The sequence below is a fragment of the Xenopus laevis genome, chromosome 6L (genome assembly GCF_017654675.1).
Source record: "Xenopus laevis strain J_2021 chromosome 6L, Xenopus_laevis_v10.1, whole genome shotgun sequence".
NCBI lineage: Eukaryota > Metazoa > Chordata > Amphibia > Anura > Pipidae > Xenopus > Xenopus laevis.
The window spans coordinates 22,988,999-23,061,087 of record NC_054381.1 but is presented as its reverse complement, the minus strand read 5'-3'; the positions used below and the strand labels follow the sequence as shown (position 1 = coordinate 23,061,087).

General features: G+C 42.0%; 2 protein-coding genes across 2 annotated transcripts in view; one reads left to right on the top strand and one right to left on the bottom strand.

The window, feature by feature from the left end:
- map3k8.L (mitogen-activated protein kinase kinase kinase 8 L homeolog) overlaps positions 1 to 21,835 on the bottom strand; it is a 23,476-nt gene extending 1,641 nt beyond the window's left edge. Inside the window, exons 1-7 of the mRNA XM_018267200.2 lie at positions 21,417 to 21,835; positions 11,695 to 12,056; positions 8,506 to 8,673; positions 5,727 to 5,988; positions 3,939 to 4,045; positions 2,306 to 2,458; positions 815 to 1,058 (exon numbers count right to left, since the gene is read on the bottom strand). Coding sequence (XP_018122689.1) covers positions 815 to 1,058; positions 2,306 to 2,458; positions 3,939 to 4,045; positions 5,727 to 5,988; positions 8,506 to 8,673; positions 11,695 to 12,056; positions 21,417 to 21,453 — 1,333 coding nt within the window. The 5' untranslated portion in view covers positions 21,454 to 21,835. The remainder of the gene's footprint in view (positions 1 to 814; positions 1,059 to 2,305; positions 2,459 to 3,938; positions 4,046 to 5,726; positions 5,989 to 8,505; positions 8,674 to 11,694; positions 12,057 to 21,416) is intronic.
- A 22,563-nt stretch (positions 21,836 to 44,398) lies between these two features.
- Positions 44,399 to 64,940, top strand: mtpap.L (mitochondrial poly(A) polymerase L homeolog). Its single transcript, XM_041565830.1, has 9 exons — positions 44,399 to 44,790; positions 46,566 to 46,735; positions 49,385 to 49,606; positions 49,985 to 50,209; positions 53,224 to 53,435; positions 55,109 to 55,335; positions 61,702 to 61,794; positions 61,886 to 61,959; positions 64,371 to 64,940. The coding sequence occupies exons 1-9, from the start codon at positions 44,514 to 44,516 to the stop codon at positions 64,689 to 64,691; spliced, it is 1,821 nt and encodes a 606-aa protein (XP_041421764.1). The 5' UTR covers positions 44,399 to 44,513; the 3' UTR covers positions 64,692 to 64,940.
- Positions 64,941 to 72,089: the final 7,149 nt, after the last annotated feature.

Here is a 72,089-nt window from a genome sequence, read left to right as displayed (position 1 = left end):
TGACAGCTTTCCAATATACATTAATTACAGTTAGAACAGAAATGGTCAGACATATACTGGTCCATTGTAACTATGACCTGGTGGTTCTGACCTGAATTGCTGGGAGGTAGGCGCAGAGTTACTCTGCAGCACTGCTTTCCTTATTCTTTAATCTTAATCCGTCTTCTGCGCACAATAAACGTAATAGGTCAACTACCACTTCAAAGTCATTACTACTGCTAAAGGTGGATTAAATACCTATGATAAATCACATATTTAATTTAGTCTTCAGATCTTTTGTTCACAGAGAACACATTGTTATCCAGTAAAATAAGAGAACTAGTGATAGTTCTGAATTTGGCAACAAGGTGTTTTTTTTTTTACGATCCCCAAGTAATAATACGGTAATCATTAAAAAGCTGTTCTATCCTTAAGGGGTAATTATCTTGGGAAAGGCTGTAAGGCAGGGATGAAACCTGCTTCCAATTCAGTTAGAGACAATTACAGCTCCCAGCGGACTTCAGATGTCAGAGGATTTTGAGAGTTCAACATCTGAAACCTTAAAAAGCAGACCTTGGAAGCTCCTATTTTCCAAGACAGACAGAAGCGTAATCTGGGGGAGGGTGTTTTTTTAATACATTTTATAGCAACCTATCACAAGTTTGCTTTCAAACATCATCTAAATACTGCCTGCTGATTGGTTGCTATGGGTAAACAGTTTAACCTTTTTTAAAATGACCCTTTGGTCATTGGGTGTATTTGCCTTTAGAATTACTAATGATAATTTGACCTTTATCTAATACATTAATATAAAGCCCAAGTATAATCTCTGTACCTGCAATGTTTTCTGGCAACTCCAGCTCTTTCTTCAGTAATCGTTTCTTTTCAAAGAGGGCGCTATCCAGGCTCTGGCACCGAGGCTGATCCTCAGGAGGTGGGTGCAGAGCTTCGTGTTTCAGCAGATCTGCAGCGGGCAGCCGCTGATTTGGGTTCCGCTCCAGTAGCGCAGCCAGGAAAGCTTTCATAGCAGGGCTGCAGTCTTCGGCGATATCTTCCAATGGAGGAGCCTGTTTGTGTATCTGTTGCATAGAGAAAACAAATATATATTTTATAAGGCTAAAATTTTAAAAGTCTAAAACATTAGCTCAAGCAAATAGGGTCCCCTGTCAAATATTGTTCATGGAAGGTTTGGTGTTTTTTCTTGCAATAGGGAAACTAATACATCGTAATGGGCATGTCTGTAAATACAACTATACCTCAGTATAGCATAATAGCGCATGTTTTCCAAGCATAAAGGAAGAACTTTTCCTTTGCAGGTCTCACTTCCAGAACAAAAAAAAAAGCAGGAAGTAAGAAGTGCAAAAGTAATATTTCCACAAAATCAAATGTGATGATGAACTGCAGGTACAGTTTATAATCATAAATATATATGTTATAATGATATATGTTTTGTTTTTATAAAGGGCAACCTTTGTTTTAAAATTATTAGGGATGCATCAAATCCAGGATTCGGTTCGGGACTCGGGCAGGATTCGGCCTTTTTCAGCAGGATTTGGATTCGGCAGAATCCTTCTGCCTGCCTGAACCGAATCTGAATCCTAATTTGCATATGCAAATTAGGGGTGGGGAGGGAAATCGCATGACTTTTTGTCACAAAACAAGGAAGTAAAAAGTTTTCACCTTCCCATCCCTAATTTGCATATGCAAAATAGGGTTTCGGATTCGGTTCGGTATTCTTTCTCTTAGGATTCTGGGGTTCGGCCGAATCCAAAATAGTGGATTCGGTGCATCACTAAAAATTATTTATGCTTATAAGGCATTTCAGTTAGTCACTTCACCCCTCCCCCCCAACCTACCTGCCGCCCGGGCAAATGCCCCTAATTTTTTTTACTCACCCCCCCCCATGCAGATTCACGGGTGCCATCTTCTTTCTTTGGTCTTTTTCGGAAGTTTTGACGCATGCGCAGTTGGAGTACCGGGTGCTGAACCACTGCGCATGCGCCGAAAGACTCGAAAACTTCCCCAAAGTCTTCATAACTTTTGGCGCATGTGCAGTTGTTCGGGACCGGAAATTTAACTGCGCATGCGTCGAAAATGCCGTCAATACATGAAGATTACTGGGGAAGAAGAAGATGGCTGCCGTGAACTCCGAGGCCAGAATCTGCACGGCATGTGAGTAAAAAATTAGGGGTATTTGCCCCGGGGGGGGCAGGTAGGGGGGAGGGTTTTTTTAAACTACGGGTTGAATTCTCCTTTAAGTATATTAAACTGCAAGTGAAATAGGGGTCCACAGGTTATTGTTTTAACAAAGACAAAGACTACTTACTATATAGAGATAGGAGGGGTAGGCTGAACGTGGGTATCTTTTGACCCAGGGAGGATAACCAGTCTGCATGTGAATGATGGTGGCTCCCATGCTGTATATATCAGCTTTGGTTGAATGCCCTCTGCACAGAACAACTTCTGGGCTCATGTAGATCTGTAAACAAACAGCAGCCAACGGTTATGAATGTCATTTCAGATCCATTCTGCTACGATTGCAACTTTACTAAACATGCATTTCCTAAAATACGTCTGCTGCATTCTGCACCGGGGTAGAAGGAACTAATTGCCAGTGAGAGAGGATGAGACACTCACATTGTCCTAATATTCATAATAGGGGTGCACGGAACCCTGCTTATCAGGGTTAGGCAGAATCCCAAATCCTCTTCTCTGTATTTGCCCGAATACCGAACTGAATCCTCCTTGTGCATGGAAATTGCCAAATTTCAAAAAAAAAATGTTAAGGTTCAGATTTGGTTTGGCCAGGCTCTTGGATTCAGCCGAATCCCTGATTCGGTGCAAGCCTAATCTATTAAAAGAGCAGCTGGCAGCATTACAATAATCACTGCCTCTCAATAGCCTTATTTACGCCTCGAGTTGTATACAGGTGTATATTATTGAAGGGGAACTATCGCGAAAATAAAAAATGTAATATAAGCTTCAGCATACTGAAATTAGAAACTTTCTAAATACAATCAATTAAATATTCTGCACTGTTTCTGAAAGTTTATGTTCACTATCCCTCTCTCAGCACCTGTTTCTCTTCATTCTATCTTCATGCAGCAGTTGGGTGTCAGATATTCATTGACAGTTAGATCCAAGATATCATATGTGGGGGGGGGCTTCCTTTCCGAGCAGATCTATTAGAGCTCATTCAAAAAACTGATTCCATTATAAACAAAATCTACCTGCCTTTTGCACAAATCCTGCATCTATCTATCTATCTATCTATCTATCTATCTATCTATCTATATTATGAAAATGGTTTATTTACATGAAACAGGATTTTATATATGAGCTGTTTTATGCAACATCTTTTTATAGAGACCTAAATTGTTCGGGGGGTATAGTTTTCCTTTAATAGAGTGAGCTCTATTACATCTTCTAGTCAAAATGAGCCCACCTATAAGATATATTGGATCTAACCGACACCCAATCGCTGTATGAAGACAGAATGAAGAGAAACAGATGCTGAGAGAGGAATAGTGAAGATGGACTTGATTATTTCAGAAACGGACAAAATTTTATTGATTGTATTTAGATGGTACAGCTGGGAGATGGGGTATGTAGCATTTATTTTTATAAAAACAGACATTATTCTAGAGCAACAAATGTTTTTGTATTTTTGCCCACATACAGTATTAAAAGAGGTCATACTGCCTGCCTCAGGTTAGGTAATTTTAATAATATTTATAGGTGCAGATGCCAACAGGAATCATAATATTAATTTTGCTCATGTAGTTTATGAAGAATATTCCACAAAAAAATTCAGATATGGACAGATCGATAAATAAAAGATAGAATTAGCATCGACTACAATAAACCATACATGCACATTTTCCGGTCTTGTTATAAAGGCATAATAAAACATAAATCCCACTTATAATAAGGTATATATTACAATTGTATGCAGTTACCTCAGTCCCTCTTAGGTCCTTTGGATGATACAGGTCCCCAGTCATCTGAATACTCAGTCCAAAATCCACTAAAACTGCCTTGGTTGACATGAAGACAATGTTGCTGGCTAGAATAAAAGACTGCAATCAGTACAAGTCATAAAACAATGTCACAATATTCCACTCGGTAGGAATGCTTTATGCATCTATAATAATATCTAGTAACTCGTGCACTAGAATAGAACCACAGCAATAATCCCTTGAACTTCAATGTGAGCTAGAAGTTCTGCCCTGGGGTAAACAAAATGATGGTCTCATTGCACGTTTACCATTGTGTGGGTCATAATGCTGAGTGACTGGACTGCATGGGTAACAGTGAAAAAGTATAGTAAAAAGTAGGTATGAATTACCACTCCTGTGACCACATTTAAAGGGCCCCTATTCCATTTCCCATTATACTTCAACCTTATGTCTATATAAAACCTGCTTAGCTGATAGTTAGATCTCAATTGCTAAAATACAACCAACCCTTTCTTAAAGTTATCTAATGTATTTAGGGTAAGGGTATACATTTTCTGCTCATGCCCCCTATGATATGCTAAAACACCCTCTTATATTGCAAGATCTTTCCCCCTTTATCCATAATACAGTGGAATATCTGTGCTGTCAACATTTTATAGTTCCTCTTTGTACTGGCTATGACAAGATCTAAGAGGTATTCCCCTATATAGGCATTTTCAGCTGACAATAGCTCCAATTATGTCCTTCAAGTTTATTATGCCCTGTTATACAGAGCACATACAGGTATCTGCGTCATAGAACCAGGAACCCAGAAAGGCCAAAAGCTACCTAAAGGCTTAATAAAGATATGTTGTTCAGTGTTTTGGTATTACTAAGCAATTAATTCTGTTCCATTGATAACTAAGCAACTTTGCTATTGTGTATTGTACTACCGTGTAATCATGATTTACAACTAAAAACAGCTAAAACGAGATTTCCTGTATGTGATGAGTACTGTACTTCCTCTGCCTGCAAAGTGCTTGAGCGTGGTTGGCTGGTCATTCCAAACCATGAGTATTAAAGGAATTGTTCAGTGTAAAAATAAAAACTGGGTAAATAGATATTCTGTGCAAAATAATTAATGTTTTCAATATAGTAATGTAATATATAAAGGCTGGAGTGACTGGATGTCTAACATAATAGCCAGAACAATACTTCCTGCTTTGCAGCTCTCTTGGTTTACACTGATTGGTTACCAGGCAGTAACCAATCAGTGACAAGAGGGGGAGCCACATGGGTCATAACTTTTTGCTTTTGAATCTGAGCTGCATGCTGAGGATCGATTGCAAACTGAACAGTTATGACCCATGTAGCCCCCCCTAAAGCCGCTGAGTTAGAGAGAAGAAAAGCAGGAAGGTGTGTTGTGTTTTGTTCCGACATCCGCTCACTCCAGCCTTTATACATTATATTTTTGGCTAACTATATTAGAAACATTTTTTATTTTGCACAGCCTATTTACATAGTTTTTATTTTTACACTGAACTGTTCCTTTAATATGAATTTGGTCTTTAAAGCATGTACAAACACAGGTGCTTATAAGCACTGCTATTGTTCGTGTTTGACTGCACTAAGCCCACTACACTAGAAATACTGTAACAGCACCTCATGCACCTCAACGCAGTACCTTCCAAGAGCACCACATGTGGATATTGGATTTCTAGCACCCAATTAACATTCTTCAGAACTATAAAGATTGTATAGAGTTCCTACACTATCAAGGTCTTTCTCAGGTGGTGACTAAGGACTTACGTTTTATATCATGGTGGATGACGTTTTTGGAGTGGAGAAAGTCCAGTCCCTTGAGGATGTGCTTGGTGACCCATATTATTTCGAATTCCCTCAAAGGGCCACAGCTTTCCAGCTTTTCCATAACAGATCCGCCTTCTCCGGCTTCCATATAAAGATGGACCATGTTGTTACACAGTATGACCCCGTACAGCTCAGCGATATTCTCATGGCGCAACTGTACTTGGAATTCCACCTCTGTTGGTTTGAAGTGTTCCACTGGGATCTGGAGAGAAATCAAGGGGCACAGTGAGGGAGAATGTTGACCATGTCTGCAGTATTAGAAAAATCAGGTGTGGGCAACATGCAGAGGTTGTTAAACTGCAACTTCCAGCATGTCAAAGTGTTGATGGGATGCTGATAGCTGTAGTGCAACAACAGCTGTAAATTTGATTTGACTTTCCCCCATGAAAGGGGTGATTCACCTTTAAGATAACTTTAAGTATGTTATAGAATGGCTAATTCTAAGCAACTTTTCAAATGGTCTTAATTATTCATTTTTATAGTTTTAATTTGCCTCTTTTTATGTCACTTTCCAGCTTTCAACTGGGGGTCACTGCCCCCATTTAAAAAAACAACCTGTAAGGCTACAAATGTATTGTTATTGCCACTTTTTATTACTCATGTTTTATATTCAGAGCTTCTCCTATTCAAGTCTCTTATATAAATCATTGCATGGTTGCTAGGGTAATTTGGACCATAGCAAACTGATTGAAAAACAACAGATAATATAACATGCAAACCAATTGCAGAATATCACTCTCTAGATCATAGTAAAAGTTAATTTAAAGGTGAACAACCCCTTTAATTCTGCCAGCATAAAACAAGAAGACAAACTCAAACAAATGCGTCCACACCATGGACTCTCTTCATGCTACAACTTCCAGCATCCTCCAACAGTTTATTGCTGTCGGGAGGTGTTGCAAATTGTAGTTCAGCAATAGCTAAAGCACTGCCAGTGGCACATCCGGAAAGAAGAGATGAGATTGACATGCAATTTCCCTTTGTAAATGTGTAACAGCTTTATTCATCAATAATATATCCAATAAAACGAGTTTCCCATAGAGAAAGGGCAAGCTTTTTTATTCACACAGACTTTGTTGTACTGAAGCCAGAGAAATATCATCAAATCATCAAATACTGTACAATTCAGCTCTAGAGCTACCAGGGCCTGAATAATCATCCCAACGCAAGTTATCATATCGTGTGTAGCATTATCCTCGCCTTATTTATATACAAAGCAGAGGGAATCCTAGGAAGGAAACCTACTAAACTATAAGGCCTATGGCACCCAGAGTGGTTTCCATTGAAACGCTTTAACAAGAACACTAGAATGTTTTCCTGCTGACCGGTGCTGGCATGTCCAGATCATTAAACTCTATGGAAAGTATAAAATGCCTAAGAGTCTTTGTGTTCCACAGGCCTAAGAGAAAGCTGCTGAATGGTTGCTATGGGTTACTGAGGTATGACAGGAAGTAGAACATTGAGCACCAGGAACTCTGCTGCTTTGCTCTACTGAGAGTAAACATACAGAGAAACCTCAATATTACACCCCCTGATTTTAAGTTTTCCCTCATTTTACACTGCTTTTTTGTGGTCCCACCAACAGGGTCGGACTGTATCAATGGGGCCCAACGGGACTGCAACACAAAGGGCCCTCCTGGCAGCCACTTGGTGCCCCTTCCCATCTTTTTAAGTCAAGTTCCGTCCCCCCGACTGCATATGCGCTAAAAACAAATTGCCGCAACCAAGCGCTAACAACAGAGGCACACATGCATGCGCTAATATCGGAGTGCCGCGCGTATGCACTACCGCCGTAGCAGAAGATCTCTAGGCGGCAGCCGACAGAGGAATAGGTCTGGGCAGACGGGGGCCCTTGAGGGCTGGGGTCAACCGGGGTTTTACCTGGTGTGGCCCAGTCCGACCCTGCCCACCAATATATAGTACATAATGCATTTCCCTGATTTTACATTTTCCCAGATATTAAACCATATTTCTGGTCTCCTGAAAAAAGTAAAATGGGGGTTCTACTGTATTTTTCAATGCTTGCCAATAACTCACAGCAATCAATCAGTGTAAGCACACATTTGATTGGTAGCCTTGAACTTTACAATTAACCCTTGCACGTGGAGCGATAGCATTTGTTTTTAAGATGGATCACTGACCTCCATTTGAAAGCAGGAAAGAGCCAGAAGAAAAAGACAAACAATTAAAAAACTATAAAACATCAAAAATGAAGACCAATTGATAAGTTGTTTAGAATTGATCAAACATACTAAAAGTTAAAGTTAAGGTGAACAACCATTTAAGGTTTATGGCACACAAAGTTTTGTTTCCTTGCGAGGAAACTTAGGGCAACTTTGCGCCACAGTCATCTCGCGAAACTGTTACAAGCTCTCGGAAGGGACTGGCACAGGAGATGAGCAAGAGGGAGATTTAAAGTTGGGAGATATGTTAGTGCTAGGGTTGCCACCTGGCCGGTATTTTACTGGCCTGGCCGGTAAAAAAGATGCTTGATGCCAATGTTATTAATAGGAAAAAACTGCAAGAATATAGGAAGGCCAGTATTTTTTTTTCCAGAAAAGGTGGCAACCCTGGTTAGTGCCCTGTTATGCCCCATTACTGGGGAAGATAAGTAAATGATAAAGTATGCTGCATATACAACGTATTTGAAACTGACTCTCTATTTTTAGGAACAGTAGACTTTATAGCCATTAGGAAAGTTGCTGTGACAGTAACCTACTAGTTTGCATGCCATTCTTTTCCTTGTTTCCAAATCCTGTGCCAGATGTACTTTCCCAAAAGCTCCACGAGGTATGAAATCAGAACCAATGTTCCTGTAAGTCATCTTCCAGGGATATAGCAAGACGTCTGTTTCAATCTGATAACGTCCACTTCTGATGGTGAGCATCTAAATGAAAGGGAAACAGAATTATATGACCAGGCTGCAAGATTACAGTCAAGACAAGTCTGTTAATTATCTGCTACTTTGATTCAAATGTCAAAATCAGCAAGGCACACCCACTGAAGGTTTTGCTCAGGGCAGAGACACAAGTGGAGATTTGGGAAGATTAGTCGCCCATCAACAATCGCCCCTTCTTCGGTCAACTAATCTCCCCGCAATGCCTTCCCGCCGGCTAGAAGCAAATTGCCGGTGGGATTGCACTTGGAGCTCTTCGTGAGTCAACTTTTGGCGGCTTTGGAAAACTAAGGCTCCGAGTGCCGTCCCCAGGCCCGGACTGGCATTCTTTGGGTTCTGGCAAATGCCAGAGGGGCTGCTATAAGGTCCCATAGAAAGTCAGTATTTGTGGGCTGATGGGGGCTGTTTGGGCCTCTATGTGGGCTGATTGGGCCTCTGTGTACCTGAAATGTCAGGGCCTATTTTAATTCTCAGTCCGAACCTGGCCATCCTGCAGGCGATTTAGATTCTAGCCGATTTGTCGCTGGGCGACTAATCTGCCTAAATCTCCACATATGTCTCTGCATTTAGAGAGTGACAATTTCTTTCATTATGCAAAATATTTGCTTTGGCTTTACATTCCCTTTCAAGGGTATTTACATATATTTTTAAATGCAGGTGTGCCAACAAACATTTTTCAGCTTGGCAATACTCAGACTGGCTCTGATGTACAAGAAACTCCCTGCTGGAGAAACTCAGGCTGTTTCTGGGAAGGGGAGTGATTTGGAGAAAGGTCAAGTTTCTGGGCTGAATGTTATCGCTCAGTATACTGACTGCAGCAAGCATAAAAGTGTCTAAAATTAAAAAAAAAAATGCTGTCATATCAAAAATTGCTATCATAGGTTTAGATGGTACTAAACAAGTTGTAAGGCTCACTTCTCTATTAAGGCAAAACTCTGTACAGGTATAATCTAAAAATAAAAATGAAACCAAATGCTAAATGGAAACTACCAATAGCAAGGAAAGTGGAACTGGGTCCAAACACACAAGCACAACCCCTGCTTCCAGTTTTCTCACTTATATACTGTATATGTAACCCTAGCTGATATACTAAGCTACCCCCCCCCCCCCCACCCACTGGCTACTGGTAACTGCCACGACTTAAGAGGATCCAGAGGAATAACCTGCCAAATAGTGTTCACACTTTAACTCAGTTGTTGCTGGAATACAAATCTAGGATATCCTCGCATATATTCAAAGGGCTAAAGGATGCTGGGAGCTGTAGTCCAACAATATCAGGGGTGTATTTTTAAAATGGTAGTTCACTTTTAAATTAACATCAATTATGTTATAGAATGGCCTATAATTAGAAAAGGTTTGCCTTTTTTTTCTGCTTCTTTCCAGTTCTCAAATAGGGGTCACTGGCCCTAGCAGCCAAAACAAACTATATCTCGGTAAGGCTACAATTGTATTGTTATTGTTACATTTTATTACTTATGTTTCTATGCAGGCCCTCTCCTATTCATATTCCAGTTTCTCAATCAGTCCACTGCCTGTTGCTAGGTTAAATTTACCCCTAGCAACCAGATAGTATCTGAAATTTCAAAGTGGAGAACTGCTGAACAAAAAAACTAAATCGTTCAAAAACTGCAAAATATAAAAAATGCAGACCAGTATCAAATTGCATCAGAATATCACAGTCTACATCAAGCTAAACATTAAAATGTTAGATCCCCTCTAACCACAATAGTTGCAAGGGATAAAGGTAGGACAGGTGTTGCCTCAGTACACAGCTTTATCAAGAGGCTCCAAAAAGCTAAGGGTCAGGGTTTGGGCGACTAATCTCCCCAAATCTGCCTGTGTGCCCTGACCCTAAGAATGGCAGTGAGTAAATCCAAATCTATGTTTTAAAAGCCCCCTGGAAAACAACTTATAAACGACTTGAACTTGTATCTAAGATTTCCTTTGCTTTGTGTTTTTTTTTAACTTTGTCTGTTTTAAATTCTTCTACAACTTCCTTCTTTATAGTAATGACGACTAGAAAGGGCAATAGCACCTCACAACTCCCACAGCATAAACAATGTCAAATTGCTTAAATGCTTCCCCACGTCTGACAAAAACACTCTTCAAAAGTGTTTTGTTCAAGACATGAAATAGTTTCTCAGGCAGATTCGGCAAGCACATTCCTTTGCAAGAGCAAAGGAAAATCCTGCAATAGTAATAACAGACATATATATATAGTGCTACTGATTTGATAAATACCACCATAAAGATCTCCAAGGCAAATGCAAAAAATAAGTTATATAAGCAATGCAGCTTAAAGGAAGAGTAACACCAAAAAATTTAAGTTTTTTAAAGTAATAAAAATATCATGTAGTGTTGCCCTGCACTGGTAAAACTGCTGTGTTTGCTTTAGAAACACTACTATAGTTCATATAAACAAGCTGCTGTGTAGCAATGGCAGAAATTGAAAAAAGGCTATATGGCACAGGTTAAATAGTGGATAAAAGATAAAACCATTATGTTCTACAGAGCTTATCTGCTGTGTAAATTAAACCTTTTCTCCTTTGAATCCCATTACTACACAGCAGCTCATTTATACAAACAATAGTAGTGTTTCTGAAGCAACAGCTCTTTTAACGGTGCCGGGCAACATTGCATTATATTTGTATTACTTAAAAAAACTTATATTTTTTGATGTTACTGTAGAACAATTTGAAAAGGCCCCTAAGCACAGGAGGGTCCTTTATTATCCACTAGTGGCAGTCAGGGGATGCTTGAAAGGCAGGTATGTCAGGGTATTTATCTCAACGAGTAAAAGATTATAGGAAATGTTGCAGCCAAACAAAAAAACGACGGTCTTATGCAAGGATTAAACTACATGTCAAGCCACTGGCACATTCATTTGAGCTAGAGAATACAATGCAAGGTAAAGTTATTGCACAAATACAAGGGAAAATTAAAAGGATGCAAAGTGGGAAAAATGCAATTAAAAGAAAGATAAATCATTAGCAGCATAAGTACGATTCCTACCTTGTTCATTATGATTCCGCACTCTTGTTGCAGGCATGCATGCAAATACTTGGAAGCGTCAGTGACCTGATTGGCAAAACTGAGTAACTCTCTCTCGCTTCCATATTTGACCGATAACAGAAGAGACGGTTCCTGCCCACTGAGAAACAGAGAGTCTGACCTCTCCTCACAATCATAGGCTTCGGGGGACTCCCGGATGGGTTTCTCAACCCCTGCACAGGCTTCCCCGTCTCGATAAAAGTTCTCCATAATGTTAACAACATCTGATACATTCAGGTAGGTGAGCAAAAGCTCTGTTTCTTCCATCTGGTCACTGTTGGTGCTCATGAGCTCCATGACAGCTCTGCTGTCCAACAAAGAACCTACAAGTAAAAGTAGAGTCATCAGTCTTGCGTTTAAAATGGAAAATATAGCATATCTGTGAGCAGCACTCATCTTACTTTTCCCTTAAAGAGATTTAGGTTAAGAGGGACAATCATAATATAGTATCACTAGGGGTATACCTTCATCTAGAAATAATGGTTTAAAAAAATCGATATAGAAACTTCCACTAAAAATGAGAGATCCAAGGTCACTTATTAGCTCTGCTCCCAACCCCTGCATCAAGAGACAAGATATATCACTACTTGGTTATGTTAATAGAGTTTTGTCATGAATGCTTGCAGCTCTAAGAAAAGAAATTAAAAAAAAAAAAAGTTATGCAGCAACAGTTTGCCCTGGTCTTGTAACCCATAGCAACTGGACATTTGCTCCCATTAGATAGAGTAATGGCTTTAAATGCTGCTTTTTTTAGTAGCCCAAAGCACCCAAAACCACATCGGCTTGCATGAAAATTTCCCTCTTCTCTGTATTTGCATCTTTCTCTCATCCCTGACTCCTTTATCACACGAATTCCATAGGGGAGCCAGTAATGGCTGGAACTTGTATTTTGCTCCGCTGCAGTAACCAACGGCAACCAGTCACTAATTAGTCCATGTGCACTAGGGAAAGAAAGGCCAATTCTTTTGAAACACTGTTAATAAAAATGAAAAATGGAAATCTCCTACTCAAGCAGGTATTAGTTCTCGATTTCTAGTAATGAGATTGTGACAGAGCTCAGTATTACAAATCTAATATCTGAGTCATTGGGGAAACACCAGCAGCCAATCAGAATCCTGCTTTGATTATTCATACTTTCCCGTAACTAGATCCGTTCTTTGGGCACAGGTGAGTTGTCTGGCAGAGATCCCACAAAGTGCTTATTGTACTGGGAGCCTGGCTGTGCCAAATCACTCAGGCACGTAACGATGATGCACTACTGTAATACGGACGACACTTTACATTTATACTATTTAAATTGTACTGTAATTGACACATAAAAAAATCTGGGAGCTTCCAATTGCATTAACTTCTTCCCTTGGCTGCTCTGGGACTGCATGATGCCTAGTAAAATGGAGTCAACATCACTAAGATCTCTAACGATGTTGGCATGGAAAGGGTCACTTTTTTATTAAAATCAGCATCTCCCGTAAATATTAGGGATGCACCGAATCCAGGATTCGGTTCGGGATTCGGCCTTTTTCAGCAGGATTCGGCCGAATCCTTCTGCCCGGCCAAACCGAATCCGAATCCCAATTTGCATATGTAAATTAGGGACGGGGAGGGAAATCACGTGACTTTTTGTCACAAAACAAGGAAGTAAAAAAATGTTTTCCCCTTCCCACCCCTAATTTGCATATGCAAATTAGGGTTCGGATTCGGTTCGGCCGAATCTTTTGCAAAGGATTCGGGGGTTCGGCCGAATCCAAAAAAGTGGATTCGGTGCATCCCTAGTAAATATATGCCCAAATAGCATTTTGTCATCCCTGTTTATGGGCACCTTACCGAGTTCGGCCCTTTATACCCATTTCAACCAAAAATAGCTAACCCCTTCCCCAGGCCTGGGTTTTTGTAGCCTCTGCACAAACATGGGAATGTCTGCTTGATAAACGGTCAGCTGTGTCTTACTACAATATATGCAATTATTACAGCACATTTCCCTGCTGCAATGGGATTTACCCTTTCTCCACCTCTACAATTAGAGAAATCCCACGTGCAATCCATTTGTGTCATAAACAAAAATAATAAAAAGTATAGAGAAAGTACTGCACATCCCCATGGGTTCTGCCTTAGGTCCATTAGAATTGAAGAATGAAAGATGGGATATAAGCCGTTATACATACTGTAGGTACCTCCCAGGCATTCACTCCGGCCTATGCGCAGAAAGCTACGTGCTGTGCCAAGGCTAATGGTTCTGCTTTTGGAAATTCCAAAAATGCAGGCATACCTTAATATAACTACCTTGTGTCATTATGGAACAAAATGAATGCAAAGGAGTTTGCCAGAGGGTCATTTTAACAGCTTTCATTTCACTTGTATTGGGTTATCAGGACATATTTATCAACGGGTGAACTCTCGCTCTTACCAATTGATAAATACAGCCCTAAAACCCATATATGTGAATAGAGAGCTGTGAATTGTGACATGCTCTGTTTTAGGGCAGGAACTAGGGGTAGGCAGCAGACTTACATGCCTAGGGAGCGTTGGGTGTGCTAGGACCCTAGTCACAGAACGCTACTGCCTTCTCTAAATCTGGCCCAGTGACCAGGTGAGTTACTGGGAGTGGGTTAGGTGGCAAATAGAGGGGAATGTAACAGCAGGGAGGACCTCGATGACCGGCAGGGGTAATTGAGTCTAAAGCTGGCCACAGACGCAAAGATCTGATCATAAGAATCAACGTACGATCAGACTTCCCCATCTCCCGACCTGCCACTAATCATTCCGATCAAATAAAATAGTAAAAGAACAGATCAGCCGATGTTCTGCCCCTGACAGCAATCGTCCGACCAAAGCTAGTGACAGTCTCCCACTGAAAATTGTACGATCGGCAATAAATGCAGAGATATTACCTGCAGTTACCACCCCTTTAATATGATTTATATTCTACTTATTTCCTTTAAACTGACTGGAGAGCCAGAGGGCAGATTATTGCATGCACAAGTTATTCTGTATCTGAATTTCCCTTACATGGTGCCAGTTTCATACTTTGGTCCAAGTATATTTGAATAACTGAAACACTGTATAAATAAAGCAGCAACCTGTATGGAAAAAAACCTTTGAGGTGTCGCTCAGAGAGCCTGTTAATGTTCAGTTATTTCTAAATATCCATACACCTTCCTATCTATAGGAGTTGTGTCAATGTTTACAACCGCTATTTAAGCATTGTACAGGAGTGTGCCATTTAGCCTATCAGTAAGTGCCCCAACAGGCACAAAACGCGTCAGGCCATGTCTTAATATGTCCTAATAAATTTTTGTATTTTTTTACTTGTTTCCTGAATACTTTTCAGAGGAACTCACATACTTGGCATTGGTTTCAATGTGAACTAACCCAAGTTCACCGCTGTACCCCCATCATTCCTAGGAGCACTTTTCAGGCACAAATAGTAATGTTTTTTTTTTGTCCCTCCACAATGCAGCCTCTCTCCCTAGAATTCCAGCATAAAACTGTTCGTACACTAAAATGCTCTTTCATTGCAGCTAAAATTTGGGTAGGGGTGGCATCACTTCCAGCGCACCAATGCTTACTGCATTAATAATGGTTGTAGCACAGAACATACTTGGTGTAATTCAGTAGCGGCTATTGATGCAACCAATGTAACAATGGTGTGCTGGAACCCCCCTGCAAAAAATCTTTGGAGAGCCCCTTCATGCACCTACCTGACCCTCCCTCTGACAGGGTTTTCAGGTGCCATTCAATCATGACCAATGAGCTAACAATCAATGTTTGCCAGTTGGGGCACAGCACAATCAAACAGCACAACCCGAATGCTGAACAATTCTCTAGCTAGACATGCACGATTTGGAAAATTATAACCAATTCGCACCAATGCTGATTCTCACTATGACCTATAATAACACACATAGAACAAAACACTACAAATGAGTGAATATTTTATGAACTTTAAAAAGTAAACTTATTGGGGTCACTTTGTGGTCTGTGGCCATGATACAGGAAAGCCCCACAGTGTTTTTAACCTTCTTCCCTCACACTCAACAGCTTTACCTGCAGCCCCGGCTCATTTATCTGTACAATCAAATCATTATGTGTTTGTTTTTTCCTTTGTGGTTTGCAGACCTACAATCGCCTGTTGCTGAAGCCAATTAAATTGATGCTTTTTACCACAGAATGGCGTCATGGATCGGACTGCAGCACCATTGATGTTATCTGATTATGTCAACTGCATAAAATACAAGTATAGGATCTCTTAATCGGAAAGTTTTGGACCGGGGGTTTTATGAATAATGAATCTTTTTGTAATTTAGATCTCCATATCTTAAGTCTGCTTATAAACATTTAATTAAAAAACAAAGATTGTTTTGCCACCAATGTGCATGCATACAGCTTAGTTACCATCAAGTACAAGCTACTGTTTTATTATTACAGAGAAAAAGAAAATCATTTTGGAAAATTAGAGTTATTTGCTTAAAATTGAGTCTATGGGAGATGGCCTTTCTGTAATTTGTATTTCAGCCATCAGAGAAGCCCCTGAATCCACCCCAGTCACCTACAGTTTATATAAATAAGAACTTGACAGTGTCAGTACTACTTTGTTGCAGCTTGAAATTTCCCATGAGTATCTCTGAGCTGGAAAGCAACATACTGCCATTCTCAGGCATTTCCCAATGGGTGGCAGTTGGTGCTATTCTGGGCACTTCTACATGATATGATGCCCGTGTGCACAGAGGAGACAAAAAGGATATAGTGTAGTATTTAAGTATAAGTATTTCTTATAAGGCATGTACCAACACCCTTTTGTGGTTTGGCAAACAAAGTGATACAGGTATGGGACCTGTTATCCAGAATGCCTGGGGACCTGGGGTATTCCGTCTCCATACATTAAATCTGCTAAAAATAATGTAAATTTTAAATAAACCTAATAAGATGCTTTTGCCACCAATAAGGATTATTTCATAGTAGGGATGGGCGAATTTTTTCACCTTGTTTCGATGCAAAAACGACGCCCATAGACTTGTATGGCATTGTGCATCCAAAAAAGAAAAAAAGAAAAATACGCGCGTCAAAAAATTTAGCTTCTGACATCATAATGAGCAAGTTACAGCATTAGCTCATTATGGGCAAGCATGCGCCTCAACAAAAAAAGTGTTGCAAGACTGGTATCGGTCAGAATCCATACTGGGTGTAATAAATGAGCAAACATCAATGAAGGGTGGCAAGGGTGTTGCACTGGAACCACCTCAATCAATGAGAATCCAATATCACTACACTGTGAGGTAAGGACAAATTCCATCAGTTTATGACATTTTGGAGAATGCTTGGACAGCTGGAGAGAAACAGGCTGCATTATAAGGAATGGGTCCCCCGTTGCCACAGGTGTGCCCTGCTTTTATGTGTGATATATAGTGAATAAAGTACCCCCTCTTGTAAAATATAAGGATATTATAAGTTACCGAGGAGTTTCATGACCATATAAAAACAAGAGGCCGAGTGTTTTTATACACGTCATGAAACTCCGAGCTAACTTCTAATATCCTCATATTTTGCAACTGGGGGTACTTTATTTATTATAATACACAAATTTTAGTGAGTCATGTGACAGAAATGACATCAGAACTCACCGTTTATAAGGATATAACTTAAAAGATATTCATGGCTTTTGTGTATTATATTATAATACAGAAAACTGCATGTAACTGGCCAAACATAACAAAGGTGCTCACTACTCCATGCTCCAATCTTTAGTCTTCACGTTGGTTTTGTTGAGTAACACTTGCATCACTTACTAATAGATCAGCTGCCTATAAATGAGGAAGTGGCCTGTGTCACCTTCAAAATAAAATTCTTCGGGTGCATATCACACAATGTATCTGCTATAACTGCACACAGCACCAATTACGGTTGTAATCTCGCTGATAAGATGTCAATAGGTTATACAGAAAGTGCCATGTATATGTCATAGCTTACATGATACCAACTGATTAGGCACTTAGAAAGCAACATGTTTTTGCAGTGTCCTAAAATATTCAGATTTTTCTTCAGACTCACAAAGTATCCATGCATGCCCCGGGGATCAATCAGTCATGTTTAAATCTGTGTACCTCCACATTACAGTGGGCCACATAAGCTGCAATACTTATACAACAGATAAAACACATCTAATTTATTTCACTTTCCCCCACCGCCTTGGAGCACCAAGACTATGCTTCTCTCTGTAGGCAGTGATGCCTCCCTCAAAAACACTGGAACAGAGGGGTGGCACACAGGCAGGGCCGCCATCAGAGGGGCCTGGTTGCTTTTACGTGTTAAGTGGTGGCGCGGTCGTGAAGTGCTTCCTGGATTAGCTGGGCCCCCCTTGAGTTGCAGAAGTACCAACTAATGCCACAAAAGGAGCCGAAGAAGCCGAGAGAACTTGAAAGGTAAGTTCCACTTAACACCAATTGTCTTTTTTTTTTTTTTTTTAAACCCTGGCCACCAATGTTTTTTTTTTTTTAACTTTATTGGGGGACTCTGGCCACAAATATTTTTTAAAAACTTTTATGGGGGGGCCCCGATCATCTATGTTTTTTTTTAACTTGTGAGGGGGTGGCCTCCAATGATTTTCTTTTAACCTGGGGGCACCCTGGTCACCTATGTTTTTTTTAATACTTTTATGGGGGGGACCCTGGCGACCAATGTTTTTTTTAACTTGTGAGGGGGGTGGCCTCCAATTATTTTTTTTAACTTGTGAGGGCACCCTGGTCGCCTATGGTTTTTTTTTTTTTTTTTTTAACTTTTATGGGGGGGGACCCTAGCCACCAATGTTTTTTTCAACTTCTTAAATCAGTTAGATTTTGTTGTACGGGGCCCCATGATTTCTGATGCAGGCTGTGCATATAGGCACTCCCTGGTGTACCAATAGCTTGTATGCCATTCAGAGGGTGCAAATAAAAGGGAAACTGGGTGGCCTGTAATTACCGCCTGCTTTTATGCCGTCAGTCTATACTGGTACACTGCATTCCACACTGAAGCTGCTTTGGATTCTCAGCAAATAAAGGCCCATACTTTTTGCAACCGAGCCATAACTATCCCAAATATGTACATACAGCACACACGTTTTATACACAAACAGCACCCTCTATTCTATAAACACAGACAAACTATATTCTGACCAAGGGCACAAGGAGTTGCCCTACAGACTGAACTCGTTCATTTTCAGACCATAATTTGCGCGACAGGCCAGGGTTGTAACCACTGAGGAAATCACTATAAATATCTCAGTGCTTGCAAAATGGTAAAACAAAAATATGTAAGTTATGTACTTTCCATCCAGCTCTACAAAGATCAGGCACAGACAAAGACTGAAAAAAACTTTGCAGCCTCATGTGACTCCCTGTTGCCAACACACACACTTCCAGAGAGAATAACAGAGACTAAAGGGGACAATAACAGATATTAAAGGGGAAAATAAGAGATACCATTTTTGAAAATGTAGTTCTAAACAAGTTTTCAATATACATTCATTGCACACTTTCAATGGTTTAGACGTTATTTTTTAAATAACATTTTTATTGGAAGGAGTATTGTTTATCCTGGTGATTATGACACGTGAAAACAGTGTAGCAGATCTGCGAAGAACCACATAAGCCCATCTTCTCCGACATTTGTTTCAAGAGACAGAACCAGCTGTGCAGGGAAATACTGCTTTCAGTGTCGCAGTACAGGCAAGTCAAAGGGATAAACATTTAAGGCAAGCCCTTATTCATAGCAGTGCATAACCCATTACTCTCATTTATTTCAGCATTTTGCACCTTCATGCTTTGGACCACCTACTGTGCATAAAAAGTGCAATATTTGGGCCAGAATGATTGTACAAGGAATGTGTGTCTATAAATGATGCAATGTGACCTCTGAACCTAGGACAGGTGGATAAACATGCACCGTCCTGGAATAAAATAGAAGTGGTTTTCAGCATTATTTAGTTCAAGCCCCTCTTCATTCATTTGTCTAGTGCCCCCATAGCTCATTACAAGGTCACAAAAAATATGAAAACATTACTGAATCAGCCACAGTTTCTAGAATATCTAAGACAGCAAATAAGCATCACCCCCAGTCTCACCCTAAGTGGCATTAAACCTAGACCCTGGGGAGACAGTCACACAGTTTGGAAACCACTGCTCTAGAGGGCACGTTTATGAGGCTGCAGCAATGACCGACATCAAAAATTTCCTAAATGTGTACAAACCCCACTTACTGTACATCACCTCTGACATTGCTAGGAAACTCAGTGTATTGTGGAGCCAATGGTTACCTGATGTGCGACACACAGAAATCACTGAGCACGCACAGGCTGAGCTTAGGACAATGGGAACTTTGCTTTATACCAGGGATACTTTGCAATAATGTACAGGGGATCACATAACCTCATTCCCCTCCAACTTACACACATAGCTTTTGTAGCTGATAATGTGCAAGGTGGGTTCATACTGTAACTTTCAGTACAATATACAGTATTAAACAGGTCTGGAGCCCGATCTACTCCCATAATCCCAACCGTCCCCCATACAAAGCCCTGTACCATAATAAGAGATGCCAGACCCAGCAGCTGTTAGAGGGGAAAAGAAATACAGATTGATTCTGGTTCTGATTGGAGCACCACCCCACTAATCTTATCTCCCCGAAGTGCCTTCCCACCTGCTACAATAAAAATCGCTGGCGGGATGGCACTAGGATCGCTTCGTTTCCCAAAGTTGCCTCACGAGGAATCTTCAGGCGACTTCGGAAAACGAAGCATTCCAAATTGGCATCCCGCCGGCGATTTTCATTCTAGCCAGCAGGAAGGCAGTTCGGGAAGATTAGTTGCCCTGAAGAAGAGGAGATTTATCACCGGGCGACTAATCTCCCTGAATCTGACCGCGTGTCTCTGCCCTTACTAAGAGGGAGCGCAGGACATGGGGTTGTAACTCAGGGTGCAATCATTATAGGTAGTGAGCCCCCCCCCCCCAAAAAAAATATATTTTTGCTGGGTGCCCTGCTGAGTGACACTAATTTGACAAGTGTATATATACAGGAATGGCCCCCCCACTATTCATTTCACCTAGCTTGGCCACAAACACTATAGCTTTATAGTGAGCTTTAGGGTTGGGGCAGATTTAGTCACCCGGGGACTAATCGCCTCTTCTACGTGGTGACAATCTCCCCGAACTGCCTTCCGTCTGCTTGAATGAAGAATCGCATGCGCTAATACACTCGCGGCGCTTCGATTTCCGAAGTCGCCCGAAGTTTCCTCGTGAGGCAACTATGGGCGACTTCGGAAATTGAGGCGCCGCAAGTGCATTAGAGCAGGCGATTCTTGTCGCCACGCAGAAGATTCGATTTGTCGCCAGGCGACTAAACCTCCGGAATCTGCCCCAACCCTTACAGTAAGTCTTATCTCAAGGATATATATACACGTCTCTAGCCTGCTAATTATACTGTTATAAAATCCTCAGCTACTTTTAAATTGGTCTTCATTTTTTCTAGTTTTTGCATTATTTGTCTGCTTCTTCTGACTATAAATATATATGTATATGTTTTGCTCCCGCTTACAACACTAGCAAATAGTAAAGACACCACTGATTTGTCTCTGCAAGTTCTCTGGGAGTCTTAACCGCCGGTGCCAGTCCCACTCCTATAGCGGCAGCAGTCCCGCACCCGCACAATCGTACCTGCTTTATACCCGAGGCTGTGGCCAGCAGCAGGCATGGCTGAGACGACTCCAGACACTACATCACACGACTCCTGTGCTCCGACTGCGCCGCTCACTGATCTCAGCTGGAAAGTCCAGGACTGGGAGGTTCCACGTGCCGCGAGCAGAGGGGGGGACTGTATCAGGAAGTGATGAGAAACAGCACGAAAAGCAGGAGATTAACTCCTGCAGCCGTCAGTGCTCGGGACAGGCACATACTGGGGCGTCTCTCTAGTTAGCGCTCTCCCCCTAGGGAGGAAATCCCACACCCCCGCTGGTTTCTGCTCATTTGTTTATCCCCAGGGGAGATTCTCTCTTCTCTGCCCATTATCTGCCCATTATCTGCTGCTGCACTCACATAGAAACTCCCAACTCGCATAGAAACTCGCACAGCGACTCCCAGAAAACGGCAGTGACGTTCTATTGCGTCGTATGGGTAAATTCACAAAGTGACGTGCAAATTGCATTATAATGTGTCCCTGGATGGACTCTTTAATTAATTGCATATGGACTCAACCTCCTAGATAAAGAGGCTGTTTACCTTTGAATTAACTTTTAGTATGACGTAGAGAGTGATATTCTGAGACAATTTGCAGTTGGTCTATTTTTTTTTTATTATTATTTGTGGGTTTTTCTTAAGATGGCCATAGACGCAAAGATCCGATTGTACAAATCCTCAAACGATCTGACTTCCCCATCTCTAGACCTGCCACTAACCATTCCGATCAAATAAAGTAGTAAAAGAACAGATCAGCCGATGTTCTGCCCCTGACAGCAATCGTACGATAGTTATGTCTGACAAAGCTAGTGACAGTCTCCCACTGAAAATCGTACGATCGGCAATACATGCAGAGATATTATCGGCAGCCGACAGAAATCTAACCTGTCCGATTGACCAAGCGACTGATCGCCGGCCGAAAAATGACGGGACTCTCCACACACAGTCCGAAAATCGTACGAATCCTCGATTCGTACGATCTGATTTTTGCGTCTATGGCCAGCTTTAGTTATTGAGCTTTTTATTCATCAGCTCTCCAGGTTGTATTTTCAGCTATCCGGTTGCTAGGGTCAAAATGACCCTAGCAACCATGCATTGATTTGAATAAGAGACTGGGGGAGAGGGTCTGAATAGAAGGATGAGTGATAAAAAGTAGCAAGAAATTATCAATAAATTTGTAGCCTTACTGAACATTTCTTTTTTTTTTTTTTAGATGGGGCCATTTCAAAGCTGGTCAGAAGAAGGCAAATTACCCAAAAACTATAAAAAAAAGAAAAATGAAGGCCAACTGAAAAGTTGCTTAGAAATATGAAACCTACTAATGACGGTGAACCATCCCATAAGGGACTGGCCACACGGGCAGATTCAGGGAGATTAGTCGCCAGGCGACAAATCTCTTCTTCGCGGCGACTAATCTCCCTCAACTGCCTTCCGCCGGGCAGGAACATGGATCGCTTCGTTTTCCGAAGTCGCCTGTAATTGCCTCACGAGGAAACTTCAGGCGACTTTGGAAAACTAAGGGTTTCGTGTGCCTGCCCCCAGGTGATTTACATTTTAGCCGGGGGAAGGCACATTGGAGAGATTAGTCGCGGCGAGGAAGAGGAGATTTGTCGCCTGGAGACTAATCTCCCTGTGTGGCCAGACCCTTAAAGAACAGGCATGTTTCTAAAGTACCTTTAGATGGTGTTGAAATATAATTCTCGGGATCCCTTGTGTTCAATCTCCTTACTGGATTACAGAATAATATTGGGGATAGAATATTAAAGATTTGGATCAGCACTGAAACAGAAAGAAAATAAGATGAATGCTGCTACAGAGCCTCTTAGGGATCAAACCATAGAGTATACGGACTGGCTAAGGAGGTTCTGGCTCCTAATTCTGTATCAACCTTTGGCAACCGTGGCAAATCCCTTAGTCTCATAGTGCCTACGGCACTAAACATTAAATTGTGAGTTCTACAGAAAATGCAATTCAAGTGCATGGTGCAATTCCCAGGTCGGGCACCACATAGATTGCACAAAACACACACACACGGAATTAAACATGCTGCCAGCCTTAGGAAAAGCTGTGTACAAAGTACAGTGACCCATATATCTTATACTTGAAAGATGCATGGCACATACTCGAAGGCTTAGATTAAAATAATACACCAATTGTTTTGTAATTTGTGTGGTTAAAGGTTTAATATAGAGTATACTGACCAGTCTGGGACCCCTTCGTTATGAAGTTCTGTGCAGTCACCCCACAGTCCATAGATATATGATACCTGCCGCTGACCCACTGATCGACATGCCATGCTCTGAATGGGGCAGCTGTTTGCCCAACATGTAATGGTCTGAGTAAGTTAATTAAATGCTGAATTTGCTTCTGGATACAATCCAGCCTCCGTGTTTCTCGTCATTAATAAGGAAACCCATTTATTATGCATTCAAGGTGTGTCCGGGCCATCTCAGCACGCACTGCACCCTGAAAGTGTATCTATAGCCTAATTGTTGTTTTGCTAAATTCTTATCCCTCTAATAGTAAAGACAAAGGGCAGGAGCATGTCTATTTTAGGGCCTGCACTCTGTATTTACTATGTATTTAGCCTGTGCCTCCCCCCCCCCCCCCAACTGGCAGGGAGCTTTGCAGATATAACTAAAGTTTAATGAACCACATTCAGGCTGATTTGTAGTTTCGAAAAACGGTCCGCACACACCAATATTGCAGTCGGGGATTGCGCCCCTTTTATTAATGCCACCAACAATAAATTTTCAACGTTTCGGGGGGACACAGCCTCCCTTCTTCTTATCCTGAAGAAGGGAGGCTGTGTCCCCCCGAAACGTTGAAAATTTATTGTTGGTGGCATTAATAAAAGGGGCGCAATCCCCGACTGCAATATTGGTGTGTGCGGACCGTTTTTCGAAACTACAAAGCAGCAAGGTGACCTGGCAAGGTCAACGGTGGACCAGCACCACTACGCAGAATAAGTGGAAGGAGGTGTGCGGTAACACAAAGTTTTATTGAACCACATTCAGGCTGAACCTTCACTTACTATATGGTGCAGCCAGGGCTACTCCTTGCTTGCCACAACCCCTTGTTATGTTATGTTATATTTCCAACCCTTTAAATGGATACTGTCATGGGAAAACATGTTTTTTTTTCAGATAATAGTGCTGCTCCAGCAGAATTCTGCACTGAAATCCTTTTCTCAAGAGCGCAAACAGATTTTTTTATATTTCATTTTGAAATGGGGCTAGACATATTGACTGTTTCCCAGCTGCCCCCAGTCATGTCACTTGTGCTCTGATTAACTTCAGTCACTCTTTACTGCTGTACTGCAAGTTGGAGTGATATCACCCCCCTCCCTTTCCCCCAGCATCCTAACAAAAGAACAATGGGAAGGTAACCAGATATCAGCTCCCTAACACAAGATAACAGCTGCCTGGTAGCTCTAAGAACAACACTCAATAGTAAAATCCAGGTCCCACTGAGACTGATTCAGTTACATTGAGTAGGAGAAACAACAGCCTGTCAGAAAGCAGTTCCATCCTAAAGTGCTGGCTCTTTCTGAAATCACATGACCAGGCAAAATGACCTGAGATGGCACCTACACACCAATATTACAACTAAAACAATACAGTTGCTGGTTCAGGAATTAAATTTTATATTGTAGAGTGAATTATTTGCAGTGTAAACAGTGTAATTTAGAAATAAAAACAAACAATCCCTTTAATAATTAAACTAGCCCTCTGCACTTCTTGATCACCCCAGTATGAGGCACAACTTTGTTCTATATGGCAGCCCCAGCCCATACAGGCATGTTATAATTTCCATACAGGTATAAAGTACAATATGAAAGTGTCACACAGAGCGGCTCTGCTTCCTAGTTCCTTGCACTCATGGAAAGAACAGCAGCCGCTCTTCCTCTTTTCTAACACAAACCTCATTTACTGAGATGCTGGAAACAATTCTAAAAATGTTCAGATATTGTCACACCTTTAGCAGGAAGGAGCCAGTCATTTTCCTGATTATGTCACTGAAGCTCCTGCAGCACAATGCACCTGATTTTTAGTACCACGGCTGTTCCCCCTGCAGTAATATATGATCCATCTGCTGCAGGATTAATCCCCTCTCTGCTCCTCTCTATAAATTATTTGGCAGCATTAACTTCCCACGTGCCAACATATTGCTCTAATGCCACAGCACAAGGACTGACCTTTAATCAACTTCCCTTTCTGGGTGTTTGTGCAACTAGTTTGTCTGTGCCAAAATCTTGGAGACTGTTGTTTGATCAGCAACATACCAGTTCAAGAAGAGCACTCTCTATATTTCTGTATAGTCTTCTATCAGTCTCCTGCAGCAGGATTATACCCAGGAATGTCCCATCCATTACTTCTGTGTAGTTCTCAGTAACCAGTGTCTAAGTGGTTTATATGTATCAGTCCATACATGTAACATAGATGTAACAACCGTGTCAGTATTAAAGCACGGCTTCTCATCAAAACTCACATTTCCTTCAACACCAAATGCAAAGATATTACAGTATGCTAGTAACAGGGGCATTTAACATACAGCCTTCCAGCTATGGTTAAACTACAATTACCTGCAACCCATGAGACCTTTTAAGGCAGGGGTGTCCAAACTTTTGGCTTCCCTGGGCCACAGTCGAAATACACACTAACGCTAACTTTTGATTTACAGTATTTATTGTATTTTATTGTAAAAGAAAAGAGGGTACCATAAACCTAGTGGGATTTTTGACATTGTGTTTGAGAAACTAATGTATCAATATCTGGTTGAATGGAAGTACTGTAGTTGCAATTCTCAGTGAATTCTCAAGGTGCTCATCAGATAATTTGGTTCTAATTGTACTCTTAGGGGCATATTTATCAAGGGTCGAATTTGGAATTGAAAAAACTTCAAAATTTGAATTAAAAAAGACCAACCGAAATATAGCCGAAGGCTTTTTTTGGTCCTGCCTTTGTAAGTAACTGAACGCTCACTTGTTAACTGTTTTTTCTGCTCTAGGAAGCCACACACCGCACACCCCGTGTAAAATTTAAACCACACATGCACACAATTAGCGACATACGCTCTCTGTGCGTGACATCACAACATGGATTGGCGGAGTTCAAGCTGGGCCACATTTATATCCATCCTGGGCCGCAGGTTGGACACCCCTGTTTTAAGGCATAGTAGAAGCTGAAATTTCTCAGCTACTCGAAGGCCACAGGATAGATCTAGATTACACCTCTGCAGCAGGATTCAACCCTGCGCTAGAGCTGCTCTCAGTCAATCAGTAGGATACTCATGCTTTACACACAGCAGGGCCTGTGTACTAGCATCCTAAAGATCAATAAACTTTCCTGTGTAGCAGTGATCTAATATATCCTCCCATGTCATTAGACCTCTGCAGCAAGATAAATCCTACCATTTAGCAGCACTCAGAAATATACAGTGTCACAGCTGATGCTGTGTATTAGAGCCCTGTAGCAGGATAAACCCTCCAATGTAGTATACCCTGATACCCACCCATATATTAGACCCTCCACAGCTGGATAAACCCTTCCATTTAGGGATGTTCTATTAGACCCCTAGAACTGAATAAACCCTCCCATGTAGCAGTACTCAAAACCCTACCATGATACAAATGACACCTGCAGCATGATAAACGTCTTGCATATATTAGACTCTCAAGGCCCTTCCATGTGGACGTATTCTATCACAATCCTGTTTCACATTTAACAGTATGTATTAGACCCCTGCAGCAGGATCATATGTAGCTGTACCCTATTACCCTTCTGTGTTACAGTCGGCATGTACCCAAACATCTTCCTATGTTACAGCCGACTCTTTGTTTCCATAGCAAGATAATTTCATACTGGAAAACTCAGCCTTCCTGTTAAAGGGGAACTCTCACGAAAATGACATTTTAATATAAACTAGGGGTTGCTGGGGGGTAGCAGTTTAAAGGAGAAATTTTAGGAAAATTTAAATTGAATACAAGCTTCTTCATACTGAAATAAGAAATATTTTAATAAGGTGCAGTACTGTGTAAGCCATTGATAAAATGAAAAAATTGAATTGAAAAAATGCAGAAAACGCAAGGATAGGTGATGCCTTTCATTGGCCGAGTAAGTAAAAATGGCAAGCTTTCAAGATGATAATATTAAATCCCTTCTTCAGGCTTATTGATGTAATATAATTACTTTAAAAGCTTGCACTTTTTGACTTGCCAATAAAGGCATCACGAACCGTACGTTTATGGTAAAATAATAGAGTTACTCTTCACTATTTCCCTCTGAGCATCTGCCTTCATTCTCTCTTAATGGAGGAGTCAGGGGTCTGGTTCTCATTGATAGTTAGGTCTAATTATGGGGGGCTCCTTTTGCCTAGAATCTTTTTTAGAGCTCACTCTTTTAAAATCACCAGAAATCATGTCTAGCTACATGCTGAAATCCTATTTTTTATTCGATTTTGTTTGTGCGATGAGGAAGCAGTCATTTGAGTTAGCTCTACACATCCGCTATGAAAACATATACTCCCAAAACACATATTGGATCTAAAGGTGGCCATACATGGGCAGATTAAAGCTGCCGACCTGGGCTCTTTATCCTTATTCTGCATCTTATTTTCTAACGGGCCCACCCGAATATCTGCCTGAAAAGTGGCCAGTTGTAGATCAGCCAGATTTAATTTTCCTTTAGATCAACGCCCACATTGTTTCATTGTTGAGGTCTTGACTCACATTCCTGTTGTTGTATTCTCATAGGGCCAAACAATTGGATTAGTCTGGTATCATTCAGCTGAGATGGGCATTTCGGGGGAAAGATCTGCTTTTTTTGGTGACCTACAAATAGACCTTATAGTGAATGGCCAGGTAAACTGTCAATGAAAATCTGACATCTGACTTCTGCATGAGGAGAGAATGAAGATAGACAGATGCTAAGAGAGAAATAGTGAAGAGTAACTTGATTATTTCAGAAACAGTACAGAATTTTTAATTGATTATATTTAGAAATTGTCTTATTTCAGTATGATAACATTTTCATTTTTGGAAAAGTTCCCTTTTAAACTGCTACTTTCAGAAACCCTTTAGCAGTAGAGCTTGGGCTTAGCTGAGGAAGGTCTGGGAAGAGAAAATGGTCTCTGTAGCTTTGTAGGAGAGGGATAATTAATAAGAGTTGTGGTTGAGTAGGGGCAGAGAGAGAGTGAGTGCCCCCTTTATTTCAGGATATTAACATGTGCTGATCACAAACATCTAACCCTTCTTACCTAAACAGAAACAAAATGCATCCACTTTTATTTTATGTCCAATGAAACCACTGCTCTCGTAAGGACTGTGCGGACTCTGTGTAAATAAAATAATCTCACTAACGAGAGGGAGAGAGAGAGAGAGAGAGAGAGAGAGGGAGAGAGTGAGAGAGAGAGAGAGTTATGAAGAGAAACCATAAAGAGGAACTTGTATTCATTTTGTGCATCAGTAACCTTGTGGAGCAGTGACAATGAAAAGGAACTGCTTAAAGGTCTCATCATGACCTTTAAATAAAGTGTATTTCTACAAAAGTTATTTGGGGAAGTTCAATTGTACATTGTTTTTAACGTAGCACTTTTCTACTGGATAAGTACGAGTGATGTGGGGGCAGGCCAGAAACCTGCGGGACCGGTGGTTCCTTCCGCTCTCCCTTCCCGCAACCTAACACTTCCAGCTCCTCCATTTATAGATTTGCTCCTGTTCTGCCACTTTCATGGCGTCATTGGACCTGCTGATCACTAATAAGTATGACTTTCCCTATCATCTCTGCACAAGGTAGGGGTCATTTTCTTTGACCACAGACCACCAGATTTTGCCACGGAAAAGTAAAAGAATTACTTTTAGCGCAGGAGTAAACACACTCAATTATTGGGAAGAGGACTTTACTCACACAGACGCATGTATGCGCTGAATGCAGGTGAAATGCTACATGCTGCATCCCAACCTGCGTTTGGCACCTACATGCGTCTGTGTGAGTACAGCCCCCTTCACAATAATTGAGTGCATCTACTCCTGCGCTTCCCTGCGGCACTGGATTTCCATCTTGGGCACCCCTAGGCTGCAGGGTCCTAGCTTATGCCACCGCCCTCCCCCTGTGAGCGTGGAAGTGCGCATGTGCCGGAGCGCTGGAGATTGGTGCTCCTTAGAATGCGGCTGGACGGCATGCTTAGGGTTGCCACCTCACCCCTTTAAGGGCTCTTACTCACGAGCGGTTGTAGCTGCGCTCCCCTGCGTTCCGTTTTTCTGCATTCAGCCGCAGGGGAGCGCAGGAATAGACACATTACATTTTTTCCAATGGGGCTGTACTCACACAGGCACCTGTAGGTGCCGAACGCAGGAAAAATGCAGCATGTTGCGTCTCAACCTGCGTTTGGTGCCTACACATGCCTGTGTGAGTACAGCCCCATTGAAAAAATGTAATGCATCTTTTCCTGAGCTCCCCTGCGGCTAAACGCAGAAAAACAGAACGCAGGGGAGCGCAGCTACAACCGCTCGTGAGTAAGAGCCCTTAAACCCAACACATATAGAATCCACAGCCTACATGGCTAATTAGCAATTCATTTAGATGCATGCTACAGATTGAACTGATTTATGTGCAGCCATGCATCTAAATGAATTGCTAATTGCTAAAAAGTGCAGCCCTAGGCCCAGGCCTTTGGGGCAGGGAGCGACGTAGTTGACTGGGTTTCTTAGGGCGCCTGGTGGACTAGGCCCGGCACTGCATAAGATAATACATTCCATGTACACATTAGGGGATACAGACCATGTGCAAACAAGTGAACTTCTTTCTTTATTTTACATAAAAAAGTGTCAGTTGGACTAGGGTTGCCACCTAACCCTTTTAAAACCAAATACACAGCCTAAGTTGGATGCAGTTGTTTCTCAGAACACTTCCTGTTTTGTGGGAAACTCAGTCCTGTAATCTTGCTACAAAAATGTACTGGTGGTTTGTAAACCTTTAAATAACTCCTGTTATTCTTCTCTTTTTTAAGAGACATGCCATAAGTGGAAACGCCTCTCCTGGAACAAGCAATGTGGCAACTCCAATTCATGTGCATAAATGGAACTAAGGGGAGAAAAGGGGCACACAACAAGCTAAGCTAAATGTTACTTGGCCCTTTCAGCTAAATAATTAAACAGTCTTTCTTCACATAACCACATCAATGGCTGCTTCTTTGGCCAGAGAAAGTGTGAAGTGCGAGTATCCCATTTGGGTTTTTATTTATGTCTTGTTAAACTATTTTGGCGCAATTTGTTTTCAGTGGGTATCCACATAGGATATGCGGACGGTCCCTGATGAGATATTGATGTGTGGCCTGGCTATATATGCAGCTGGTGAGTAGGTGATTCAGCCAGAGTGTGGTATTTAGATCACTTTACACCTACACGGTTTGTATGGAAAAGATTTGAGCACCTACACTTTTAACTAGTGATGGGCGAATCTCTCTCGAAAAATTCACGAAAAAACGTGAAAACGGAAAGTTAATGGAAAATTTGTGAAATTCGGCCATTTTCACAGAAAATGAGTGAAATTCGGCCGTTCTTACGCAAAATCGAACCTTTTCACGAAACAATCGTGAAAATTGGAAATTGCCGCAGGCGAATTTTCACCGGCGAATTTTCGCAAGAGATTAGCGAATTTATTCGCCAGCGGCGAAACACGGGAATTCGCTGCAAATTCGTGCCTGCCGAATTTATTTGCACTTTGCACTTTTTGCTTAATTGAAGGTATTGCACCAGACTTGTTTTTTGCGCTCCCCTACAGATTTGTTAACTTTGCTTGAATGATCTGGCAGAGTAGATCTATTAGGGCTCTTACACATGGACAGTTTTTCCAGCGCAGAAGTAGACTCAATTATTGTGAAGGGGGCTGTACTTTCTTTAGCCAAAGAATCATGGTTGAGTAACATACTTTCTGTAAATTATAACAACTTGAGAATTCATAGAGCACAAGGCTAGAATACATGGGATTTTATACAGGGCAGATGAAGCAGCTGCTGTTAGCCTGTATAAATCACATTTGTGAGGGGTTAAATTATTCCTAAGGGCAAGGCCAGACATGGCGTTTTTAAAAAAGCTCAGTCGGGTGTAAACACGCCACTAACAGAATTTTTTAAAAGTGTTTTTGATGTTACTAGTCCTTTAATTGCTATATAACTCAATAAATCTCTTGCCAGGAGCTGAAGTTATTATTAGCCTTTATTTATAACACCAACATATTTTGCAGCACTTTACAGCGAATATTGTTGAACTCCTGTCCCCAATGAAACTTACAATCTAAGGTGCCTATTAAATTCACACACTATAGTCTGTGGCACCTGCCTGTATGGTTTTTGGAGTGTGCAAGGAAACCAGAGTACTAGAAGGAAACACGCACACTCCTTAATAGTGCCTTGGCTGGAATCAACACCACAAGCTGGTAGTTTTGGCCCTCTGGCTACAGTCGACAGAAAATACATTTTGTGAGAACGGAAAGTCTTGTGATGTTGATCTACTTGGAACTGACTAGAGAAATGTCAGATGATTCTTCTCTTTTTACTCACTTCATTTTCCAAGGCCAGCAACATCACAGGACTTTCCTTTTCTCAGCAAATTCAGCAGAAGGTGCTGTTTCAAATTCAGTAAACGCCGAGCTATCTCCAGTAATTTGTTTTAAATTTCCCTTTAAAAATAAAAGGCAGAAATCTTTTCATTTGCAGGTAAAATAACAGATGTCTAATTGGGGTCATGATAAAAGCAATGTGGGGTAAACATGGAAGCCATTCCCGGCCCTTCAAGTAAAGAAGTTCTGATGAATCAGTAACCTCAAAACTACCCATTTCTAAAACAAGATGAAATATAAATGAAGATCCTAGCATTTATTAAAGACTTTAAACCGCTTCAATGGGCTTGCCCCATACCTTATTGCTCATACACTGACTGGAGAACATGAGCTATTGTATAGTGATTTAGCGCATTGTTATATCATCACATCAGCTCCTTCTGACGTGGTGGTTGGTGGATTTCTATCACATTAGTCAGGTAGTGATTCAGCTGAAACTGGAGTCTGCCTTAGTAATACACTGTTATATAACTAACAGCTGCTTCTCATTCCAGGTACGTGGCATTACCTCTTTAATCATATGGATTTTGTTATAGGGAAACCGCAGGCACAGACTCTGACTTGGTGCATTGTTACGTCACTGTGTCAGTTCCTTCTGATCTTAGATAAGTGCCTTTGGAGCTTTATTCATGTGGCTTTTGAAACCTGTTATATCAGTAGCACAGTTGCTGTTTACATACAAGTAATGGTAACCCTGTACATTAGACTTATCTGTGCGTGATTATGAACCTGAAGAGGCATCTGACAGGGTCAGTTGTAATTATATACTTCGAACTGGGTGCAGTCTCCCCATTGTGTGAAAAAAGAATTATATTGAATTTAAAGGGCAAGTCAACCCCAAAAGAAAAAATAGCCTAATAAAAGAAAACACAACTCAAAGCAACTTTCCAATATACATATATTAAAAATGTTCAGTGCTTTTAAAATTATTTGTAAAAACAATTGCTACTGAAAGCAGCATTTGCTTAAAAATATATTTCCACCTACGCACCCCAACATCAGATCTTTAGGCATCCCTGGTGTCTAGTGCCCATGGATGCATTCAATAATTCTTGTGCTAAACATACTTTTGGCCTATTGTTTTACACATGAAAATTCTATTGTTTTTTTTATTTCTTGAGCTAAACAGGGCAAACAGGGAAACAGAAGCTACTCCATGTTTGGTCCTTGCAAGGTAGATAGATTTCCAGTATGCAGGGCCGGATTTACCCTTCTTGCCCCCCTAGGCCCATCTACTGTGCCGCCCCCCCCCCCCCCGCATTTTCTGGAAGCGAATCTTTATCCAATCATTTATGCAAAATAAAATAACACAGACAATAAAATGGAAATAATTATGTATTAAACCATAAATAACTTTTAAATATAACCAATATGTATATTACTACCAACTGTTGCAATAATTAAAAAATATAGGGCAATAAATTCTGCCACAGCCACTGCTGAATGATTTCAGTTGCAGGCTTGCAGCAAGGGGCGGGCCGCGGGCAGGCAGCCAAATTGACATTATATTGGGCTGATACAATGCTTTGGCCTGGGCCAATAAATAGGTTTACATTGGAGGCCTAAACAGACCAATTGGGGTAGGACCACATTAACAGCACAATGCAAACCTTACTCAATAAATATCTGGCCAATTTTAGTGGACTAAACTTTAGGCTGCATGGTTATCAAATAAAAGAACACTTTATTTTCCTTTTAACTTACTTGATGGGCCAACTTTGATGTTCTAGTACCTTCAGCTCAGGCTGAGTGAGGCTGGCCGCTGGCGCCGAGTGACGCATGCGCAGTCATGTGACGTGATGATGTCACCGCGCACAGCGTGTGCTGCGTGCCGTGCGCATACTGAGTCTGACTGCCCGGAAGCGATCATCTGCTGCCAGAGAGAGTAGAGAGCTGAATGCTGACAGCTGCTGCCGGCTGCCGCTGCGCACACAGCAGGACTCTGCAGCCGGAGCCAGGAGTGGCAGCAGCGGCCGCCCCTAACATCTTGCTGCCCTAGGCCCGGGCCTAGGGGGCCTTTCCCTAAGTCCAGGCCTGCCAGTATGCAACACCCTTTGTTGTGATTGTTTTATTAGCAGGAGACTGTTGTGCAGTGGAAATGCAGATTATTTATTGCACTATTTATTGCACTATTAATCTAACAAACTGCCTCCCAAGGACCAAACACAGAGTATCTTAAATTTCCCTGTTTGTTCTGTTCAATAAAATAAATGATATAATAATAGCAAAAAGCATTCATTTTTCATAAAACAATAGGCAAAATATATGTGCAGCACAAGCCCTATTTACTAAACTCATAATGTCCCTTTAAAGGGGATGTAAACGCAAAAAAATAAAATCCCATTTTTACTTTCTTTTTTCTTTAATGAAAAAGAAACCTATCTCCAATATACTTTAATTAAAAAATGTGTACCGTTTTTATAACAAACCTGACTGTATGCAGTGAACTTCCCCCGTCATTTTGCTTGCTCTGACTGCTGCAGATAGGAAACTTCAGACGGTCCCTAACTGCTCTGCAGGGAAACAATCATACTTTCAAACAGCTGGAGGGAGCAGCTTTGTTTGTTTTCCAGTAAAGCAGCTGGTGACCATGTAAAGATTCATATTCGCAGACCCAGTGCAGTCTGTATATTCTGATTATTAATCAGTCTTGCTGTATCAGCTTCTATGGCAGATATTATTTGACTTGTGTGGTTTTGATAATGTATGACGATCCTTAAGGTTAGCCTCCCAACTGAAGCACAGACCACACTGAGCATGTGCACAGTCTTAGTCTTGCAAAGATGTATAACATAGTTACAAGATGACAGCCCCCTGCGCCCAACTTTGAAAGCATAAATCTTTTGTTTAATTAGTTCAAAAAAGGTGGCAACCCTAACCCCATGTGTCTGCCCTTATGTAATCAATAATCAGATTCCTCCCGCCTGCCCGACATCACTCTATCTGAATGTGACAAACAGCACGGCTGCCCACGCAAAGGCAAATTAGCTGATGATGGGGAGTTCCTCAATGAACCTACTCATGCACTGGTTATACAAATCATCTACTAGTCACTCATTTCAAGGTTAATAGGAATGTGTGTTTCCTGGTAACTACTGTAAGAAGTACTTCAAGTAGCAATTAAATGGCTCACGTGATCTGGGTCATGCTCCATCTGAGAGGACAATCAAATACAAATTGCAGTGCACCTGCAGATTTAAAGGAACAGTTCAGTGTAAAACTAAAAACAGGATAAACAAAATAAAAAATGTTTCTAATATAGTTAGTTAGACAAAAATGTCATTTATAAAGGCTGGAGTGACTGGATGTGTAAGATAATAACCAGAACACTACTTCCTGCTTTTCAGCTCTCTAACTCTGAGTTAGTCAGCGACTTAAAGGGGGGGCCACATGGGACATAACTGTTCAGTGAGTTTGCAATTGATCCTTAGCATGCAGATTCAAAAGCAACAGATATGACCCATGTGCCCCCCCTCAAGTCTCTGATTGGTTACTGCCTGGTAACCAATCAGTGGAAACCAAGAGAGCTGAAAATCAGGAAGCAGTGTTCTGGCTATAATGTTAGACACCCAGTCACTGCAGCCTTTATACATTTTTTGCTAACTAACTATATTAGAAACATTTTTTATTTTGCATAGCCTAAATCTATTTAGCCAGGCTTTATTTTTATACTGAACTGTTCCTTTAAAGCAGTGGTCCCCAACCTTTTTTTACATGTGAGCCACATTCAAATGTAAAAGGAGTTTGGGAGCAACACAAACATGAAAAAGTCCCTTAGGGTGTCAAATAAGGGCTGTGATTGGCTATTCGGTAGCCCCTATGTTGACAGGCAGCCAACAAGGGGCTCTTCTTGGCACTATACTTAGTTTTTATGCAATTAGAACTTGCTTTCAAGCTTGAAATTCAAAAATAAGCACCTGTTTTGAGGACCCTGAGAGCAACATCCAAGGGGTTGGAGAGCAACATGTTGCTCGCGAGCTACTGGTTGGGGACCACTGCTTTAAAGGGTAAATATTGTGCCTTTTTGGACATTAGTTTAATGAATAGGGCTTAATCACATTTTATTTATTGAGCTAAATATGGCATAGGCAAACACTAAGGGGGTTATTTAGCAAGGTCCGAATTTATCTCACTATTTCTTATTTAGAAATTCGAGCAACTCAGATTGATCGAATGGACCTTATTAATGAAGAAAAAAGCTCGAAAAAATAGGGTCGGGCAAACTTCAGAGCTTTCTCCGAAAACTCTGAATTGTTTGCAGTTTTGTGGAAAAAACAACGTTTTTTTCGTGGTATATTGTGCAGAACTCATCAGTATGGACATCTGCGCAGACACTAGGACCTTCCCCATTGACTTATACAGGACCTTGTGTGCTTTTAGATGCCGGGTTTTGGATTCTGAGTTTTCAGACCATCGAAATCTCAAAAAAAAAAAATTTTTTCCCCCCCACGAAAACTACGAATTATTCGAGGTTCGGATATTTGGAGCTTGATAAATAACCCCCTGAAAGTAAATCTCTATTTATTATTATGAGCACAATCAACACATCTATCATAGAACCCCTGTATAACGAGCTGCACTGTATCACAAAGGCTGCAGCTTGGGAAGGAGTTGTTTATACAGAGGGCTTCTCAGTGGACTGGTGATATTTTTTGATTGTGCTTGTAAGAACAGGAAGCAGAATGTGGCATCCACTGTCTATGTTTGCCCTGTTTGATGCAAAGAATAAGATAGTTTACAATTAATATAATAGGAAACAAGTATATTCAGCACAAGCCCTATTTATTGAACTTGAGTTGGAAAAGGGGGTATACTGGCCCTTTAACATTATATGAGAAAAACAAATCAGAAAACATGTTTTGCCTAAGGGGTCAGAAATAGTGTTAAACATCAGACTACTTAGAATACTAATCTTGCTCAATAGTCTGAGGGTTTCCCGTAGTTGATTACTAAACTCTGAGCTCCAGATTCAGTAACGCTTGAACAGCAAATAGCATAAATCTGCTGTGCCGTGCTTCATGGAAAACTCAGCAAATCTATCCCATTTCAACACTTCTTTTCCTTCTTTGCGCAATATGCTGCTTTTAAACCTGTTGCTGATATGGGAAGCTTGCTTCTGTGTTCATAGCGGACATAAAATTTGCTTAGTAAAATATTCAAAGGGGAAGTAAAGCCTTCCCAATAAATTTTTTGTTTTAGTACCAGGGCACAGGCTCCCAGTCCCCTCCCCAAACTGCATCACTGTCGCTGTACCTATAACGTTGTTACATCCTTTTGTGTGCCTTAAAGGGGTGGTTCACCTTTACGTTAACTTTTAGTATGTTATAGAAACCAAACACATATGGAATCCACAGTTGCATGGCTAATTAGTAATTCAATTTAGCACATAAATCAGTACAGTCTGCAGCATGCATGTAAATGAATTCCTAATTAGCCATGCAGGATGTGAATTCCATATGTGTTCTAGGGTTTTAGGGTAGAGCTCCACGTCGGATCATCACCCGCGGACAAAACGGACGCGACAAGTCAGATGGAGTCGCACGCGTGTAGAAACTGAATGAAAAGTCGGAGGTAACAACTATATTACATCCGACGTAACACGAATGTCAGATGTGGACGCAGAAAGTTCTGCGTCTTCATCCGACAGTCGGACCGTGTAGTTGTTAACTCGACCTTTCATTCAGTCCAATTATATCTTCACGTGTACGACTCCCTCTGGCTTGTCACGTGCTTTTGTCCGCGGGCGTTGATCAGCCGATGCTTGTGGAGCTCTACCCTTAGGGCTCTTACAGATGAGCGTTTTTACCTGCGCTCCGGAATTCTTTTCAATGTGGCTGTACAGGGTCGGACTGGGCCGGAGGGGCACCGGGAAAAAACCCGGTGGGCCCCTGGCTCTTGTGGGCTCCGTCAGCCCAGATTCGCTCCCTGCTTGATCTCCTTGCCGCGACCTCCCTTTATCGGGCAGGTACGGCAAATACGAAGTGTGTGTGCATGCACATTACAATGGGTGGCAGACTCAGCAGGGGATGCGGCAGTGGGCCCAGCTCGGCAGGGGAACTGAAGGGGGGCACGCTTGGCAGGGGACCTGGAAGGGGAGCCTGCAGCAGCAGCCTGGTGGGCCCTGGGCCCCCCAGTCCGACCCTGTGGCTGTACACACACAGATGCATGTAAGCGCTAAAAGCATGTTGGGATGCAGCATGTTGCATTTTTCCTGCGTTCATCGCTTAAATGCGTCTGTGTGAGTACAGCCACATTGAAAAGAATTCAGTATGTCTACTCCTGTGCTCCCCTGTGGCTGAACGCATGAACCCGGAACGCAGGAGATCACTGCTAAAAATGCTCGTCTGTAAGAGCCATTAAAAGGGTGAGGCAACCCTAATTTGGACCCTAGCAACCACGTTGCTTACACTTCAAACAGGAGAGCTGCTCAATAAAAAGCTAAATAACTCAAAATCCACAAATATTAAAAAATGAAAAACAATTACAAATTGTCTCAGAATTTCACTCTCTACACCATACTAAAAGTTAACAAGGTGAACAAACCCTTTAAGCCAGGAGTGCCCATACTTTACTCATGTGGGGTCTACTTTTCGTGATGTTGTCTCATTATGATCTACATCAATAATAGCATTGTTAGCATTTTGTATTACTTAAATATTATATTGATTTATGGGAAAAGTTATATTGCTATATTTAAGAATGTAATCATTTATAATGCATTATTATTATATTATTATTATGATAAATATCTGAATGAAAATAATAAAACAGAAGGGTGATTTAGACAAGCTGTTTGTTGATACTATCTTTAGATCTTACTGATCACCAGCTAAAGGTCTACTGAGATCCCGATCTACCTTTTGGGCAGCCCTACTTTAAGCATTGCATGGATTTAAAGGGCAAATAAGTTTAAGCCTACACCTCACTCACAAGATTGCCATAATGATGTGTGTGTGTGTGAGCATTGCTTTCTGGAATTGTCGGAGGAAAATGCTGAATTGTGGGGAAGAACATAATCAAATATGTAGAGTGCATTTTTCTCCTGTTAGTAAATTAGGCGCGCCATCTGAATCATTGAAGAAGCATCTACAAACAGATGAGAGCACTGTTTGGGGGAAGAGCTGATGCAAGACTATACTGTAAGAGCAGTTGCTAAACAAGTTCCCAAAATTTGGAATAATAAGTGATAAACGACTTGAATATTTGGTTGTGGTTTTGAATTTGCGGAGGAGATAGGAATTAAAGGCCACTCCAAAGAGTGAGCAACTGGATTGTACTGCTAGACACCAAAACATGATTGAAAGGTTTGAATGAAAGGTTATGTTTACCTTCTCAGGTGCGAGTCAATATGCCCACCCTAATGTTTCAATGGCAACTGCTTGTCCCAGCAGGAAACTGTGATGCTTTCTGTGAAAGCTGCGTTTTCATGGTAAATAGTCAGTTCCGTCTTCAGCCCCGGATTTGTGGCGTGGCCACAAAGGCCCAGCCTAGGGCGGAAAGTTTTTATTTAATTCCGCCACAACATAAAGAGAACTGGGGACACATACTGTATCCCCAGTGCATGCTCCCAGGGGAAGGTGGGGGGATGTGCCTGGGAGGGTGCTGCTAGAACCCAGCAGCCTAGAGTGACTGAAGTTTATCAGAGCACAAGTCACATGACTAGGGGCACCTGGGAAACTGACAGCATGTCTAGCCCCATGTCAGATTTCAAAATTAAATATAAAAATAATCAGTTTGCTCTTTTGAAAAACAGATTTCAGTGCAAAAGTCTGCTGGAGCAGCACTATTAACTGATACGTTTGGGGAAAAAACATGTTTTCCCATGACAGTATCCCTTTAAGAAAGGTATAAACATTACTGTGCTTTGCGTGTTTAAGGATAGTGATCATTCTGCCAAGTGCCGCACATGCTGGCAGCCTGAAAGCTTCAACCAATGAAGGGCAGGTTTTTGTTCACTTAGTTTGTGTTTCCTCCAGCTCTAGACTTGGTGCAGTTACTAGATTGTTTTTATTTCACTGCTGAGCAATCCTTATTGCTGATCGGTTGCTATGGCTAAATGTGCCAGTGAATTTGCATTGATGAGGTTCATTTAATATGGGTGACGGGATACATAATTCAAATAAGAGGACGAAAGTGTAAAAATTTTTTTTCACCCTATCAAGTCTCACCTATATGCAGCACTACGAATAGAAGAGGTGGCACAGGCAGAGAGAGATGGGCATTATTTCCCAGTCTATTGTGCTCATGGAACATCTCCTGCTACACTCCTGACATCACAATGTCCTATTCATGCTGTAGCCTATTCTTAACAACCCTTCTAGAACGGCGGGGTTCGTAAGCCGATGCCAAGGAAATCTTGTGCATGCTGCAGCCGAGCTGAAATGGACAGGACGGTAAGAGAAGTTTGTGTAGGAGTGGCCTGAATATAATTCACAGAAGTAACTAAAGAACATTCCAGGCACATGTTTTCCTCTACACCACGGAATTATAACCACAAGTTTAGGGTCATATTTCTCATATCAGATATCGCAGACAAATGCAAAGCAGCTGGCAGCAAATGTTTTCTATTCTACTGAATATAAGGGCTCTTACAGACGAGCGTTTTTACCGCTCCGCAGGGGAGCGCAGGAGTAGATGCACTGAATCCTTTTCAATGGGGCTGAACTCACACAGACGCATGTAAGCGCCGAATGAAGGTAAAATGCAACAAGCTGCATCCCAACCTGCATCTGGCACTTACATTAGAGTCCTGCGCTAGTCCATTCTTTGGAACCTGTACCCGACCCGTACCCGCAACCCGGACCCACAACCTGCATTCTTACCCGCTTGGACCCGATACCCGACCCGCAAGTATCTTATCCGCAACCCGGACCCGCTGACCATCAAGAATCAGGAAGTGCTGTCATTGTAAACCGGAAGTGAGATCATCGGAAGTAGGCGTGATCAGAAAAAAGGAGTAAAAATCACTATTGAAAAGTACCCGCAGGTTTTTGCAGGTAACCCGCGGGTACCCGACCCTCTGCAGGACTCTAGCTTACATGCGTCTGTGAAAGTACAGCCCCGTTGAAAATAATTCAGTGCGTCTACTCCTGCTCTTCCCTGCTGCTGAATGGAAGAAATCGCAACGCAGGGGAGCGCAGGTAGAACACTCGTCTGTAAGAGCCCTAAGAAGCCATGGGCAGAGCAAGGTGCAACCCGAAGTTCATTGCACCCCAGCAATGCAAGCTCACTTATTCACAGATTGCAACCCCCTCCCTGAATCTGTACATGTCATGAAATGGACCTGGTGGGAAAACAATGGTTTAATAAACTTGCTTTGCTGCGTTACTTACTGGGCCCCTCTCCTCCAACTGCAGCTATGGGGTTTGTTCCTGTAACATTGTAACACTACTGGCCAGTATGTACTCCAAACGTGAGATGCGTTAGCCGTATTTCCTTTCCTAATAGTAGACTCACATGGCAAGAACCACAGCATGTTTGCTAGCCCTGTAACTCTATCTTGAAAGAGGTTGTTCACCTTTAAATTAACTTTTATTATGATGTAGAGAGTGATATTGTGAGACAATTTGCAAATGGTTTTCATTTTTTTATTATTTGTGGCTTATGAGTTATTTCACTTTTTATTCAGCAGCTCTCCAGTTTGCAATTTTAGCAATCTGGTTACTAGGGTCCAAATTACCCTAGCAACCGTGCATTGCTTTGAATAAGAGACTGGAATATGAACAGGAGAGGGCCCAAATAAAAAGACGAGTAATACTATTGAGCTATAACAATACATCTGTAGGCTCATAGAGCATTTGTTTTTTAGTTGGGGGTCAGTGACCCCATTTGAAAGTGGGAAAAAGTCAGAAGAATGCGGCAAATAATTAAAAAACTATAAAAAAAAAACATATGAAGGCCAATTAAAAAGTTGCTTAGTATGATCCAATGTAGAACATACTAAATTTTTACTTTAAAGGTAAAACGCCCCTTGAAGACAAACTATATAAATATAAACTATTTACATTTATATACAAGAAACAAAACCAGTGTCATTAATCGGCCCATGGTGCCACAAAAGTGGTTGATCTCCAGTGTCCTCATTAAGTTGCCTCATACACCCAGGTTCAGTTGATCCGTTTTGCTGATTTTGACTACACCATTGGGCCATCAGAGGATCTATGGCAAAGTTACAACACTCTCTGGTTGCCAGGGTCCAATATACCTTACCATCCAGCCAGTTGTTTGAATGGGGAGGCTGGATTTGTAGCTTCACACAGATATAGTTTGTCGGCTGCCGGGGGCAGTGACACCATTTTAGAAAAGAATGGAAAATTCGAATGATTGTATCTTTTTTTGTGTGGAAAATAAATAAAAGTGAAAAAAAAGGAAAAGAATGGAAAATATTTCAAAAACGACAAAATGTATTAAATGAAAACCAACTGAAAAGTTTTTCATACTAAAAATATTTATCCCTTTAAGGATCATGATAGAATAGGATGAAGAAAGTCTCAAAGCCCTGAAAAATATTGAAGTCCTGTGCCAAAAAAAGCAACTAAAACGAAATATCTATATGTACACAGTATTTACACATACAAAACGTACTGCATTTTTAGAGCCTGTAGTGTGATGGCCCGTAGGCCAGATAAGGAGCAAGGTTGCCAGGTCTAATTTTCAAAACCAGCCAAAGTCAGCTACAAAACCAGCCCAAAACTAGCCGAGAGGCACCTCAAAAATAGCCCAAAAATAACACAATATGTGCAGTGAAAAAAAGTCTGAAAAATAAATGAATATATGTGGAAATACACCATTTTCAAATTTTCACTTTTCGTAAATTTTTCCATTGAGAAAAATGGGACAGATTTGCCCATCACCAGGGGCGTAACTACAGAGGGGGGCCCAGGAGGTATAGAGACCCCCTCAGGAGATATACAATTTTAATAAATAATATTAATATTGGTAAAACAGGTCAACCTCAAGACATTTTGGTGGCCAGCAGATTTTTGCACCAAATCTGAAATTGAGGAAAGTCACCGGAAAACATGAGTGATGAGTGATTAAGAGTGATTAGGGTTGCCACCTTTTCTGGAAAAAATACCGGCCTTCCTATATATTTATCTTTTTCCCCTATTAATAACATTGGGATCAACCAAACGCATTTGGCAAGAGTTTGGAGCAGCCTGAGGGCAGGCCACAGGCTTTTTTTAGGTGTACAGGTATAGGATCCCTTATCCGGAAACCTGATATCCAGAAAGCTCCGAATTACGGAATGGCTGTCTCCCATAGACTCCATTTTATCCAAATAATCCAAATTTTTGAAAATGATATTAAAACAGTAGCTTGTACTTGATCCCAACTAAGATACAATTAATCCTTATTGGAAGCAAATCCAGCCTATTGGGTTTATTTAATGTTTAAATGAATTTCTAGTAGACTTAAGGCATGAAGACCCAAATTACGGAAAGATCCGTTATCAGGAAAACCCCAGGTCCCGAGCATTCTGGATAACAGGTCCCATACCTGTATTACAAATTTACCAGCAGCTACATTGCCAGTAAATTTGAAATACCGACCCCAGCCTTGGCTGGCGTTTTACCGGCTAGGCCGGTAAAATACCGGCAGGGTGGCAACACCTAGGGGCAGATTCACTAAGGGTCGAATTTCGAAGTTAAAAATACTTCGAAATTCGACCCTCGAATTTAAATCCTTCGACTTCGAATATCGAAGTCGAAGGATTTAGCGCTAAACGTTCGATCGAACGATCGAAGGATTTTTCGTTCGATCGAACGATTAAATCCTTCGAATCGAACGATTCGAAGGATTTTAATCAAACGATCGAAGGAATATCCTTCGATCAAAAAAAGTTTAGCAAGCCTATGGGGACCTTCCCATTAGGCTAACATTGACTTCGGTAGGTTTTATCTGCCGAAGTAGGGGGTCGAAGTTTTTTTTAAAGGGAAAGTACTTCGACTATCGAATGGTCGAATAGTCGAACGATTTTTCATTCGAATCCTTCGATTTCGTTCGAATTCGAACGAATTTAACCAATTCGATGGTCGAAGTACCCAAAAAATACTTCGAAATTCGAATTTTTTTCATTCGAAACCTTCACTCGAAGTTAGTGAATCTGCCCCTAAGAGTGATGGGAGACTGAGGTTCAGAGCCCAAAATCTAGTAACTTCTACGCAAGTCTGTCAGTCCCATTGCATGCTGGGTATTGTAGTCTTACATTAAACTTGGCAGTCTGCAAATTGTTAAACAAAAACGACATTACCCAACATGCTCTGGGAGACGCAGGCTTTGGCACATTAGGGCAAGAAAAGACTTTCCAAAGTACAAACCAGCCAAAGGCCCAAAACGTAGCCCAAATCCGTACCTTGGCTAGTTTGTACTTTCGAAACCAGTCTGAGCTTTACATTAGTAGCCCAATTTGGCTGGAAACACGCCAACCCTGATAAGGAGTAAGCAGAATATTGCGTAAATGGAAAGGAAAACTGTTCAGGCTTGGTATGAAATCTATGACGACTCGGACGGGGTTTTGTTCCCTTTTACGCACGTCTCCTTGATGCGCTCACGCAGGTGTCTTTGTTTGGGCCAGTTCAGCCACCGTATGCGGAAGCTTGCACGCATGCGTTTTGCAGCTTCTTCCCTCTCGGCTGTCATGGTGACCTGCATGAGGCTGCGTTCGGTGGTCAGGGTCACCAGCCGGGCTCTGAGTAATGCGGTTGAGGGGCAGCGGCAAGTGGCGGCAGCTACGGGTGGGTTCTGTCTCGGGAAATACTCCGTTCACGGGAGGGAAGTTGAGGGTCCGCCCCGTGAGAAGGGCTGGGTAACCTTTGGCATAGATGCTGCAGCTGAGGTCTGTGGTTCTGCAGCAGCTGAGGCCTGTGGTTCTGCAGCAGCTGAGGCCTGTGGTTCTGCAGCAGCTGAGGCCTGTGGTTCTGCAGCAGCTGAGGCCTGTGATTCTGCAGCAACTGAGGCCTGTGATTCTGCAGCAACTGAGGCCTGTGATTCTGCAGCAGCTGCTCTGCATAATGTTGCCTTGTCCTTTATAGGAAGAGTCGGAGTGATAGACTGCATTTGCTTGTATTTAAAGGGGAAGTTCAGCAGACCAAGCTGTTAGCTTGGGAGTGGTATCAGTGTATGTGTTGTGTACATTGGGAGACCAGGAATGGATAGGAGAGAGTGTTTTATCCCCAATCAACAAGGGGCGACATGCTGCATGATTCGTGCTTGTCTTTAAAGGGCACTTATCACCGAAATATTGTTTCCCCCACCAGTGTTGATGGCTGCCCTTTAAATTAACCATTAGCCTGTTATAGAATGGCCTATTCTTAACAACTTTTCAGTTGGTCTTGGTTACTTTTTCACTTTTTTTCTCCTGTTTTCTTCTATCGCTTTTCACATTTCAAATGGGGGTCAGTGGCCCAGGAAGCCAATAATCTATTTCTTCGTGAGGCTCCAATTTTACGGTTATTGCCACTTTTTAAGACTTATGTTTCTAACCAGAGACACTCTAGTGTTTAAATTCTGGTTTTGCATTTAAATCACTGCCTTACTGCTAGGGTAAATTGATGAACATTGCTCTATATTCAAAACCACAAGAAATAACAATTGAAGACCAGTAGCAAATTGCCCCATATTATCACTGTCTACATTAGTTTACACATGAACTGCCTCTTCAGTGCGTAAAGCACTTAGATATAAATAGAGCCTAATAACAAAAATAAAAGGTCTTAAAAGTTACTTGAGGGTTCGCTGGTGGAATGTGCTGTTAGTTATGGAAACCCACGTTACAGCTGAGCAATGGTTTACATTTAGCCCAGGGGCACACGGGGAGATTTAGTCGCCTGGCGGCTAATCACCTCTTCTGCGGGGCAACAATCTCCCCGAACTGCCTTTCACCTGCTATAATGATAAAACGCCAGTGCCAATGCACTTGCGGTGCTTCGATTTCCGAAGTCACCCGAAGTTTCCTCTTGAGGCAACTTCAGAAATCGTAGCGACGCGAGTGCATTGTCGCTGGTGTTTTCTCATTATAGCAGGCGGAAGGCAGTTAGGGAAGATTGTCGCCCCGCAGAAGAGGCGATTAGTCGCCAGGCGAAAAAATCTCCCCAAATCTGCCCGTGTGCCCCTGCCCTTAAGAGGGCAATGTGAACATTTGAAGTTCTTAGAAGCTTAGTTAAAATAAAATAGAAGCCTTTGTATAACAAACCCCTCCCTCCCCCAAACTGAAGCCTGTTAGGTTGTGAGATAAGGAGCAACTCATTATAGAGGGCTTCTCAGTGGACTTTTGATTTGTTTGGATTTTGCTCGGAAGAAGTAGAACGTGACTTTACTTTAAATTTTTCAGATTTTGCCCTAATAAATGCTAGAAATCATACATATTTCTTGCTTAATAGGCAAATAGTGTGTTAAGCACAAGCCCTATTAATTGAACTAATGTTTTAAAAAAAGATATACTGCTCCTTTAATATATTTAGCTTAGTTGTCTTCGATGGCTGGTTAAATTTTGCGTTCCTGTTCCATATAGATGAAGATCCAGGGGCAAGAAGGACATTTGCAGAAGTGCAGAAGGAAAGACAGGAACAGGCAAAACACACGGTTTTAATCAACTGCCCTCCCAATGTAAACGAAAAGAAATTTCTAAAATATTTATCCCAACATGGACAGATAGCCAGCCACTTCTTCTATGAAAGCTATGTAAGTATTGACATTGCCTCACTGCAAATGAGTATGTGTGTGTGTGTATGTATATATATATATATATATATATATATATATATATATATATATATATATATATATATATATATATATTGTAAATTCATACCAAGCCAAAGGTCATACAGGTATGGGATCCGAGATCCGTTATCCAGAAACCCCTTATCCAGAAAGCTCTGAATTATGGAAAAGCCATCTCCCATAGACTCCATTTTATCCAAATAATACAATTTTTTTTAAAAAAATATTTCCCTTTTCTCTGTAATAATAAAACAGTGCCTTTTACTTGATCCCAACTAAGATATAATTAATCCATATTGGAAGCAAAACCAGCCTATTGGGGTTATTTAATTTTTACATGATTTTCTAGTAGACTTAAGGTATGAAGATCCAAATTATGGAGAGATCTGTTATCTGGGAAACCCCAGATCCCAAGCATCCTGGATAACCGGTCCCATACCTGTACCAGTAACTGGCTGGCAGTATGTCCTGATTTTCACCAGTATAACCATTAGTAATGCTTAAAGGGAATGTCAACCCTTTTTTTTCCCTAATAAAAGAAAACCTAATTCTAAGCAAGTTTGCAATATACATTCATTGCTATGTTTCTATGATTTTTAAGTTATTTGTATATGTAATGCTATTAAAAGCTGTGTTTCTCTCTCTCTTTGTATTCTCTGTCCTGATGCCTTAGACTGTTGATACAATGTTAAGACAGACCTGACTGTGCTGAGGAACAAAGACTTTTGCAACATTGTTTAAAAAGTAACAATTTGGAGTTAACTAAATGCTGATTTCATTAGCAATTGTTTTTACAAGTAACATTAATAGCACTGAACATTTTTTTTTAAATAAATGTATATAGGAAAGTTGCTCAGAATTATGTTTTCTTTTATTGGCAAGTTTTTCTTTTCAGGTTGACTTGCCCGTTAACTGAGTGTGTCCTATTACTGTCATAAACCTAAGCCTGCTATTATTTTTGTTCTTTATTTCTATATCACCAACATATTCCCATGTGCCATTGTCCTTGGGGAGCAAAAGCAAAGCAACTAAAAATCTGGAATTTGTTTCATAGACTTTGGGAATTGGCATTGCCATATTTTAGAACTTTGGCGTAACAGGTCTCTAGATAATAGATTCCAAACCTGTATAGTGTAACCACAGCTGTGCTCAAACCAAATGTTGCTGGAATGCATGGAAAGCATGTCTCTTCTAGCACCAAACTCTTAAACAACACTATGTACTCGTTTCTGACTTTTGAATACAGTGTAAATTCAGCACGACAAAATAACGGTAATCTCCCTGTGTTAGATAAAAGCAAGACGACTAACAAAGCTCTGGCAGGTATAATTCTCGCCAAAGAATCCTCTTGAATCATGTAATTATGTTTGTGATGCCTTCTTTGGAGAGCAATGGACACAGATGATAGAGTTGCGCCTAAGGGTTATTTTCTCTTTAATGTTCTTACAGTGGGGTCTTTAGCTTAATATTTGTCACAAATATTTTATTTTATACAGCACTAATATATTCCACAGTGCTTTGCAGATATTACACATCATTTACATTAGTATCTGCCCTAGTGGGGCTAACAATCTAAGGACCTTATCACATTCACACACATTAGGTTACATTTTATCAGTTAACTTGCCTATATGTTTTTGAAATTGGGATGAGACTGGAGAAGCCCAAGCAAAGGGAGAACATACAAACTCATTGCAGATAGTGCCCTTGATGAAAATAAAACCTAGGACCACAATTGTGCAAGGTAGTGGTACTAACCATTGCTCTCCTATACTGCCTAGCTATGCCACTATTTCAATGGCTACACACACATATATATATATATATATATATATATATATATATATATATATATATATATATATATATATATATATATATATATATATATATATATATATATATATATATATATATAGTTATAGAATATATTAGTTATCAATCCTGTTTGCAAGAGCACTAAGAGAGACAAAATAGTCCCACTTATTGCTCATACACAGAGCCACTGGCTGCACTCTACAGCCTGTAAATTGAAAATGTGAGGCAAGGTTCAAAGCACAGCACTTTTGAGACTCCCTTATCTGATGTGCAAGTTAGATGGTGTTCCGGGGGTGCCCATATCCCAAACACAAGCAGAGATGTACGAAGAAGGAAGGTGCAACTATCAGACACAACCCACGGGGCAAAGTGCACTTTGTCCCTTGCCCCTTGTTTCAATAATGATTTTGGAATCAATAGAGGATTCATATGTCTTCTTGTAATTCCTAAATAACATTGTTTACGTCTAAAAAAAAAAAAAAAACTTTTTCGTGTTTTGTCTTTTTTTCTAATGACATTTTGATACAGAATTTATGTATCTGGATTACCAATTTTCCTCAGCATTATGGCAGAGTTTTTATTTTTATTTTATAAGAATAAATACACAACCTACCACAATACAGTACAGCTGCTCTTATATATGTCTTGCTATATACATCTGTTCTCATTTCCCAAACATTACAGAGTTTTCATAATCTGTAGATATTTCTGCACGCCTTGGTGTGTGCAGTTATACCTGTGTTCTTTATGACATGATCACTGATGCTTATTATTTTTGTTTCCTCCTAGGGCACTCATGCTGTGGTAGAATTTCTGGACAAAGAAAGCATAGAATCACTCAGAAGTGGAACAAGTCTGCCAACTGTGGAAAATGAATGCTCATTGCCTTTTAAGTCGAGGCTTTTCACCTTGAAGTCTGAGAGCGCATCGGGCAATGTCCCAGTTCTGTCCCACCGACAGTCTGCTCTTCCTATAAATGAGCTGATCCAGAAACTCTGCAAGGCTCAGAATGTAAGTACAAAAGCTACCGTTATTTGTTATCTACTAAAAAATGATGGATACCACACAAGGGGGCACCTTTGAACCATTATATTCATTTAGACGGTGTGATCATTCAGAACAGTAACTGGCCAACATAGATAGCATTTTCAAACCTACCTGATTGACAAACCAACCAACCTATGGTAAAAGATATCAACTGTGTGTCATATGGATATATATATATATATATATATATATATATATATATATATATATATATATATATATATATATATATATATATATATATATATATATATATATATATATATATATATATAAAGAAAAAGCCAAGAACCTATGTTCCAACTAGATGACATAATTCACATATTTACTTTTGTTATTCAGATAGAAGAACAAGCTTATGCACTCCTGGAGATGCACCAGTTAACTGACGAAAGCATCAGACTTCGCTTCTTAGTCTCCTCTCTGGTCAAAGATATTGCTGCTGCCTATTTCCCAGAAGCAACAGTAAACCCATATGGCTCTACTGTAAATTCGTTTGGGAAACTCGGTTGTGACTTGGACTTGTTTTTGGACCTCGACGATATACAGAAGAGGAGCGCTGTAAAGGTATGGGGAAGAGCTGGCAACTAATCCTGTATTTGTAGTAAAATAAGCATTTTTTATATACTATCCGACAAATTTATATGACAAATACTGTATATATATATAATGGCACTACATAGATAAAGCTAGAGTGTACTGCTCTAGGTGATATATTCCTACTCTAGGTTATATATTCCTAGAGCTAAATATGCTGATAAAGCAGTTTGACTAATAGGAAATAATTAACCTAACCAAACATTATGGGGCATGTCGAATTTGAAAATTTGAATTCGAATTTGCGAGTTTTTTTTATTTTCAAAACTGTCAAATTTGACTAGGAGTTATTCAAATTCGATTCGAGTTTTTTAAAAAAAATTGAATTCGATTTTTCTAAATGTATCAATGTCTGGCCCTTAAAGAAATAAAATTAGACTATTCGCCACCTAAAACCTGCTGAATTGCTGTTTCAGTCACTGGGAGACGTCCAGGGATCAATTTTGAGTTGTTTGCAGCCTTCCTGACATCTCAGAGAAAAAACTCAAATCGATTCAAGTTTTCAGGTCGATTACCTTCATCCGAGTTTAAAAAATTAGATTTTGTAAATAAATTACGATTGGTCGAATTTAGGGGAGTTTTTAAAAACCTTTGATAAATGTGCCTCTGAAGAACAATGAAAGGCCAATTCATAGAGTTAGGTAGATTTAGGATTTTGTTCGGTGAATCTAATCACTCATCTATGACCCAGGGCTGGTAATCTTTAGGGAGGAACTCCACGGGCGATTTCGGCGCGATCCGACACGCTGCGCAAAAATGCAGGCGTCAAGTCTGATGCAACAGGAACATCGGATGGTGTTGCAGTGTTCATCCATCGCGACACGACTGTCTGATGCAGACGCTGAACGCTGAGTCCGACAGTCGTGTTGCGTCGGATAAACGCAGTGACTTCATCTGACATTTCCATCTCGTACCTTATTTCTGTCACATCCGACTTGACGCCTGCGTTTTTGTGCAGCATGTTGGATTGCGCCGAAATCGCCGGTGGAATTCCTCCCTTAGTGAAAAAACAATGGCCAAGGTACTAAGTATGTGAACACTGCACTGCCATTTTTACACCACTTCCCATAGATTCCTTGCACAACCCTGAGCTGGTGCATGCCCACTCCAGTATTATGGACTATAGGGCACATGCTAGCCCAGGGCTATGCAAGGAATCCATGAGTAAAAGGGAAAGATGGTGGTGCAGTGCTCCCTTACAATATATCCACAATCATTGTGTTTTACTTAGGAAAATGAAGAATAAGTGATTGTGGCTAACACAAAATGCATTGTTTCAGGACTCCTTGGGTATCTGCTTCTTACCATGCCTGAAAAACACACCTAAGCACCCAAAATTGGAAATCCAATTAAAGGAATCACTAAGACTACATTTTCCTAGTTAGGTGCAAGTATGTTATGTTAGATGTAGACGAGAATTTCAAAGCTACCTGTGATCATAGTAAAGGCCTCAATACACGGGCCGATAAAAGCTGCCGACAGACCGAGTTTCCCTATCGATTTCTGGCCGACAGTCGGCCAGATCTCGATCGGGCAGGTTAAAAAATCCCTTTGGATCGCGGCCACATCTATGTGTGTATGCGGTCCCGAGATCTGACCGCCCATATCTGATACATTATGATCTGATCGTTGGGCCCACAATTGGATCAACCCGATTGGATCACTTCAATGTGGGCATATCGGGGAGAGATGTCGCCAAACGAGCGGATCTCTACGTCTATGGCCACCTAAAGGGTAGGGGCACATGGGCAGATTCAGGGAGATTAGTCACCCAGGCGACAAATCACCTCTTTTTCGAGGCAACAATCTCCTCGAACTGCCTTCCCACCGGCTATAATGAAAATTCGCCAGCGGGTTGGCACTCGCTGCTTTTTGTTTTCCGAAGTCGCCCATAGTTTCCTTGTGAGGCAACTTAGGGCGACTTCGGAAAACAAAACGCCGCGAGTGCCATCCCGCTGACTATTTTTCATTATAGCCGGCGGGAAGGCAGTTCGGGAAAATTGTCACCCCAAAGAAGAGGCGACAAATCTCCCCGAGTGCCCTTATCCTTACTTTAAATAGTACATTTTCAAAAAGCATGTTCTCACTGTATTACATTTTATTTGACTGAGATTTTGGGGGCTTTTTTCTTTCTTGAGGCAGTCATTGCTAAATTCTTCTGCACAAAGACGTGTGTGCCGGTCAGAGAGCCTTGCCAAATATTTGGGATTTCCCAGAAACCAGTCACAAATTTAGCATGTACACTATCCTAGCAAACACACAGCATGAAAAGGAAGTAAAGGGCTTGGTTCTACGGGTTTGTGTCACTTCCCCTTTCCCCCCTCATAATAGATCTAACCAGTTTGTTTTGTGCTACAGAGTAGTGATACCATCTTTCACTGGTGGAGATATGACACATATCTTAATCTCATGGGGATAATCCCCCAAGACTTCTGCCCCTTATTCTCCCTGCCAGTGCCGTTGTACACTCTTTCTTTACCATCTTGTATCCTATTCCCCTAGTACAGCTTTTGCTTCCAAATATTAAATACCCGTGGCCTCTCAACTTGTGCACTGTGTATGCTACATAAGACATGGGGAAGAACAATACTCTCTTTTTGTGACTATATTGCCTTCCATAAACATTTTGTGCTGCAAGGAAGCAATGCTAACCACTGCACCACCATGCTGCCCTGTAAATTTTCTTTAAAGGGATAGTCTCATGGAAAAACATGTTAATAGTGCTACTCCAGCAGAATTCTGCACTGGAATCCAGTTCTCAAAAGAGCAAACAGATTTTTTTTATATTCAATTTTGAAATGATGATGCCATTCTGGGACAGCGCTTCTTTTTCTGTTCCGATTACCCAAAAATACATTTTATTCCAAGGATGGGTCCTTATTGTGATATTGTGTACTGATATTTTATATTTCTATTTGGGCACAGCGATGAGTATGATTGTTTTTCATCTTTTAACATAAACTTTTTGTAACTACTTTATTCAGACTACTGGACCGTTTACCACTGAGTATTTGACGAAGAGGGTTCCGTCGGCAAGAGTAGCCACACAGAGGATACTGTCTGTCATTGGAGAATGTATAGACAATTTTGGCCCAGGGTGTACAGGAGTGCAAAAAATACTGAACGCTCGCTGTCCATTAGTAAGGTTTTCCCATCAGCCAGCAGGCCTACAATGTGACCTTACATCAGACAACAGGTAAACAACCCAGAAGTAGAAGTAAAATACACAATGTATATATCCAGCGTTGCATAAAAATATCTCTAAATAAAAACGTTGTGGCCATGAAGATTGGTATCATTATTGCTTTACTAAGGTGTTGTATTAAATGAATGGAGGAAATACGCCATCTACGGTCCATTTCACAGAATGACAGTTTAGTTCAATAAAAACTCCTAAAACAATAAATATGTACATAGAAACACCTAGAGGTGGGGGAATATGGTGATATCTATTATGGCTGCCAAATGTGAATGGCCACAGGAAAAGATTATGAATTAATGTGATAAAGTATGTCTGATGACATACTCCACTGGAGAAAATTCCTGAAACTGCTTCCCATTGCCGTATATAGAAATCAACTTCTAGTGCAGATGGCGATCAGCATGAAAATGCTTTAAAGGAACAGTGTAAAAATAAAAACTGGGTAAATAGATAGGCTGTGCAAAATAAAAAAATTTCTAATATAGTTAGTTAGCCAAAAATGTAATGTATAAAGGCTGGATGTCTAACAAATAGCCAGAACACTACTTTTCCACTGATTGGTTACCAGGCAGTAACCAATCAGAGACTTGAGAGGGGGCTATATAGGTCATAACTGTTGCTTTTGAATCTGAGCTGCATGCTGAGGATCAATTGCAAACTCACTGAACAGTTATGTCCCATGTGACCCTCCTTAAAGGGGGATTCAACCCCCCCAGTTATAAAAACCCCTACCCTCAATAGTCCCAGCTCCCCCCCCGCACAGGTGTTAACATCTGTAAATGCCCCTAGGCCTGTAATTACCCCTCGTTGCAGAGTCTGCGAAGCTCACGGGCACTTCGGTAATCTTTGGGTCTTCTTCCAGCACTTTGGTAATTTTCAGCAATTTCGGCACATGCGCAGTTATCACGAAGCGGAAGACTCCACCACATGCACCAATATGGCGTTTACTTACCGAAGATTACGAACCGCTGAAGATGGCCCCCGTGGGCTCCGCTGTGCTGACTCTTCAACGAAGGGTAATTACAGGTTTAGGGGCATTTACAGGTGTTAATACCTGTGCTGGGGGAGCAGGGAGGGGGGCCTATGGAGGGTAGGGGTTTTTATTAGTTGGGGGGGTTTGAATTCTCCTTTAAAGTCGCTTACTAACTCAGAGATAGCTGCAAAGCAGCAAGGTGGGTTCTGGCTAGGGATGCACCGAATCCACTCTTTTGGATTCGACCGAACCCCTGAATCCTCCGTGAAAGATTAGGCAGAATACCGAACCAAATCTTAATTTGCATATGCAAATTAGGGATGGGAAGGGACAAAAATCATGAGATTCCCTGCCCCTAATTTGCATATGCAAATTAGGATTCAGATTCGGTTCTGCCAGGCAGAAGGATTCGGCCGAATCTGAATCCTGCAGAAAAAGGCTGAATCCTGGATTCAGTGCATCCCTAGTTCTGGCTATTATGTCAGACATCCAGTCACTCCAGTCTTTATACATTACATTTTTGGCTAACTATATTAGAAACATGTTTTATTTTGCACAGCGTATCAGTTTTTATTTGTATACTGAAATGTTCCTTTAATTCCTGTTTTTGGTGTGAGAAATGTACTGTAGGCATCCTATATAATGCAGTGACTGATCTCTTCATCTACATCCTTTCTTGTTTTCCCTGCTGCAGGATTGCACTTAGAAGTTCCGAGCTGCTGTATATCTACGGAAGCTGTGACCATAGACTGCGAGCGTTGGTCTTTACGTTGCGCTGCTGGGCACGTGTGCATGGAATTACAAGCGCAATCCCCGGAGCATGGATAACCAACTTCTCCCTTACCATGATGATCCTGTTCTTTCTGCAGAAGAGAAGCCCTTCTGTCATCCCAACATTGGATCAGCTGAAAGGCCTGGCAGGTAAAGCACCTTAGCAGGTGTAGCTATTTCTCCTGCCTAATTGGGGGACACAGGCACCATGGGGATGAAGATCCTGCAGCTGGAGATGGACACTATGTTGCAAAATATGACTGCTCCTCCTGCTCTGGGCTTCATCCCCTGCCTCCTCCTATTACCCTCAGTTTCTTTTAGTGTCCTCAGAAGGAGAAGACACAGTTTTTTCTTCTAAGTGGCTGGAGCACTGATCAGGGCCCCAGGCCTAAGATCACGCCACACTCAGGGGCCACTGATTGAATCAAGAGCCTCTCCAGCTGCAACTTACCTACCCTTCAGCCTTCCCGCTCTACGGAGGTCTGCAGGCTTGCTCCTCACCCCCTGCGCTGTTTTCCCGCTCCACGGAGGTCTGCATCAGCGGCATACATCCACCTGGGTGTATAATAGCACTCATATACATATATATTTCACTGCAGTGCATATATATATTTATATGTTTGTCTGTTCTTCACAGGGGTCGTTTTATACAGGGCACATACCAGCTGGCGCTTATCCCTGGGTGAGTACCTTCATCATTTGTTACTTCTGATCACCCTCTCACTTATGCGCACCTCTTAACACACATGGAGAACATTACAAGTACTTCTCTCTAGGCGCCATTTCCTCTACGCCATTTTCCTTAGTGAAACGCTTATGCGTTCCACACGCCCTTCTCTTCTACTTCCGCCTCTTCCCTGCACGTCGCCTTGGGCGCGCGTCTCTCTGGTGACACGCATATGCGTTTCACCTCTTACTCTCCCGCCCTTCGCATCAGCACTCCCTCTCCTTCCCGCCAGACGCGTAGGCTCCACAGGCGGCTCCGTCTTCCTGAAACCACTACTGAGCAGGTTAGCCACTCTACGGATACTCTTCTTACCCTTCACTTCTCCACTAACTGTGGTTGTTCGGCTCTCTTTCAGATTTAGGAACTACCTGCCTTACGCACACATGCCCGGGTACTTTTAAAGCTCACAGAAGGGAGAACTACTCGCTCCCAGGCTATTCCATACCGCCATCAGGCAAGTTATCTTGCACTCTATATACTTTTAATAAGTTGTCTATATGTATATATCTTATGCCTCAGATATCTGGCTTGTTTGGTGCCAGCACATCTTGGTCTATATCTATACATACTGCTGTTATGTGTACTGCTGTTCAGGGTACATGGACCCACAGGGCTGCCATCATACCTATGTTGTTATCTCCGCAGGCTATCCTTCGCCAAGGAGTTCCTCACGGCCATAACCTTACTTAGGCTTACTGCAGGCCGACTCCCCTGCCTCAATAATTTCACTGATAAGGAGCAAAATGGCTAACAAGGCAGAAGAGCCCAGGACCAACAAGTCCTCAGCTCAAACTCACACACAGGTTTCCTTTCTAGCCTGTTCAAATTGTAAAACCAAATTTAATTCAGCCTCGGCTGATTCATTCTGTGGAGCCTGCAGAAAATCCGATCTACTACCACTACCTATGGCTACTACTTCGGATCCTGAACTACTTAGGGCCATATCCCTCTCACTTGCAGGCATACAACATTTGGCCCGCATCCCAGAGACCCTAGACAAGGTTCTTGAACATTTATCTCAACCTTCACAGTCTCAACACCGCACAGGGTCGTCAAAACGTCACGCACCCTCTCCTCCGTAATCCCCTGGTGAAATCCTCTCTCCCTCAGATGAGGAAGGTCAACTCCTATCAGCTGACGATTCAGATCAGGACCACCCTGATCCTGACATAGACACTCCCAGAACTCAAGGGGAAATAGAAGGTCTTATTCAAGCAGTACTAAGCACTTTAAACATAGAGGACTCTTCCCCCTCGGTCGAACCAACTAAGAACATCTTCAAGAGACACAAGAAGAGCTCTTGCCTTTTCCCAGCTTACGAACAGCTCGATGAAATTATCAAGTCACAATGGAAAACCCCTGATCACAGGGTACAGCTTTCCAAACGATTCACCCAGACTTACCCCTTTCCTAAAGAATGCATTGATCTCTGGTCTTCACCTCCAGCTGTCGATCCTCCGGTGTCCAGATTATCCAGGAATACCACCATTCCCGTTGCCGACGCGGCTGCATTCAAAGACCCCATAGACAAACGTCTAGAAGGTTTCTGCAAATCCTCCTTCACCGCGTCGGGGTCCGCCTTCCGTCCCATCTTTGCTATTGCCTGGGTTTCAAAGGCCATGGAGGTCTGGGTGGAACAGGTGGCACAACTCATCGGATCGGAAGACCCAACTACCGACAATATGCTCTCCCAAATAGCAGACGCCACTACTTACATTGGTGACGCAGCACTAGACGCAGCTCGGATGGTTGCTCAAGCTTCAGCTCAATCCGTAGCCGCTCGCCGATTTCTGTGGTTAAAGTCATGGTCCGCCGACCTAACATCCAAACGTTCCCTAGTCAGCATACCCTTCCAAGGTAAACTACTTTTTGGGGCTGAACTGGATAAGATCATCTCTCAGGCTACTGGGGGCAAGAGCACCCTTCTCCTACAAACACGACCCAAGCGACCTCCCTTCAAGAGGAGGCCCTTTTTTCGACCTTTCAGGCACGGACAAAGGTCAAAGACACATTCCGACAAAGCCACCTCTAACTTTCGCTCCCGCTTTCAAGGCAAACAAAGACAACCCTGGTCTTCCTCCAAGTCTTCCTCCAAGCCCTCACAAGACAAACCCCACACCGCATGAAGGTGTGCCCCCTCCCGAAGGGATACCCTTAGGAGGCCGACTCAAATCCTTTCGAGAGGTATGGCACAACAAGATTCAAGACCAATGGGTCCTTCAGGTTGTATCACACGGACTTTTGATAGACTTCACTCAAAAGCCCCCCCACAGATTTTTTGTCTCCAGGCTGCCGGCCAAGATCTCAGACAGAAACAAATTCCTTGCCATCATACAAGACCTGGCCGCGGCGGGCACCATTCAACCCGTTCCACAAACCGCCAGAGGACGGGGCTACTACTCCAACCTTTTCATGGTCCCCAAAAAAGATGGTTCACTCAGACCCGTGTTAGACCTGAAGGACCTCAATCCTTTCGTCAGAAAATGCCATTTCAAAATGGAGTCCATCCAATCAGTTCTAGCATCCATGGAAGACAACGAATATATGACGGTTATCGACATCAAGGAAGCATATCTTCATATACCTATTCACCCAGCTCACCACGGTTTTCTCAGATTCTTCGTGAATGGCGAACATTGGCAGTTCGTGGCTCTACCATTCGGCCTCTCCTCAGCTCCACGCACCTTCACAAAGGTCATGGCGGCGGCATTGGAGGAACTCAGGCTCAAGGGAATAACCGTTATCCCCTATTTGGACGATCTCCTTGTCAAGGGTCTTTCCGCCTCTACGGCTCACCTACACACATCTCAAGTCCTCCAGACCCTGACCTCTCTGGGCTGGACGATCAACTTCAACAAGTCAAACCTACACCCGACTCAATCGATCGAGTACCTCGGCCTAATCCTGGACTCCAGACAAGGGAGAGCCTTCCTACCGCAGGAAAAAGTCAGAACTCTCCAGACTCGAATTCGGTCTCTCATGGGATCCAACCCAATCCCCCTCCGTTCAGCCATGCAGACTCTGGGCACGATGGTCGCCTCCTTCCCTGCCATCCCATATGCCCAATCCCACACCAGACCGCTTCAACACCACATTCTTCTTCACCAACGCAAGGATCGAGTCAACCTCGATCGCAAGATAGCCATTCCAAGCCGAGTACTCCTCTCCCTCCACTGGTGGCTCCAACCACACCGGATGACGGGGGGAAAACCCTTTCCACCACATCACTGGAAGATTCTTATCACAGACGCCAGTCTACGGGGGTGGGGAGGAGTCCTAGACCAAACCACAGTACAGGGCCTATGGACGCGGGAGGAGAAGAGGCTCCCCATCAATCTTCTGGAGCTTCGGGCCATACGCTACTCCCTCGAACACACGGCACCTCTACTCCGGGGTCAGCCTGTTCGCATCCAATCCGACAATGTGACGGCAGTGGCCTACATAAATCATCAAGGAGGAACCAGAAGTCTCACGGCCCTCAAAGAAGCTCAAGCAATCCTACTGTGGGCAGAGCACAACGTTCCCGCGATCTCATCGGTCCACATACCCGGCGTGGACAATTGGTTGGCAGACTATCTGAGCAGGGAAACGATCGATCACGGGGAATGGAGCCTACACCACGACGTATTCCGCCTCATCGTCGCAAAGTGGGGTCTACCAGACATCGATCTCATGGCGTCCAGAACCAACAGACAGGTTCAACAGTTTGTCTCAAGAAGCCTCGACCCCATGGCTCATGCAGTAGACGCCCTGGTAATTCCCTGGCGCTTCCCCATGGTGTACCTATTCCCCCCTCTGGCTCTACTACCGAAGGTGATAAAGAAGATAAAAAGAGAAGGAACTCAGACCATCCTGGTGGCTCCGTTCTGGCCTCGACGGTCCTGGTTCGCGGACCTCATCGCCATGGCGGCAGACGACCCCTTCCATCTTCCTCACAGGCCAGACCTTCTCACTCAGGGTCCGGTCGTCCACCCGAATTCTCGTCTCTGGGCTTTAACGGCATGGCTCTTGAAGCCTTAATCCTTCGGACTTCGGGAGCACCTCCGGATGCAATTCCCACCATGCTTCGAGCTCGGAAGCGGGCTTCCGCAAAAATATACCACAGAATCTGGAAAACTTTCATATCATGGTGTGAACATAGAGATCTCAACCCACAACTGGCACGGGTCCGGGAGGTCCTCTCCTTCCTGCAGGATGGCCTTACCAACGGGTTGGCCCTGAGTTCCCTGAAGGTGCAGGTATCGGCCTTGTCAATCCTTCTGCAGAGTAAACTGGCCATGAATCCAAAAATTCAGACTTTCCTTCAAGGAGCTACCCGTCTCATTCCACCGTATCGTTGCCCTGTGCCTCCGTGGGACCTCAATATGGTTCTGTCCGTCCTACAAGAGGACCCCTTTGAACCTCTTGAACAGCTTCCTCTGTCCACACTCACTGAGAAGGTGTTGTTCCTTTTGGCGATCACATCGGCTAGAAGAGTTTCTGAGCTTGCGGCATTATCTTGCAAATCGCCCTTCACGGTCATCCACATGGACAAGGTCGTTCTCAGACCCACTCCGGACTTTTTGCCTAAGGTGGTCTCCACTTTCCACTTAAACCAGGATATAGTCGTGCCCTCCTTGTGTCCGAACCCGAAGGGTCCGATTGAGCACAAACTACACACACTGGATGTTGTCAGAGCTATTTCTTTCTATCTGCAAGCCACGGAAAAGTTTAGACGGACTGACGCTCTCTTCATTATCCCTGATGGGCCCAAACGCGGTACCAAGGCCGACAAGACTACCTTGTCGAAATGGATCAGATCTCTCATTTCCAGAGCTTATGCTGTCAGGGGGAAGGCTCCCCCGCTCAAGGTGAAAGCTCATTCTACGAGCTCTCTCAGCACTTCGTGGGCCTTCCGTCACCAGGCTTCGGCGGATCAGATTTGCAGAGCGGCCACATGGGCATCCCTTCATACCTTCACTCGATTCTACAGGCTCCACACGCATGCCTCAGCCGACGCTGCCTTTGGGAGGAAGGTGCTCAGCGCCGTTGTTAGCTAGGCACCTGATATACAGTGTCCCACCCTTGGGGGAGCTTTGGGACATCCCCATGGTGCCTGTGTCCCCCAATTAGGCAAGAGAAAGAGAGATTTTTGTACTTACCGTTAAATCTTTTTCTCTTGTCCTATATTGGGGGACACAGGCCTTCCCTCCCTTTTCTGACACTGTTTTTTTCACGTTCACCGTGCTGATTTTTCATGTTGAGTTGTATTCTATTAAAAGTTTTTCGGTTTACGAGGGTGTTGTTCTTGATTTCTCTTCTGTTTTGGGCTGTTTTGCTCCTTCTTCGGTTGAAACTGAGGGTAATAGGAGGAGGCAGGGGATGAAGCCCAGAGCAGGAGGAGGAGTCATATTTTGCAACATAGTGTCCATCTCCAGCTGCAGGATCTTCATCCCCATGGTGCCTGTGTCCCCCAATATAGGACAAGAGAAAAAGATTTAACGGTAAGTACAAAAATCTCTCTTTTTCAAGGGGAAGTTGCAGATGAGAACAATCTAAGCAGAAGGGTTTTATTTTTAAATAATTTTTCTCGCAATTATTTCTCCTCATAAAGGTCAAATGGTTTTTGTTTCCAAGTTTCAGTTTCTGGGTCAGTGACCCTGGTAGTCAAAAAAAACAACCCAGAATCATTTTCTATGACTTATGTTTGTTCAGAAGCTGATGTTTATAAACGTACAATGGTAACTAATTCTTATGTAGCCATTCTATAATTGTATATTGTATATTATAATCTGTAATTCTATGTGCAGGCAAAGAAGACAAACACATCATTGATGGGCACGATTGTTCCTTTGTTAGCAATCTGAACACAATTAAACCGACTCAAAACTCCGAGGCTCTAAGTAAGTAATATACCGTCACTTATACAGTCTGCCATTGCAATACATTCCTGTACATTGTAACAACTGTCCTACCATTCTCTCTTTTCTCTAGATGTGCTGCTGGGGGATTTCTTTGAATTTTACGGGAACTTCGACTTTAGCAAAAACTGCATCGACATCCGAAAGGTAATTGGATTTTTATTTATTGGTGTTTAGTGATTGACTGAGCTGGGATGCCATTATTTTGCTGTTGCTTTAAGGGAAAATATTCGGTATTCTAAAGTATTATTTAAAAGATTTAAAAGTAAAAGATAAAGTTGTGTCTAATTGTGAATCCAAACAGCCTTTCTCTATTTATTGGCAGTTAATAGATTTGAGAGGGAACTGCTACATCACTAGATTCATAGATAAGGCAACTGTAAATCGTAGTGATCCTTAAAGGGTAACTATCGCTAAAATGAACATTTAGTATAAGCTTCAGCATACTGAAATAAGAAACTCTAAATACAATCAAATAAAAATTCTGTACCGTTTCTGAAATAATCAAGTTTATCTTCACTATCCCTCTCTCAGCATCTGTTTCTCTTCATTCTGTCTTCATGCAGGAGTTGGGTGTCGGATAAAAATTGACAGTTAGATCCAATATATCTTTTATATGGGGAGCTCCTTTTGCTCACTCTAATAAAATCACCAGACATCATGTCTCTCTACATGCAGAATTTGTGCAAAAGGCATTTTGTTAGATTTTGTTTGTACTGGAATCCGTTATTTGAGTGAGCTCTAATACATCTGCTAGGAAAGGAACCCCCCCTCCTTATAAGATATATTGGATCTAACTGTCACTGATTATCTGACACCCAACTGCTGCATGGAGACAGAATACACTCAAATTAGAAACATGCACAGAACCTCAAATCAAACGTTTATTTGTGCAAATTCACCGAAATACAAATGCATAGTCAAGTGTCCATGCATAACATACCACATGGCAGTGTCTCCCTCCCTGTCTGCATATCTTGACAGCCACTCCCTCCTGGCGCGTTTTGCGCCATTTCAGAAACAATGCAGAGTTTAATTGATTGTATTGAAAAAGTTTCTCATTTAAGTATGATGAAGTATGATGAATATTAAAGTTTAATTTAGCTATCATTCCCCTTTAAATGTATTGTTATTATATTGATGCCTATTGATAATGCCTCTGATAGAGCAAACAGTCTGGTATCTCACACTCATGTATAAAAGCAAACAAAAATGGCAAGGATTTTCTATATATACCATCTGTTTTAAAACATTTCTAAATGTGTTGCATTGAAGGAGAATTCAACCCTAACATTAAAAAACCCTACCCCCCTCCCCTCAACCTAAGTGTTACCCCGGGCAAATGCCCCTAAAATTTTACTTACCTCTTGGTGCAGATTCAGGCATCGGAGTTCACGGGCGCCATCTTCAGCCGCTTCGCTAATCTTTGGAATGAGACCGGCGATTCGGCAATTTTCATGAGTTTCGGCGCATGTGAAACGGAATATTGCTCTAACTGCGCATGTGCCGTCACGCCGGTCTCATTCAGAAGAGAATAAGATGGCGCCCGTGAACTCCGATGCCTGAATCTGCTCCGTGTGGGCCCTAAATCCCGAGTTCTCTGCGGCTTATGCCATGGTACAATAAGGAGACGGGATGCTTTCCCTTCCCTGTGGGTTGCAGATTTTGCAGTATGTGGGAGTATAACCTAAAGGCATATCAGCTTTAAGGGTAATGGCACACAGGCAGATTAGTCGCCCCGGCTACAATACTCCTTTTCTTCGGGGCGGCAGTCTCCCCGAACTGCCTTCCCACCAGCTATAATGAAAAATCGCCAGTGGGATGGCACTTGCGGTGTCTCATTTACCAAGGAAACTTTGGGTAAGGACGCACAGGCAGATTCCGAAGTCGGCTGAAGTTTCCTCGTGAGGCAACTTCGGAAAACGAAGCACCGCGAGTGCCATCCTGCTGGCGATTTTTCATTCTAGCCGGCGGTAAGGTAGGGGAAGGCAGTTTGGGGAGATTGTCACCCAAAAGAAGAGGAGATTTGTAGCCGGGCGACTAATCTCCCCGAATCTGCTCGTGTGCCCTTACCCTAAAAGGAGAAAGAAAGGCTAAAATTAAGTAAGCTTTATCAGAAAGGTCTATACAATTACACCAGGAATCCCTCAAAGTAATGCTGCTCTGAGTCCTCTGTCAAAAGAAACACAGCTTTTCTTTCCTTCTATTGTGTACTCATGGGCTTCTGTATCAGACTCCTGCCTTCAGCTTAAACCTCCAGGGCTAGGGCTTGAGCATGCTCAGTTTGCTCCTCTACCCCTCCCTGCTGTAATCTGAGCCCAGAGCTATAAGAGAGCAGGGAGAGACTCAGGCAGGAAGTGATGTCACACCAAGCTAATATGGCAGCTGCTATCCTAAAATAACAGAGAGAGTTTCTAGAGCTGTTTACTCAGGAATGGTAAAGCATTCTACAGAATAAATTAAACATTCTAGCTTGCACTTTTGTGTTTATCTATTGGCAATAAACTGCCTTGGTAGCTTTCCTTCTCTTTTAATATCTTTTCTGTCACTTCATACAGGGCAAGGAGCAGAACAAGCCAGAAGTATCCCCGTTATACATCCAGAATCCGTTTGAACAGACCCTTAATGTTAGTAAAAATGTTAACCAATCCCAGCTGGACAGGTTTGTGGCTTTAGCTCGGGAAAGTGCCTGGATCATGCAAGAACAAAGCAGCCATCCTGTTCAGAAAGAAAACGCAGCCTGGGGCCTTGGTACCTTGCTCCTTCCATCCGTGTTTCAAGGGATAGGTAAGATAAAGAAGAAGAGGAAAAGAGGACCTGCCAGCGATAGAATCAAAAGTCTCTTGGACTCTTTGAAGACTAATGGTAAAGCCAGGTAGCCCACTGCCAGAGATTGTATGATTGCCAACGATATGCCAGGCTGAACTTCACATATGAGGAACATCTGGACTGTTCTGTAATCCTAATGGATCATGTTTTTCCTGAAAATGATGGCCGTGCTCATATGAGCTGTCCAGTCCGAGCACATCACTAATTCATTATATTCTCTTTATATGACATTTTTATATTTGGATTCACACTAATCCAATAAAGTTATTGGGGGTGGATAATAAACTTGTCATTATTTATTTTGTTGTATGTTTTTGTGTAGGGTGAGCAACGTTGTGGTCTTTATGATCTAAAGGAAAGGGATGTGTGTTAACGGTGTAAATTACAAAATTAGGATTTCCCTTGCGACTGTACATGCTAACGTTCCCCATGGCTGAGCAGTAAGACACAACACAATAGGAGCAGGCGATAACAGAAAGCCCCATAACCAGACCAGTAATCGGTTTATTCCAGGAACAACCTGGTGTATTTTATGCTGGAAGCACTTCATTTTAGGCTGTGATTAAGACATGCAAAGCCCTTCCTGCAAATGACTTATTCCTCACTACTGTTTTGGTGACTGGGCTGTCTCTGAGCACCTGCTCATATGGATTTGACTATACCAGGGCTGTTCAACTGGCGGCCCGCGTTTGCATACCACAGTCTTCACAGTCAGGACAGTGAGGTTGTGGAATGCACTGCCGGGTGATGTTGTGATGGCTGATTCAGTTAATGCCTTTAAGAATGGCTTGGATGATTTTTTGGACAGACATAATATTAAAGGCTATTGTGATACTAAACTCTATAGTTAATATAGGTATGGGTATATAGAATTTTAATTAAAAGTAGGGAGGGGTGTGTGTATGGATGCTGGGTTTTCATTTGGAGGGGTTGAACTTGATGGACTTTGTCTTTTTTCAACCCAATTTAACTATGTAACTATGTAACTATGTGTAAACTTTAAAAGGTATCACTACAGAGATTAACTGGCCCCTGCATTGTTTAATCAAATTTAGATTGTAATCCCCCTGTATTGTTCACACTTGTGACACCTCTATTGTTTATATCCTAAAACCTGTACTGTTCACACCTGAGAGCCAGACTGAAACTGTCCACATTGTTCACCTGTTCACACTTTATACAAAATGCTAATGGGGCACCAGCACTGTGTCACTGTATGTAGTACATCTTAGAGTGGTCCTAATAGCTTTCCCTGTCTCCTGCTCTGTTCTGCCTTCCATATGCTGCCTGTGTGTGACATACTCTGCCTTCCCTATAACCCCTTTGTGTGACATATTCTGCCTGTGTGTGACATACTCTGCCTTCCCTATAACCCATCTGTGTGACATACTCTGCCTGTGTGTGCCCTATTCTGCCTTCCCTATAATCCCTTTGTGTGGCATACTCTGCCTGAATGTGCCCATACTGTGCCTGTGTGTGACATACTCTGCCTGTGTGTGCCCATACTGTGTCTGTGTGTGCCCTGCTCTGCCCGTGTGTGTGACATACTTTGCCTGTGTGTGCCCTATTCTGCCTTCCCTATAATCCCTTTGTGTGACATACTCTGCCTGTGTGTGCCCATACTTTGCCTGTGTGTGCCCTGCCCGTGTGTGTGCCCTGCTCTGCCTGTCTGTAACATACTCTGCCCATGTGTGCCCTGCTCTGCCCGTGTGTTCCCTGCTTTGCCCCTTTGTGTGCCCTGCTCTGCCTGTGTGTGACATACTCTGCCCGTGTGTGCCCTGCTGTGCCTGTGTGTGCCCTGCTGTGCCTGTGTGTGCCCTGCTGTGCCTGTGTGTGACATACTCTGCCTGTGTGTGACATACTCTGCCTGTGTGTGTCCTATGCTCTGCCTGTGTGTGCCCTGCTCTGCCTGTGTGTGACATACTCTGCCTGTGTGTGCCGTGCTCTGCCTGTGTGTGATATACTCTGCACGTGTGTGCCCTGCTCTGCCTGTGTGTGATATACTCTGCACGTGTTTGCCCTGCTCTGCCTGTGTGTGATATACTCTGCACGTGTGTGCCCTGCTCTGCCTGTGTGTGATATACTCTGCACGTGTGTGATATACTCTGCCTGTGTGTGCCCTGCTCTGCCTGTGTGTGCTCTGCTCTGCCTGTGTGTGCCCACAAGAACCAAAAGACCAAATGATTTGTGCTCGCTGCAGGGATATCATTTATCCCTCATATGTGAAAAAAGTTGCCATATTAAATGAACCGTTCAGTATAAAAATAAAAACTGGGTAAATAGGTTTTGCAAAATAAAAAAAAAATTCTAATTTATTTAGTTAACCACAAATGTAATGTATAAAGGCTGGAGTGAGCGGATATCTAAAAAAATAGAGCAGAACACTACTTCCTGCTTTTCAGCTCTCTAAACCAAGAGAGCTGAAAAGCAGGAAGTTGTGTTCTGTACAGTTATGTTAGACATCCAATAACTTTTTTCACATATGAGTGATATCCCTGCAGTGAGCACCAACCATTTGGTCTTTTGGTGTGCTACCACTATTAATGTGGACATGGTCTTGTGGTAATATAGGTGTGGTTTAAAGTGGGTGTGGTCTAAAACAGGAAGCGGTCAACACTGGCTTCATTATCCGCCCTCCACCATGAAGGCCAGAAAAATTCCGTCCCTCGTTACCATAGAAGTTGGACAGCACTGGACTATACCATAAACAGGGAATTCCTGTATTGTGTGCCTATCACTTCCATTATTTAGTTGATCACTCCCCTAGCCTAGAGGGACATTCACCTCTTATGTTTGTACATTAGGTTTCCCCTTATCTGTTTTGGTGTTCTATGGCTAGGGCCAGACGGGGTAGAAATCAGCCGCTGAAATCAGTCTGACTTAAGCCCCCGGCCGCTATCTGAGCCAACACAAGCAGGCAAGAAGATTCTACTAGCGGTTGGGGGATGAAATCAACCTGCGGATTTTGGCAGGCTGATTTCTACTCCGTTTGACCCTAGCCTAAATGTATAAATGTTATACACCTGCTCAGACTCTTCCTTGCTCCCTTCACTGATTATCCCAGAAGGACTGCATAGGATTCAGTGCGCCCACACCAGTGCAGAGTTCCTCAAACTGCGATATCCAAAAATTGGGGGGCACACTTCCTCATAAAGTAAAAACCACTGTTTATTATGACATTAAAAAAAACAGGTGGCTGCTGTGTAAGGGATGCCTAACGCATTTCAGGAACACCCCTTAAACATAAAGCCTAACGCATTTCAGGAACACCCCTTAATCATAAAGCTTAACGCATTTCAGGAACACCCCTTAATCATAAAGCCTAAGGCATTTCAGGAACACCCCTTGATCATAAAGCCTAACGCATTTCAGGAAAACCTCTTAAACATTAAGCCTAACGCATTTCAGTAACACACCTTAATCATAAAGCCTAACGCATTTCAGGAACACCCCTTAATCATAAAACCTAACGCATTTCAGTAACACCCTTTAATCATAAAGCCTAACGCATTTCAGGAACACCCCTTAATCATAAAGCCTAACGCATTTCAGGAAAACCTCTTAAACATAAAGCCTAATGCATTTCAGGAAGACCCCTTAATCATAAAGCCTAACACATTTCAGGAGCACCCCTTAATCATAAAGCCTAACACATTTCAGGAACACCCCTTAATCATAAAGCCTAACACATTTCAGGAACACGCCTTAATCATAAAACCTAAAGCATTTCAGTAACACCCTTTAATTATAAAGCCTATCGCATTTCAGGAACACCCCTTAATCATAAAGCCTAACGCATTTCAGGAAAACCTATTAAACATAAAGCCTAACGCATTTCAGGAACACCCCTTAATCATAAAACCTAACGCATTTCAGGAACACCCCTTAATTATAGGCCTATGATTAAGGGGTGTTCCTAAAACACGTTAGGCATCCATTAAACAGCCGCCACCTGTTTTTTTAATGTCATAATAAACAGTGGTTTTTACTTCATGAGATGGCGGTGTGCCCCCCAATTATTTTTCTCTTTTTGTCTTAAATGTATAAATGCCCTACTGTTTAGGCCACAAACATATTGGGAAAGCAGCATGTAAACATTAAATAAACCCAATAGGCTGGTTTTGCTTCCAATAAGGATTAATTATATCTTAGTTTGGATCAAGTAGAACTGTTTTATTATTACAGAGAAAAGGCAAAAAAATTGGATTATTTGGATAAAATGGAGTCTATTTCTAATTCGTAGCTTTCTGGATAACGGGTTTCCAGATAACAGATCCCATACCTGTATATATTGGATAAGGTGTGATGGGAAATGGAATATCTGTGCCCACACTGAGCTGGGCCAGCAGTTCTTCTTTGTAGTGGAACATGGTTTTTTTGGCTTCCTTTTCATCACGTTCTTGCTAATTGTCTCCTTTACACTTCCAGCACAATAAATGCACGTGCTCCTGCCCACACAATCCCCAGATAGCGAGGCTGTTACTTCTAATCATCTGCATTCATGTTCCCATCAGGCTCATAGACGGGGCAGCATTTACATGTGAGGATTTATAAAGGCTCTTTGAGTAAATGACACTGAATAACAAACTCGGGAGGAGATATCACATCCTCGAACAACTCATAGGAAGAAGCGATACAGCTCAGGTTAAATAACATTTTGTACTGTAGGATTTTCTTAAGTAATATATATAATATAATATGTGCATGCATATTAAAGGGTTGGTTCACCATTAAGTTAACTTTTTGTATGTTATAGAATGGCCAATTGCAAGCAACTTTTCAATCAGACTTAATTTTTTTCTTTTTTTTATAGCATTTGAATCATTTGCCGCCTTCTTCTGACTCTTTCCAGCTTTCAAATGTGGGTCACTGACCCTGTATATACTGTATATATAAAAAAAACAAGTGCTCTGTAAGGTTACAAATTAATTGCTACTGCTATTTTCTATTACTCTTCTTACTTCTTTAGTCCCTCTCCTAGTCATGTTCCAGTCTCTTTTCAAATCTGTGCATGGTTGCTAGGGTAATTTGGACACTAGCAACTGGATTGCTGAAACTGCAAACTGGAGAGCTGCTGAATAAAAAGCTAAATAACTCAAAAGCCCCAAATAATAAAAAATGAAAACCGATTGCTAATTGTCTCAGAATATCACTCTCTACATCATACTAAAAGTTTATTTAAAGGTGAACAACCCCTTTAAAGGGCATCTGTTTCCCTAAAATATTTCCCCCACCAATGTTAGAGTTTGGGCTCTATTATCCTGTACCTTTGGTGGGGGAAATATTTTCGGGTAACAGGTGCCCTTCTGATGGAGGGCACAAAGAAACAGATATTCAGCAATATAAAGCAATTATAGATTATCATTATTTTACATTATCTATTAAAGGAGAAACAAACCTTATTAAAAAAAAACCCTACCTGCTACCCCGGGCAAATGCCCCTAACTTCTTACTTACCCCTCGGCACAGATTCAGGGATTGGACTTCACGGCAGCCATCTTCCGGGTCTTCTGTAATCTGACTGTCATGGCGGTGCATGCGCAGTTGGAGCAATGCGCATGCGACGAAATTGACGGAAATTGCCGAAGCTCCGGAAGAAGACGCAAAGACCCTGAAGAAGGCTGCTGTGAACTCCGATCCCTGAATCAGCACCGAGGGGTAAGTAAAAAGTTAGGGGCATTTGCCCGGGGTAACAGCTAGGCTGGGGGAAGCAAGGAGGGGGGTCTATGTTGCGGGGTAGGGTTTTTTTTAATAATGGGGTTTGTTTCTCCTTTAAAGGGCAAGTCAACCCCAAAATACAAATTTACCTAAAAACATTCTAAGCAACTTAAGGTATTTGTATTGCTATTAAAAGCAATGTTTGTCTGTCCCTTTTTATTCTCTGCCCTGATGGCTTGAGGCCTATGATTAAGGGAATGTTTCCCGAAACGCGTAAGGCGATGTTGTTACCCTAATTTTGCAATAAACCTCCTCAAATCTATCTGCCGCCTAATTTGCTTAATTGGATCAGGCTGTTGATACAATGTAAGGGAGGAACTCCGCGGGCGGTTTCGGCACGTTCCGACGCGCAGGCGTCACGTCAGATGCGACGGAAATAAGGTAAGCAACAGGAACGTCGGATGGCGTCGTAGCGTTCGTGCGACGAGACACAACTGCCGGATGCAGACACTGAGTCTGCATCCGACAGTCGTGTCACATCGGATGAATGCTGTGACTTCATCCGACATTTCCATCTCTTACCTTATTTCCGTTGCATCCGACCGGACGCCTGTGTTTTTGCGCAGCACTTCAGATCGTGTTGAAATCGCCCGTGGAGTTCCTCCCTAAGACAAGGCAGCTGAGTAACAGACCTGTCTTTGCTGGGGAACTAAGACTTATGTGACATTGTTTAAAAAATAACAATCAGGAGTTAAGCAAATGCTGCTTTCATTAGCAATTGTTTTTACAAGTCACTTTAAAAGCCCACTGAAAATAATTAATAAATGTAGATTGGAAGGCTGCTTAGAATTATGATTTCTTATATTAGGCAAACTTTTATTTTGGGGTTGACTTGCTCTTTAACTACAGAATTTATAATTGATAATATTTAGAAAGTCTCTTATTTCAGTGAGATTATATTTTCATGATTTTAAGCTTTTTGCAGCAGCTTGGATTGCACGGCCTAATACAGTAAGTGATTGGCTGATGGGCTCAGGAGGTTCTCACTAACTAGAATCCACTATCCCAGTGGATATTAACCTTTAAACTAGTTATTTGTATGATGTCAAAAGTGATATTCTGAAACAGACTGCAGGTGATTTTCATTTTTTATTATTTGTGGTTTTTGAGTTATTTAGCTTTTTATTCAGCAGCTCTCCAGTTTGTAATTTCAGCAATCTGGTTGCCAGGGTCCATATTACCCTAGCAACCATGCCTTGATTTGAATAAGAGACTGGAATAGAAATAGGAGAGGGCTGAATAGAAAGATAAGTACAGGTATGGGACCTGTTATCCAGAATGATCGAGACCTGGGGTTTTCTGGATAATGGATCTTTCCATAATTTGGATGTTCATACCTTAAGTCTACTAGAAAATCATGTAAACATTAAATGATTAATTAAATGAAATAAGAGACTTTCTAAATATTATCAATTATAAATTCTGTAGTTAAAGAGCAAGTCATTAAATAAACCCAATAGTCTGGTTTTGCTTCCAATAAGGATTAATTATATCTTAGTTTGGATCCAGCACAATGTACTGTTTTATTATTACAGAGAAAAAGGAAATCATTTTTAAAGATTTGGATAAAATGGAGTCTCCCCGTAATTTGTAGCTTTCTGGATAACGGGTTTCCTGATAACGGATCCCAAACCTGTAAGAAAAAGTGGCAAAATAGCAATAAATTTGTAGTCTTACAAAGCATTTATTTTTGTAGATGGGGTCAGTGACCCCCATTTGAAAGCTGTAAA

Excerpts from the sequence above, each read along its gene's own strand:
- mtpap.L (XM_041565830.1), top strand. The coding sequence starts at position 44,514 with ATGGAAAGGAAAACTGTTCAGGCTTGGTATGAAATCTATGACGACTCG. Across the intron at positions 50,210-53,223 it reads AGAAGAGGAGCGCTGTAAAG|ACTACTGGACCGTTTACCAC; the intron begins GTATGGGGAAGA and ends TACTTTATTCAG. Across the intron at positions 61,795-61,885 it reads TCAAAACTCCGAGGCTCTAA|ATGTGCTGCTGGGGGATTTC; the intron begins GTAAGTAATATA and ends TCTTTTCTCTAG.